Below are 72,089 nucleotides of genomic sequence, written 5' to 3' on the forward strand. Positions count from 1 at the left end.
GCCAAGTTCCAAACTATGTACTTTCAACACTCCTTTGGAAGATACAGATGCCTAAGACTACCTTGTGGCATTGCTTCAGCTCCTGAAGTTTATCACAAAACAATCAACATGATATATGAGCACTTGGAAGGAGTTGATACCTTGATGGATGACATCATCATTTGGGGTGCCACCAGTGCTCAACCTGACGAAAGACTGAAAGCTGTGCTAGACGCAACAAGAAAAGCAAACCTGAAGCTGAATAAAGAGAAATGTCAGCTAGGTGCAACAGAATCGACATTTGTGGGTGATATCCTAAGCAGTAAAGGTATCAGACCAAACCCACGAAAAGTGTCTGCTAGAGAAAACATGCCAAGGCCACAATGCAAAAAAAGATGTGCACCGGTTTAATGGGATGATCACTTTCATGGGAAAATTCATACCTAACCTGTCAGAAAAGATGGCCCCACTGAGACAACTAACTGAGAAGAAGATAGAAAGGCAATGGAATCATGAGCATGAAAAGGCATGGAATGAACTGAGGAAGCTGCTCACAGAGGAACCAGTACTGAAATTCTATGATCCAGAAAAAACAATCAAAATATCATCGGATGCATCACAGAGTGGGTTTGGTGCAGTACTTCTACAAAAACATGAAGACTGGCAACCAATAGCATATGCATCACGTTCGATGACGGATCCGGAAACACGTTATGCACAGATTGAAAAAGAACTGCTCAGCATTACGTATGCCTGTGAGAGATTTCATCAATTTGTGTCAGGACAAGAAATCAGCGTGGAGACTGATCACAAGCCCTTAATAGCATTGTTTCAAAAGCCAATAAATGACTGTCCACTCCGTATACAGCGAATGATGATCAGGCTGCAACATTACTCAGTAAAGGTTGCATACACCCCTGGAAAACTGATGTATACAGCTGACACGCTATCCAGAGCTGTTGACCCAAAAGAGCACTCGAAGGCTAAACTGGATGAAGAAGTCGAAGCTTATGTACACATGATCACAAGTGCATCGCCAGTTGCAGGCGGCTTGGGGTGGACGAAGACGCGGCACGGATCGTCGTGGGCGTGAGTGCGATCCCTCTCGCACGTTCACGCGACGGCGCATGGCTCAACGTGGTCGTCGAACTGCCAGGCGCAGAATGGCACCCCGTACGGCCGTATGGGACCAGGTCTCGGCCGGACGCCGACGTGAACTGCCCGGCACCGGGGGAACGAGACCAGTCCAGAGCCGCTCCGTGATCCAGCGGTGAGTGGGGTCTCGGACTGACGTTGACACGGACGTTGCACGGCTCGTCGTGGATGAGACTCAATCCGTCATGAACAACGACAGCGTGGCTGGACGTGGGCGTGCATTGCCAGTCACCCAGTGTCACCTTGGACGGCCACCTGGAAGGAGGTCTCGGCCGGACGTTTACGTGGACGTTACGGCTCGTCGAGTGACGCAATTCAAACTCGACGAGGCACGGGCTAACGTGGACGTAGCTTTGCCAGGCACAGGGTGGAAATGAGATGGGTCCGATGTACCTGCGGGATCCGATGGTTGGTCGGTTCATTCTGTCACGGTTTGCGAGGTGGTGATGGCGGGTGCGGATCCCAAAAATCAGGCAGGAAGCAGCAGGAGGTTGTTTGACAAATTGTATTAAAATAAAGTCAGCAGGAACAAAATGTAAAACATCAAAATCATCTGAATGGAAAAATACAAAGTATCAAAAGAAGACTAAAAGTAAAAGTCCGCCAAGGTTAAACAAACACATACAAATGCATGCAGCAAACAAGCAGCAAACAATGAACCGACAACGGATGGTCGTGCCGGGTGTCCTTTTAAGTGACAGTGATTATAACGACCAGCACCTGCGAGGCTGCAGGCAGGGCTGACGTCGCTACCCAATGGTCGCCAATCTGATCGGGACGACCAGGACCTGTGCAGGTGCAGGCGGGGCCGACAGCGCCCCCCGTTGGTCGCCAACCAGATCATGACAGCTTCAACCAAGAGAAAGAAAACACCGAAAGAAAAGAGGCAATGGTTCTTGAATAAGTTCGTTTGGCAAAAAAAAAAAAAAAATGTTACACAACATCATAAAAAATAAGAGCAGCACTCACCTTTCTGTCCCATTTCAGCGAATATGTGATGGTAATGAAATGTCGAAAACAGTGGGAATCGCGCAATGCAAACAGCAAGCTTTGCGATCATGGGGACTGTTCATTGTGACTGAGCTGATTTGCCCAAGTACCTGCTGATCGTTGTCCCCGTGTGGCAGCTTTAACTCCAGTCAGAACTTTTTTAGTTCTGTCTGAGTTAACACTCAAAGCAACATTCATGTTTTTTCTGTTATCAGGCTTTAGTTAGTCCCTTTGTGGCCTTCCAAGTGCAATCCACACTAATGTGCCATAGAGCTATGTACTTGAATTGCAAAGATATTCTGCGTCGAAATGTGCCCATACAACAGACAAAAACAGACTAATCGATGGCTATTGTGTGCATACAGTACAACAGGCATGAATGTATACTGTGTGTGTGTGTGTGTGTGTTTGTGTCAATTCTGTTAATGTTGGCAGTTTGCTGTGAGACAGAAGCAGGGGTCCTTAAACCTACACTTATTCCTAATTAGTATTTTACAGGACCCATAGAGTATTTTATATAATTATAACAAATCCATCGTTACGACAATGTGTATGAGTGTATGTCCCTGTGATTTTGTGTGCGTGTGTAATGTTTGTGTGTGTGTGTGTGTGTGTGCGATCATTCGTGCGTGTCTGTGTGTGTGCACCTTTTGCAACAGACACACCTTTGATGGCTTCTCTGTTGCGAGGGATGGTAGCAATGGTTGATTTTGCATATCCGTACTGGGCCGCTAAATCACACAAACGCAAACCTCGTTCGCGTTTTTCAATTACAGTAAAGTCTCGTTATATCGATATCAGATATATCGATAGTCCCGGTTATATCGATACTATTTCTATGCACGCACGGAGAAAATTACATGCAAACAGGGTCGGATATATCGATAGTCCCGGTTATATCGATATTTTTTCGGACTCCCTTGAATATCGATATAACGACACTTTACTGTATCTCCTTTTTCTCCTCGACTGTAATCTTGTTTTGTGTCTTCGTCGGCTGAATACGAGCCTGTGGTGATGTCTTTTTCGGTCCCATGACGATCAACGTTTGCATTCAGAGAAAGGAGAGAAAGGGGGTGTGGAAAGGTGGGCCGGCCGGCTGGGATTCTGTTCGGTCGTATGCTTTTGTGTTCTTCCGCCAAAGATTACTCCGCCAGCCGTGGTGGGGAATGTGTATCGCGAAAAGTAGTGCTCATGCCAAGGTTTAATTTTCATAAATTTAACGTTCATAAACCGAAAAGTTCGAAGGTAAGGTGTTCGTAAACCGAGGCCCCACCCATTGTATAAATTCCTCGTCTCACCCCCCATGGGTGATGTCTGTCCCCAATTTTAGCTCGGGTCCTCTACCAGAGGCCAGGAAGCTTGAAGGTTCTGCGCAGTAGTCCCACAGGATCTTTGCTCGGTCATTCTCTCGACTACCTTGGGAGGTGTTTCCCATTTTGACCTTGGGGTTTCCAGTCCATACTCCGCACAGATGTTTTGATATATATATATATATATATATATATATAGGAGGTGACTGATCGTAGCTCCATTTCTGAGGCGGTATCTATAGCCTGTCTTGGCGATTATCTGGCTGAGGGGGTTCAGTCCTATGCAAAACAGCAGTGGTGAGAGTGCATCACCTTGGTATATGCCACATTTGATAGACACTTGCGTTAGTGGCTTGCCATTGGCTTCAAGTGTGGTTTTCCACATCGTCATTGAGTTTGCAACGAAGGCTCTCAGGGTCCTGTTGACCTTATACAACTCCAAGCATTCAGTGATCCATGTGTGTGTCATCGAGTCATACGCTTTCTTGTAATCAATCCAGGCTGTGCACAGGTTGGTATGTCGGGACCTGCAGTCTTGTGCAACTGTTCTGTCAACCAGCAGCTGATGTTGGGCACCTCTAGTATCTTTATTTGAAACCTCTAGTATCTATCTATCTATATATATATATATATATATATATATATATGTGTGTATACATATATATAATATATATATATATATATTAATATATAGATACATACAGGTCACGTCAGATTTACGACCGGCGCGAGTTACGATAACCCGTTTACGACCACGACCGCCAGACCTTTTTTTTAATTTATTTTTTTAATTCTACGGCTGCCACCACTCCAGCCAGAAACGCTGTTGAACTCCGCAGCGTGTTTGCGATGCATTTGGTCGAATAAAAGACTCGAGATGGTCCATCTTGCTCTTGATCTGTCACATTCCGAACGAGGAAGCGAGCAGCCGACTCGTCGTAGCGAAATTGAATATCTGGATCATCAAGTAAGTGACAGGGACAGAGGTCCGTGCAGGATGATTTATTAAGAGACAACACAAAGCGCTGGTCCCAAAAAGAGGACTAAGGGAATGATGAAAAATAAAGAATGCCAAAAACAACGAGTGGGGAGGGGCAATGTGAAACCCAACAATGGCGAAAAGCAACTCGCACACGGTGGTGCAAAAACGGAACAATCCCGAAAGGATTACAAGATTACAAAATAACTGTTTCTTAATAAATGCTGTGATATCATGAGAGGCGAGCTCTCAGCGGGACGGGAAAAGAAGTGCAATGGACGACAGGTTTGGATACAAACAAAAGGTTTTAATCAAGGGTTCCAGGGGGAATTCACAAGCAACAAAGGTTCGAATAGTGTCTCTTCCAATACTTGTCAAAATAAAGTCTCTTCTGATACTTAAATCCAAATAAAGTCTCTTCTGCTACTTAAATCCAAATAAAGTCTCTTCTGCTACTTAAATCCAAATGAAGTCTCTTCTGAGGTAAAACTGAAGACGGAGTTCTTCACAAGAGTCTCTAGGCCTCACCCCTCTTGACGTCCTCGTCATGTAGCCTAGCCACCTTAGCTAGGTTCAAATCCAGTGTCCAGTCGTGTGGTCCCAACTGGCAATGAGTTCCACGCAGCAATCAACTTCTCCACAGAGCACAGCAATCGAGCTTGTCTTTCCCCAAGCTGCACACTCAGAGGCTCTCTGCCTTAAGAGCCCTGCTTTCCAATCAAGCCCTGATCAGCTGCAGGTGTGTGGGTTTAATTGCTGCCTTCCACCAGGTGGGGCCAAGACTCTCTCTGGGTGGAGCCATCTTAGGGGGATGTATTTGCCCTCCAGGACACAGCCTCTCGTGACATCACAACGCGTACAATAATTAGGGGGAGGTGTCCACCGACGCCTCGGCGCTCGAGCGGGTGGGATCGCCGCAATGCAAACGCCGCGTCGGGCTCACAGTCAGCACCGACACCTCTTTGCGACAGGTGACCTCTTCTGGCTTCTCCGTTTTTGGAAAGCTCACATGTGTGGGAAGCCATGCGTATTTGGGTTAGCATAAAGCGTGCGACACAATAATAAAGATCGATTATAGGAAATATAAAATGATTAAAATAACTCTAAAAGTTATAAGATTTATGAATGAACCGTCAACATTTTGGTATATAATAGTATTCAATAGAAATTGTTACTTAAAAACAACATATTGACATCATATACTATCCTGTTGTATAAACCTCGCGTCAGCCATTTTGAATGCTTTTCGATTTAGGACCGTTTGACTTCCGACCATTTTGTCAGAACGTAACACGGTCGGAACTCGGATGTTATATATATATATATATATATATATATATATATATATATATATATATAATGGACCATTCCTGTACGGCTGAGAGCTTACACAGATGCTTGACTTCCCGTATTGCTTCCAAGCAATAGAGAGAATAAAAAAGCAAAGTCCTGCTTTGATTTGACAAATCGTCTTTAGCATTTGTATGGTGTGAAACATATGTTATGTAAGTGAGCAATTTCAGCCACTCTGCTCGCCTTAAGCTGGGTAACTAAGCCAACCATTCCCCCCGCCCCTCCCGGCGGCTGGGTGGAAGAAGCGAACAGGAGTAAATGGACACTGGAAAAGGAGGCAGATTGCTTGGAACTAATGAGTTACTTTTGAGGATCAAACAGAGGAGTCTGAACAGATCATTCCCAGCCAACAATACTTAACATCGCTGCTGCCGGTTCCCAACGCAGTCACAAGGGGGGCAAATAAAATAAAACAATATGAAAAACACTCCAACGGAGGTAGTCATTTTGTATATGGCATCCTGCCAGTGAGAAGGAGCGCTTGATGTTGGGCAGTCCGTGTAAAATATGTTACCAAGTGTCAACAAAGTATGTATAGGAATCGTTTTTGACCGCATATCCTATATCACCCCTTAAGTCTTCTTAGAAGAGTTCAGATGGTGCTTAGATGAAACTCTTCTTAGTTTCAGTATAATATAATAACGTAACATAATATATCTAATTCATTTGCATTGTATTAACTGCCCTGGAGAGGTTTTCTTATTCACTGAAAGTATGAAACCAAAGCGTTGTTGCGCGGCTTAAAGGGAACATTGGTTCTGTTGAAGCTCCAGTATACGTACATCTAAATGAAATATTCCTTCCGTTCTGTATCTTTGCGCCCCAAACTTCGCTGGTCTCGAAGCAGAAGGCAATTAGCTAGCTCCTGTTGCTCCCTATCTGTATGGAAGTGTACCCGATGTCAATCCTTAGACTGCACATATATGTTTAATAATTTTGCACAGAACAACTGACACTATCTCGTACCACACCAGTGCGTTGCGGCTCAATGTTGTATTGATATTTTCCCTTCGTACGTCCACCTCCACATGAGCGTTGTCTCACACAGGGAACAAAGACAGAAAAAAATACACAAATCCTCAAATATACACACACATGCACATGCATGCACGCACGCATACACACACACACACACACACACACACACACACACACACACACACACACACACACACACACACACACACACACACACACACACACACACACACACGCACACACACACTGATGTTTTGACTCAGGTGCATTTGAAAGCAGGCAGACATTTCATGCAAGCACACCTAATAGTGTCGACTTGATCCCCGCGGGGTGGATCTGCACGCTGGATGAAGAAATGAGTGAAGTTCATCTCAGTCTAATCCCGTGAAGGTGATCCCACACTGCAGTGAAGGCCTTGTGGACAAATATATTGGGACGTCAGGTCTCTACATCGACAGAAATTCCACCCTTCCATCAGATTCCATCAGCCCGAAGACGACTATGCTAGCCGTCTTCGGGCATTAACCGGGGTACACCGGAACTGTTTCATACCCAATTGAAGCTAATAGAAATTGCAAATGAAAACAAAAAGTTAACTCAATTTTATTACAATCACACTTTGAAAACAATTTCAACTGAAAAAGAGTGCTCACAGCATTAGATAATCAGAAAAACAGTGATTTCCCACAGCACAGTATAAGTGCTAAAAATTTGGTATTGTATAAATGACTTCTTCCACCCTGTACAGTTGGAATGCCAGAGTTCTATTACTACGACAATGATTTAATCTGGACTTGTGACTGAGTAGGAAACAGGACTGCAGCAATCCAAAAAAAAAACAACAACAAAAAAACGTCTGTGTAAGCTCTCAGTCGTACAGGAGTGGTCCATCGATGAAAAGGTTTCTTCAGCCCTCATCTGTACTTCTTTGAAGGTGTCGGACGTTTCGCTTCTTATCCAAGAAACTTCCGATTTGGTAGGGTGAGGTTCAATTTGGTGGGGTGAGGTTCAATTTGGATCGTTTATACAATAGCCTGGCAACATAGGATTAGTAATCCTGATGAGGTGATACCGGTCGAAGTGGGGCAATCAGGCCAGTCGTTAGTCAGAATGACAGGAACTATCAGTGGAGCAGCTGCAGTGGGTAGTCCTCTGCCCCCCCCCCCAACCTGAGAGCAGAGACCTATCATAGCAGATTCCGGCACCGCCATGTCTGGACAGTAGGGATATATATAGGGCGTAAACTACCAGTAAGACTTTAGTTTGCTGAAAAAGTTTCTTGGATAAGAAGCGAAACGTCCGACACCTTCAAGGAAGTACAGATGACGGCTGAAGAAACCTTTTCATCAAAAAAAAAAATGTTGCAGCCCCAAACAGGATGAGCTGAAAGCAAGGGAATTCTTTCTGAAGGCAAAATCTTTTCAAATGAGTTCCGATTGGCATAAAATCAAACCCAACAAAGAAGTTTCCTGAAAAGTTAAACTTGCAGGTATGCCAATTTCCCTCATCGTCATCTGTCTGTGTCTCGTGTGTGTGTGTGTGTGTGTGTGTGTGTGTGTGTGTGTGTGTGTGTGTGTGTGTGTGTGTGTGTGTGTGTGTGTGTGTGTGTGTGTGTGTGTGTGTGTGTGTGTGTGTGTGTGTGTGTGTGTGTGAGCACGACAGAGATAGAGACCGTATGAGTTCTGTAACCTTTCATGGTCGAGTAGCCACAAAGCCACAGCACATTTATTTAAGTCGGCACAAAGCCAGTGCTGCGGCACTATATACTGCATGTATATTTATTAGTGCATGACCTGTGCAGTTCACTTATCTAGAAAGGACCAGTGAGGTGTTTGCAGTGGATGTTAGTATAATCAGGTTTTAAATGTGGCGGAGAGAGAAGTGGCTCCCATCAAATTAGCCTTCCATTCATTCCCATTTAGAGGCTGCAACAGCTTCACTTCATCTCCTGAGTCGGGATCGCCTCTCAACGTGCAGTCACAGGCTCTGAGTCATCTCACCTCGCACGTAGTGGCAAAGATTGATGCCTTGTCAAAAGTATATTGCTCTTAAATTGCGGCTGTGCTTTGGGTGGTAAAACTATGTAGTTCATGATAACAAATTAGCAAGTGGTTCCAGAAAAAGAGTGCAAAAATACAAGAAGTGCCCTTTTAAAGGGTTCCCAAATTTAACTGCCTCATTTCATTCTCCCCAGCAATGTGCTGCAATGCATCAGGAGGTAAAAATAGCACTCAACAAGGCAATTAATGGCAATGCATCTGCACACAGTTTGGGAATAATTTGTGTCTGTTTACACCCAAAGCTCCATCATCCCTCATATATGGAACATAGCATAAATCAGAATCAGAATACCTTTATTATCTTCTGGGTCATCGTTAAACATTATCACGGTTTCCAATAGCTGTAATTATTCTTATATTCCCTCCAAAAAGCCATTCTGTTGTTATTTGCATGTGTTAATGCTTCATACACAACTTCAGGGGCATTTTTTCCTTATCGATGATGAACAAGTATTAATGTTCAATGTTATATAACATTGGGAACAGGTCTGGCTATAATGCAGTTCCCAATCGCCACGACCATTAACGTATTGCTAAATGACTTCAATCAAACATGATTATTGTTATCTTTTTAAATGTGGATCCAAACATGTCTCAAGGACATATCATTTGGATAAAACCTGACGCAAAAGTTAGCTCAATTTTGTACATCTATCATTAATGATGAAATGAAGATCAAGACAAAACAAACATAAAGCACGCAATTGTATGAATATCTTTGTATTAATATGATCTGTGTTCCTCCCTTTAGTCTCCACACTGTGTTCTGATTCATTTTGCATTCGCAAAATAAAAATTAAGGAGACTAATTCACACTTTTTCATCCATTGCAGTGGGCTGCCATTCTGACATTCAACTACCCTCTGCTGTCGAATAGACATGACAAGTGCCCTCAGGCTCGCATTGCCAACATGAGATAACCAAACCCAGAAAAATGGTGAGATGTTATATAATTTTCATTTTAACGGCACATGTTGAGAACTTGTGATGGTGTTGAGACATGATTTAAAAATTAATATCACACGAAAAGTGCCGGTCAATGCAGAACATTGAACGCTGGAATATCTAGAAGTCTAGATTGTACAACAGTTTGAAGTTGAGCTAAAATGTTGTGCCGTTCAAAACTTAATTATTAGCACTGCCTACACCAATAAGTGTTAAAATACAGCTCAGTGGAGATTTATTTTAGAGAGGAATTTTAACACAACTTCAGCTGAAACACAGTGTGTCAAGTGTAGAAAATCAACAAAAGCTAGAAAGAAAAGACAAGGTTAGAAGTTTTGGGGACAGGGGTTTGGACAGTATATATATATATATATATATATATATATATATATATATATATATATATATATATATATATATATATATATATATATATATATATTTATACTAAAGTCTCCTTACGTCGATATTCTCGGGAGGTAGAAAAAATGTGGATATAACCGTACTGTTGATATCTCCGTCCTGCGCCGAACTGCATTAACAAAAGCTGCCAAAAGAGGGCATCCAAGCGCCATTTAAGAAATGGAGCTGGCCATGAGCTCGCCATTTTGTGCCTCTTTTTTTTCGGGTGAGAGATGCTCCCCCAATGTTGCCTCAAAATGGCACATATAATTCTTTAATCGATTGCAAACATGTATGCTTTCCTCTTCAGAACTACAGTGTATTTGAATCATATTCATAACTGGATGTGTAACAAGAAAGCATATTATCCGAATCTGAAGCCATTGTTTGGATTAACAAGCAATGCAAGACGTCTTGGCGTGAAGTCATTTTTATTGGTGTTTTGCATTTGAATAAAAAATGACATCGGTTGTCCTTTAATACACAGTATGGAATGTATGGTAATTTTCAAAATCATCACGCTTCAGCAGACAAAACAAGAAACATTGTTGCAAAAAACTATTGCATTCATATACAGTACAGTGGGCATGTACATAACACAACAGGGCAACGCTTACATCTTACTGTATTATGTATGCAATTTAAAAAAGTCATCAATCTTCTTGTCCTTCCCATTTTTACCTTTTAACACAAACACTTCAATCTCGTCTGCTACACACGAGCTAGCGTCTGAAAATGAAAATGGCTCTGCTACACGGGAGCTGGTCACGTAACAAACTCACGTGACCAGGTCACGTGACCAAGTCGACCAATGGCGCGACCGATGGCGTGTATCGATATAAACATAGCAAAATGGCCGGCGGGAGATGAAAAAGAGCACCGTAGTAACCGTATTATCGTAAAAACCACGAATTGTACTAAACGGAACTAATTATACATAAAAAGACTACAAATGTGCATGGGAAATGAAAATAGTGTCGTAATAAGCAGTATTATCAATATAAACGATATCGATATAACGAGACTTTACTGTATAACTGTTTAATATATTTTTTTCATTTGATATTTCCATGATGACAGGTGAGGCACGGCCACTGAGATAGATAGATAGATAGATAGATAGATAGATAGATAGATAGATAGATAGATAGATAGATAGATAGATAGATAGATAGATAGATAGATAGATAGATAGATAGATAGATAGATAGATCATAATTTTGCTGCTGTGAAATGTAAATTTCTCCACTGCGAGACTAATAAGGGCAAATCCAATCCAATAGATATTGGCGAAAATTATGCCTTCCCCTACTGTGATAGTGGAGATTTGTGAATTCCGATTCACATAAAAAAAACAACAAAGGGTTTTCCTTCTTTTCCTAAAAAGGGCTCTGAAAAGTTGAACTGGCAGGAAGGCCAAGGGTGCTTGTTGTGTTAGTGTATATGCCTCTGATTGTGTGTGTGTGTGAGAGAGAGAGAGAGAGAGAGAGAGAGAGAGAGAGAGAGAGAGAGAGAGAGAGAGAGAGAGAGAGAGAGAGAGAGAGAGAGAGAGAGAGAGAGAGAGAGAGAGAGAGAGAGAGAGAGAGAGAGAGAGAGAGAGAGAGAGAGAGAGAGAGAGAGAGAGAGAGAGAGAGAGATAAAGACAGACGATGTTAAACTGGAAACTTTGAGTGAAGGACTCTACAGGCAAAAGTAAATTAACACTTTTTTAGAGGTTACGGAGAGGCTGCAGCAGAATATGAGCCGCAAGTATGCATTTACCCCCAGTTATAGTAGGAAGATATAGAGCCCCAGAACCTTTAATATAACACACAACGGCTCATGTATTATATCATTTTTTATTTTTTATGCACTTTTATTTTTGGATTAAATGCTGTAAATATTTTAGTCCCTGCAATTGATGCTGTAAATCCCCTTTCAAATTGCTGCTGTGGATTGCAAATTTCCCCATTGTGGGACAAATAAATAATAATAATAATACATTTAATTTCAAACGACTTTCAAAACACCCAAGGACACTTTACAATAAAAACAATAAAACAAAGCACATAACAATAAAACCATAAGTAAAATGATACATAATAAAATAGCAGATTGAATTAGACATTGAAAGCAATTTTAAACAAATGGGTTTTGAGGTAGTTGAGGTAATAGGGAGGGAGTCAATATTACGGATGTTGGGTTGAAGTGGATTCCAGAGTTTGGGAGCAGAATGGCTGAAAGCTCTGCATCCCATCGTGGTGAGACGGGCAGAGGGCACATAGAGGTGCAGGGAGGATGAGGATCTGAGGGACCGAGAGGGAACAGAGATTTGAAGCAGGTCAGAAAGATAGGGAGGGGCAAGGTTATGGATGGCTTTGAATGTAAACAGAAGTATTTTGAATTTGATTCGACGTTTAACAGGTAGCCAGTGAAGTTGCTGGAGAACAGGGGTGATGTGGTGAAAGGAGGGGGTTCTAGTGATGATCCGGGCTGAATAATTTTGGACGAGTTGGAGTTTATGGAGACATTTCTGATTGATACCGAAGAGAAGTGAGTTACAGTAATCGATGCGAGAGGTGACGAGACTGTGGATGAGGATAGCAGCGGAGTGAGGGGTGAGCGAGGGACGGAGACGGTTAATATTACAGAGGTGGAAATAAGCAGACCGAGTTATGTTATTTATATGGGAGTGAAAAGATAGTGAGCTATCGACGATGACACCCAGACTCTTGACCTGAGGGGAGGGGGACACGGTTGAACTGTCAATGGTGAGAGAGAAACTGTTAGTTTTGTGGAGGGTGGATTTGGTACCGACAAGGAGAAGTTCAATTTTTTCACTGTTAAGCTTGAGAAAGTTATGGGAAAGTCAGGATTTAATTTCTGAGAGGCAAAGTGAGAGGGATGAAGGTGGAAGAGAGGCGTCGGGTTTGCTGGAGCGGTAGAGTTGGGTGTCATTTGCGAAGCAGTGAAAGTGAATGTCAAACTTACTGAAAATATTGCCAAGAGGAAGTAGGTAGATAATAAAGAGATGTGGGCCCAGGACAGACCCTTGAGGCACACCAGAGGACACAGGAGAGGACTGTGAGGTGAACGAGTTGATTTGAATAAATTGTGAGCGATCAGAGAGATAGGAATGAAACCAGCGAAGTGGGGTGTGGGTGATGCCTAGGGTGGAAAGTCTGTCGAGCAGGATAGGGCGGGAAATGGTGTCAAAAGCTGAGGTCAGGTAAAGAAGGATGAGGATGGAGAGTGAACCGGCATCGGCTGCCATAAAAAGATCATTTGTGATTTTTATGAGAGCCGATTCAGTACTGTGGCGGGGGCGGAATAGACTGGAATAAACTGGAATTGTTCGTAGACACAACTGTATTTTCAAGGATTTTGGCGATGAATGGAAGGTGGGAAATAAAGGTTTTCTGATTCTGATTCTGACAAAAATGCATTTCTGTCCTGAAATTGTCTCCTTTTCTCACTAAGCAGAAACACTTTATTTATTACACATTGGGAATGGACTCCAGCAGCTGAGTTATTAAAATTAGTATCAATAAGTAAAAATACCTCGATTTGAGATTGTCTCATGACCCAATCAATGATTATGAAATTATACCGCTCGGAGAGCAAGTACTCCCTTCAGAAAAACGAGAGTCAGGTCATGAATATAGATCAGTGGATGACTTTGCTATTGACGATCAAGCAATGAGTGGAGAAAACAATACCGCAAGAAACTGTCAAATGTTATTATTCAAATAAACAATCCGGTGAGTGTAACCATCCACGGGTGTATCTGTTCTGTTCCATTTTGTTTTAAAGCTCAAACATGTCATGCCAGAATCAAATCCTTTTTGTTCAGCTGTTTGTTTCAACAGCTGTGACTTTAGTTCAGTCATAGCAAGACTGTTTGCAATTGCAATTTAAATTTGCTGAACAGTTACATCTAATCTTTTTTCCTCTTTTGTCCTTTGTTCCGATCATTTTTTTCTTTTTTTTTCTTCCCTATACCTACATTTCCTACATGTGCTTTTTTGTGTTTTTTTGTAATTACGACAAGCGACTGACTTAAATTGTGAAGATTAGGTATTTTTAATAATCTATTTATTTGTTTATTCATAGTTTTTTTTTCACAATCACAACAGTTGTTAAGGTGTTCATTCACTTTGCTCTCAGCACAACCATTAGACGGAGCCCAAATGCTGTTCTGTCGAATTTAAAAGTCCATAATCTGTTCACATTAAGTCATATGCACATGGAGAAATGCAGCCAAACGCGACTGAACTGGACAATTGCTAAAAAAAAATGACAGTAGCCTACTCACATGTAGCATTTGCCCACTAAAAATATGTGCTAAATAGAAACCGGGACGTGACGACTGGGAGAATTGCCGCACAAATGCTGGAAAATGGCCGCCCCTGTGTGAAAATTACTTGGAGAGGCACAGCACATAAAGCGACAGATTGGTGTGCAGTGAAACAAAAAAAAACTTTTTATTTTACAATCACCAATCGGTTTGGAATACTAAGTCCCAGTTATAGCTCATTTTTAGTCAGAGTTAATAAAAGTTTTCGAATTTGCCCAAAATAGTTGCTTGAAACCAAAATGCTCGACTCGCTGTTCAGTTTCCGACGTGCTATTTTTCCTGCTTCCTGTAAATACATTATCAACATTCAGCAGGGTATTGAAATAAATATTTTTGGTCTTTAATTTGCAAGACAAATTGAAAAAAAAAAACATTTTGCTCTTGCAATGTCCACCACCCTGATGACATGCATGTTTACACACCAAAACACAAAATAGATGTTGTAGGAGCTCTGCAACGTATCTTCAATTTATTGTCACGGATTGCGAGGTGGTGATGGCAGATGTGGATCCCAAAAAGCAGGCAGGAGGGAGCAGCAGGTTGTATTTGAGAAAATGTATTAAAATAAAGTCAACAGGAACAAAATCTAAAACGTTAAAATCATTTGAACTGAAAAAAAAACAAAGTATCAAAAGAAAAACCAAGAGTAGAACCCTGGCAAGATGAAACAAACGCATGCACAGCATACAATGCGTGGACAATGCATACAATTGCATACAAAGCATACAAAGCATACAATGACCCGACGCCGAATGGTCGTGCCGGAAGTCCTTTTGAGTGTCACTGATTGGGAACAACCAGCACCTGCGATGCAGCAGGCAGGGCTGAGAGCGCTACCCGTAGCTCGCCAATCCAAACGGGGCAGTTTGCCACTGATCGGGACGACCAGCACCTGTGCCGGTGTTGGCGGGGCCGACAGCGCCACCCGTTGGTCGCCAACCAGATCATGACAGTACCTCACCTTCAAGGGACTGCTTCCAGAAGTCCCAACAGTCTCCCAAAAGGTCCAACTAGCCAAGGAACCATTGCCTCTCCAGCATATCATGGGCGACGGCCTGATGGGAACGGGACTCGGCCTGAAGTGGATGTGGACGCGGCACGGATCCTCGTGAGCGTGAATGCGATCCATCTCGCACGTTCATGTGACGACGCATGACTCAACGCGGACGTCGCACTGCCAGGCGCAGAGTGGCCCCCCGGACGGCCGTATGGGAACAGGTCTCGGCCGGACGTTGACGTGGGCGTGAATGGCCCGGCAGCAGGAAACGAGACCAGTCCTTAGCCGCTTCGGGATCCAGCGGTGAGTGGGGTCTCGTACTGACGTGAACGCGGATGTTGCACGGCTCGTTGTGGATGCGACTCAATTCAACATGCACGACGACGCGGAGCTAGATGTGGGCGTGCACTGCCCGACACCCAGTGTCACCCTGGACGGCCAACTGGAAAGAGGTCTCGGCCAGACGTTGACGTGGATGTTACGGCTCGTCGAGTGGACGTGGACGTTGCAATGCCCGGGTCCGTTCCCATCAGGCCACCGTCTATCATATGCTGGAGAGGCAACGGTTGCGGTCTCCACCATTGTTCCTTGGCGATTTGGACCTTTTGGAAGACTGTTGGGACTTCTGGAATTATTATTAGGGAGTACATCTTAAGTTCCCGTTTGACTTGGCCATGTTTCAAGACAGATGACTCATCTGTGTTGCATCCCTTTGACTGTTATTTTATTTCCAATTTGCCATTTTAATATGAAGAGTAATTACGCTGTGTGATATTAAAACCTCTTGCTACCTATAAAAAATACAATCTGCTTCTGATGAAATATGGCCCTGGAGCTTGATACAAATTACAAATGGGCTCACATACAATATAACGTTTTTTACAGAACGAATTGGGATGCAGGAAATGTGTTTCATTTTTAAACAGCCATGTGTGTGCGTGTTTACAGTATGTATGTGTGTGTTTGTGTGCTTCCTGGCCTGTATTTCCCTGAGCGTCAGGGGTGCTTGTAGATAAATGGCCGATTGGTATTGACTTCAATTTTGAAAATGCTGCCCTACACTTTTCTCTCTGCAAAATAGCGCTGCCCCCAGCGAAGGAAATCCAGGACTGCTATGCCAAACGGAAATGTATTACTGAGGGTCACCGGCTCAAATTTTCGGGGATTGACTGCCTTCACACACACACATACACGCGCCCGCACACGCACACACACACACACGCACACACACACACACACACACACACACGCACCCACACACACGCGCACACACACACGGGCACACACACACACACACACACACACACACACACGCAGACACACGCAGACACACGCAAACACACAAACACACACACAAAGTCGAAAGCAGCCCCTGTCATGACAGATCTTCTGATGTGTGTTGAGAGCTCTGTTCCCATGCTGCCACTGATGAAACACAGCAGTGACAGAGCGACTTAAGAGTGACGGCCACTGACCGACTGAAGGCAGGCCACAGGCTGAAGTGTCACTGCTAGTTTAGACCCGCCATCACATCCCTTTTTACCCATACGGGGTTGATTCGTATGATTCAACTCATTTGTTGTTTACAAGCCAAGGCAGCCCTGGCAGCGGCCCACGCTTAAATGGATGAAAAGCAATAGATGGAGATTGTGTCTTGAAAGCTCCCATAAAACAAACTTGCACTTATACTTCACATAGATTTGGATTTAGCTCTCACCACAGGCTTTAGCTGTTCACGCGGATTTTTGCAAACTGTGAGATGTGACCAATGGCGGGAAGAATCGACAATGTCCAAGAAGTAAGGTACAGCCAGTCATTGAACATGCAAATGCACCTCATTATAGCAGCACCACTGACTGGTGGTGATGTCACTTGGCCACATACTGTATGTACACATTTGTCATTCTAAAATTATCTGAAGCGTTTTACAATCACAATTGTACTTTTTTTCATCTTCGATGGAGCATTACTGACATTGGAATGTTACTCCAAGTTTGAACAACATTTAATCATCTTTAAATTGAATTATATGGCTACAATTTTCAATTTACAAACACGCATGTGTGCACAAATACACGCACACACACACACGCACACACAACCACACACACACCAATGCACGCACACACACAGAATCACTTTCACAAGACATCAAACATTGACGAAGTCCCTTTTTAGTGCTGTCTGTTGGCACAGTAACTCAGAGCTAAAGGAAGTCACACGCTCACAGAATGTTAATAATGGCAAGCCAATCACATTGCTGGATGTGGAGGGGTAATGATATTTGCATAAGAGAGGTGAGGGAGTCCAGCCACAACACACAAGCTCTCACACATCACAGCACCAGTATCGCGGTTTGAGTGGTTGAGTCTTAAATAAATAAATACATAAATGCTTCAACTTTTTTCTCCTTTTATTTGAAAACACATTTTTTAAGAAGAATTCGTTTTGATATTTTGAGTGGTCGAGGTTATGATTAAATATTTTTTACTGTTTGAAGATCACCTCACCTCAGATTAAAAATAATGAATCAGAGTTTAGTTTTAGAAACCAAAATGCTTCCCATGAAGATCACCCATATCAAAGACAATTCTATCTTTGCGGCTAGGCGGCGAGGGCAGGCTTGTTTCGACCTTGCTGAAATCAATCATAGTACTAATGAGATACACAAATATAAATAACCGGCTATTAACTGGGAGCTACCAGATGTGAAGACAAAAAAAAAGGATAAATACACTGCAGCAACCTGTTGGAACTAATTCCTTCAGGAGTAAGGGGGTGGAGGTTTACTGTTATAATCTTTACCTTTCATAATTGCTGTTATCGGCATCCCCTGCATTCCTAAAGGTGGATAATACTGTTTTTAAACAATGGGATTATACAGTAATGCAGTATAATCTGAAATGGAGTTAGTGGTGTTTCGAGAACAATTAAGGCAACGTTAAAAATCAGTGAGCGAATTCTCATGAACACTGTGTAAGATTTTTGAACGGATGACTTGAGATAGAGGTAAAAAGGTCAAATTCGACACGATTATTTCATGTTTTAGTGAGAATTCATTTCATTGGACAAAAACATGAATACATGTGGATCATGTATCGACTTCAACATCCTATTGTTGGCTCCACAGATCAGCCCAGTTAGTTAAACACACAAAAACAAATCTCTAATACATTGTATCGTCTCAACCAAAAAATTACCTTCTTTTCCTGTGTATAAGGCACACCCAAAAGTCTTACTTTTCTTCATAATTCGATCCTCGCCTTATACGCAAGTGCGTCTTTTATGTGAAGTTATGTTGAGGCAAACCAGGTCTCGCAAAAACTGTCAACAGCCACTGACTCAATTTTCCAAAGTAGAAGAAGCATTGTGTACCCATAGCCTCTCCTGTAGCGCTTTATAATGTGGTGTTATTTATATTTCAAAATAATGTCACCTATTTCTATATTATATTTGGAAAACTTTTTCCATTCATTGAAGGTGCGCCTTATGGTCCGGTGTGCCTAATACAGTACAGTGGAACCTCGGTTTTCGTACGACTTACAGTTTGAACAAATCAGAGTCCGAACAAAATATTCGAGAAATTCTTGCTTCGTAGTTCGAACAACAATCGGAGTTTGAACGCCGGTACGACGCGTGAGTGCGTACGCGAGGGTGGGATGCTGAGCGGCGTACGGGTGTATAGCTCTCTTCGTGACCAACTGTTGTCGCTTGCAGATGTGCTGCGTTTTGCTCTCGCGTTTAATATAAGTGTACGAAGAGTTTTAGCCCCTAATCATGCCTCCAAATAAAGTAAGTGCTGCTACAAGTGAAAAAAAGAAAAGTAGTGCATACAACTATTGCATTTAAGAAAGAAATATTAGCAAAATATGAAGGAGGTGTGCGAGCGTCTGATCTGGCTAGTGCAGCGGTGTTGACACTTTTTTCAGCAAGGGAGCTACTTTTGAAATGACTAAGTCAAAATGATCTACTCATTATATTTATTGAGAAATATAGTGAAGATTATTGCAATTTATGTTGATGTATATCCGCATATGTTGCACAACACAAGATAATTATGTCAATTGTTTGCCATTACCTGAGTTCACTCTGATAACTGGCAGACGAGACAACCGCACTTCAAATTGTCATTGTGAAAAAAAGTCATCCTCTCATTCCGTATGAAAGTGATACGTTTTTTCTTCTTAGTTGGTCCAGCTCTTCCACTTTTTTATACTCTATCTTACGTTTAAGGGGAAAAACAAGCGAAAAATTAGGATGTAACTAACGACATCCTTGTTCACTTTGCAACGAAGGGACGTTGTTTGAGCTCGCAGTGAGTCTCTCAATGAGATGTCATTTGATTGGTTCTCCGGTGTATCAATCAAATAAAGGGATGGCTGATTGGCTGACGTCGAGTTTTTTTCAAAAGAACTCCACTTGATTTGTTAAGCGTCAGTTCCTGACAATGTCACATCAACTTGTCTTGCGATCTACCAATAGTACCATGGAGATCGATTGGTCGATCACTGAGCACCCATGGTAGGAATACAGCATGGCGAAATCTACGATCAGTACAATATTAAAGAATAAGGCGGCTGTGAAATCTAGTGATGTGGCTATGGGAATGAGAGCAAAGTGTCATTGGATAGATATTTTAAGAGAAAAGAACATCCAGTAGCCGAGTCATCTGTAGCAAAGAGATTTGAACATGTGAGCACCCCTCAGACAGAAGAGATCCCCGAAGTTTTTATGGAAGGGGACTCTCCTTCAAACAATACATTTCCTTCCTCCTTCCACCTGCGCCTTCTGCTGACCACCACAAAGGTAAAAAATCCTATAATTCTTTTCTTTACGAACGTACAATTAGCCTGGGTTACATTTATGTTAATGTTATTTGTGTCTTTGCCATTTTGCTTAACATTTTATACATTGCTTTTTATGTGTTGGTCAGCATTTTAATGTGTAATTTCATGCATAAAATAATGTATAAAATACTGTACTAAAAAGGTAAACATTGGAACGGATTAAAACGATTTACATTATTTGTAATGGGAAAAATGGTTTCGGTGTTTGAACAAATCACTTTTCGAACAGGGTTCTGGAAAGGATTATGGTCGAGAACCGAGGTATCACTGTATATAGAAAAAGTTTAAAAATGCACTATATACTCCAGTGCACGTTACACACCAGAAAATACAGTACTTAATTATTTATATGTGGAGGACTGATTTATGTAAATTTGTAAACTCTACCAAAAACACCCTGGCTGGCCAAAAAAATCAGAATTTTGAGCACGCGGAAATGGCATGATTTTATGTGGAGATATCGTACATCATTTGTGATAAAATATGAAACTGTAATATGACACTCTTCCTGTTAGCAACGCTAAAATACATGTGGAGGTTACCTTCATTTTAATCAACAGGTGTCTAATTGGTCCGTAACATCACATGTTGAGATGGTTTATTTCTCGTTGGGTTGCTGGGCGTATGAAGCTTGTAGATTTATTTCTATGCCGCCTGTGTTTGTAGGTTGTTTGAAATGTTCTGTCACCGTAAAGAAAGACAATTGTCTTTCATATGTGTCATTTGCAATGGACTTTCCAATAGATCGTTGCAATGACAGCAAAAATGTTCATTGACTGCAAATTTCATTGCGGGACGAATAAAGGTATTCTGATTCTGATTCTGATTCTGATTCTGATTCTGATTCTGATTACATAGTGTAGCCCCACTTAAGTTCTGCTTAAGAAATGTGTCTTATTTTCCACCACCAAGAGAGTCACGGGATTAGGGTCTGAGCCGATTCATAGGGTATTACTGTTGCAAGGACCAATTCAGTGTCTCCTCACTGAAACACAATCAATACAATCCCTTGAGCTGTGCGGTTTCTATTAGGAATTGTTTGTCTGCCGAGAGGTGACTTTTGAACAAGGGATTGATGAAACGAAGAGGCTCAGCTGTCGGGTGTGTAAATAGGATCAGAACAACAACGCAACAGAGGCTGTTATTGTTTCATTGATTGACGGATGAGCACGTTTGTGTTCTTGTACATTTTCAAGTGAGTCTGCTACTCTGTATCTTGTAGGTTTTGTCTCCTTTGGCGAACCTTAGAATAGTAATTAAAATGCCTGTGGTAATTCCATTGGTAAACTTTGGTGTCCATCAAATACGAAAACGCTGCACATTTATTATACTGTAATTAAAACTAAAAGGAAAATACTATTTACAGCCAGGCAACATGTCGATACATGTGCCCTATTATTATCTCTGGACCAGTCCAGTGTTTTGTCGATCAGCACAGTCTGCAGCTTCATTTGACCCTCAAAAGAAAATAAACAAAAAGGAAAATGTTTTGAACCTTTTTTTGTACAAAGATGATGGAATATCTAATGTTTTTAATTTGCATTAATGAATCAATGAAAGGGATCTCAATTCAATTTTTTTGTCCTCAAATCGACCTGGTCCCTTTGGCTAGGTGCACTCTGAAGATCTCAATGATCAGTTCAAATTATGTTGAGTGGAATTCCATTTTTGGGAGAAAGTGTTCCAAGTACATATTTAATATAATCTTTGTGGCGGCCCGGTAGTCAAGTGCTTAGCACACCGGCTTCAGAGTGCAGAGGGCGCCGGTTCGCGTCCCGGTCAGGCCTCCCTGTGTGGAGTTTGCATGTTCTCCCCGGCCCCGCGTGGGTTTTCTCTGGGTCCTCCGGTTTCCATCCACATTCCAAAAACATGCATGGCAGGCAAATTGAAGACTCCAAATTGTCACTGTGTGTGAATGTGAGAGTGACTGTTGTTTGTCTTTGGGTGCCCTGCGATTGGCTGGCAACCAATTCAGAGTGTCCCCTGCCTCGTGCCCGAAGACAGCTGGGATTGGCTCCAGCAGACCACCGCGACCCTAATGAGGAATAAGCGGTACGGAAAAATGGATGGATGAATATAATCTTTGTCTAATGTGTGAACCAAATGCATCCCCAAAGTTATCTGCATATGAAGAAGAACACAAACCACATTTTATTCCCAAAACACTATACCCTACAAGTTACAAGAAATGTCATGATTGAATTCAAAGACTCTCATTCATGATGCCGTTTGAACGCCTGTGCACACGCTTCTCTTCGTCTTGGTCATCTGCAAAGTTTGAATCAATGGCAGCTGATCAGAATAAATGAAGCACAAAGAGCTCTCATCTGTGATAGTTAAAAAAATGAAATTAGTACCTATTCTCCATCACGCTGTGTTTTGTGGATCCCCCAGTGAACAGCAGAAAATGGCGAAATCGTGATTGGGGAGGAAAAGGAACCGTGAGTGAGGGTTCATGAATACAGGCCACATTGATCCACCGCACTCCTTTCTTCTCCCTGCATGCACTCCTATAGCAGTTGACGAAATGCCACTCTGGCACTTTGCTGTGAGCGGCTACGCAAGACGTGGGCTGCAGGGAGCCCAGGAAGACATCGAACAGTAGCTAAGGAAAGACAATGACTAATACCAGCTGCTAATTAGATCAGTTGATGAAGCTGCTTTGACGAAATAGCATCTAGCAGCGACTAATGTCAAGTGGCAGTCCCAGTCGCAATTCTACTGGAGATCATAATTTTAAGAACTGACTTTACCACCGTCGGACAATTTGGTCAAACTAGTGCCGCTTTATTGCTCTTTTTGCACGTGCGTTTGTGTCTGTCGCGTCCGTGCAAAAGAACCCGCCTGCTCTCGGCTTTGTACCTTCAATTATTTCCAAAAGAATATTTCCGGCCAGTCATCAAAATTTGCTGCACAATCTGTCAAAATTACTAGTGTGTAAAATTATGGTGCAATTCTTGATAATGCAGCAAAACACTCAAACGTAGTCGTAGTCGAGTATGACTGATAGCTGTCTGTAATCACCATATAGTCTCTATACTATAGAGACTATATGGTGACTACAGACATCACTATAGAGTCTATAGTGATGGGCCTTGCACACATGTCCGCCCCTCACACACTAACACAGATTCTGACATTCAACATATGGGCAAAGGTTTAAATTTCTCTTGATTGCCAACAGAAAAAAAAACAACTTCACAGCCACCCAACCAAACATGCTGTGATTGCTTGTGAATGTATTCAAAATCCACTTCATTCAAATAAAAAATCAGTTTAGGTCTGACATCTCAAATGTAGAAGTAGATCAATGTTAAAATCTTATGGAAAGTCATTACAAAAGAGTGTTACTGAGGCAAAGAGAACCAATGCATATTTATATATTAGGTATTAACTGGCTAAACTGTTCGCCAGATTGTGCGTTGACTGCCTTTGGGCATCAGATTAGACCTTGCAGCTGGTATACAAATGTGCCTGTTGCTTATTTATTTTGTTACTGCTTGTTCAGTAAAGTGATTAAAAGCTAACTGGCAGCTATACTTGTCTTTCCTTAACCACATGTGAGGTGTCGATGAGAAGGTTTCTTCAGCCGTCATCTGTACAAAAGTGAAGGTTTCGGACCTTTCGCCTCCTATCCAAGAGGCTTCGTCAGCGAACTAAAGTCTGACTGGTCGTATCGGCCCCATTTATATATCCCTAATGTCCAGACCTGGTGGCGCCGGACACAGCTATGATAGGTCCCTACTCTCAGGAACCTGGAACCTGAGGAAACTTTGGCATCATACGATGTGACTTCTCTCTTTACATCTGTCCCAACCCCAGCAGCAGTCTCAGTGGTGAGGACGAGGCTGCTGGCGGATGTTTCTCTGCATGAAAGAACCAAACTGAAACCGGATCACATCTGCCAATTATTAGAAATCTGCCTTAATACTACGTATTTTCAATTTCGGGAAAAATTTTATAAACAAATCCATGGTTGTGCTATGGGCTCACTAGTTTCACCCATTGTGGCTAATCTTTACATGGAAGAACACACCAGAAAATACAGTACTTAATTATTTATATGTGGAGGACTGATTTATGTAAATTTGTAAACTCTACCAAAAACACCCTGGCTGGCCAAAAAAATCAGAATTTTGAGCACGCGGAAATGGCATGATTTTATGTGGAGATATCGTACATCATTTGTGATAAAATATGAAACTGTAATATGACACTCTTCCTGTTAGCAACGCTAAAATACATGTGGAGGTTACCTTCATTTTAATCAACAGGTGTCTAATTGGTCCGTAACATCACATGTTGAGATGGTTTATTTCTCGTTGGGTTGCTGGGCGTATGAAGCTTGTAGATTTATTTCTATGCCGCCTGTGTTTGTAGGTTGTTTGAAATGTTCTGTCACCGTAAAGAAAGACAATTGTCTTTCATATGTGTCATTTGCAATGGACTTTCCAATAGATCGTTGCAATGACAGCAAAAATGTTCATTGACTGCAAATTTCCCCATTGCGGGACGAATAAAGGTATTCTGATTCTGATTCTGATTCTGATTCTGATTCTGATTCTGATTACATAGTGTAGCCCCACTTAAGTTCTGCTTAAGAAATGTGTCTTATTTTCCACCACCAAGAGAGTCACGGGATTAGGGTCTGAGCCGATTCATAGGGTATTACTGTTGCAAGGACCAATTCAGTGTCTCCTCACTGAAACACAATCAATACAATCCCTTGAGCTGTGCGGTTTCTATTAGGAATTGTTTGTCTGCCGAGAGGTGACTTTTGAACAAGGGATTGATGAAACGAAGAGGCTCAGCTGTCGGGTTGTGTAAATAGGATCAGAACAACAACGCAACAGAGGCTGTTATTGTTTCATTGATTGACGGATGAGCACGTTTGTGTTCTTGTACATTTTCAAGTGAGTCTGCTACTCTGTATCTTGTAGGTTTTGTCTCCTTTGGTGAACCTTAGAATAGTAATTAAAATGCCTGTGGTAATTCCATTGGTAAACTTTGGTGTCCATCAAATACGAAAACGCTGCACATTTATTATACTGTAATTAAAACTAAAAGGAAAATACTATTTACAGCCAGGCAACATGTCGATACATGTGCCCTATTATTATCTCTGGACCAGTCCAGTGTTTTGTCGATCAGCACAGTCTGCAGCTTCATTTGACCCTCAAAAGAAAATAAACAAAAAGGAAAATGTTTTGAACCTTTTTTTGTACAAAGATGATGGAATATCTAATGTTTTTAATTTGCATTAATGAATCAATGAAAGGGATCTCAATTCAATTTTTTTGTCCTCAAATCGACCTGGTCCCTTTGACTAGGTGCACTCTGAAGATCTCAATGATCAGTTCAAATTATGTTGAGTGGAATTCCATTTTTGGGAGAAAGTGTTCCAAGTACATATTTAATATAATCTTTGTGGCGGCCCGGTAGTCAAGTGCTTAGCACACCGGCTTCAGAGTGCAGAGGGCGCCGGTTCGCGTCCCGGTCAGGCCTCCCTGTGTGGAGTTTGCATGTTCTCCCCGGCCCCGCGTGGGTTTTCTCTGGGTCCTCCGGTTTCCATCCACATTCCAAAAACATGCATGGCAGGCAAATTGAAGACTCCAAATTGTCACTGTGTGTGAATGTGAGAGTGACTGTTGTTTGTCTTTGGGTGCCCTGCGATTGGCTGGCAACCAATTCAGAGTGTCCCCTGCCTCGTGCCCGAAGACAGCTGGGATTGGCTCCAGCAGACCACCGCGACCCTAATGAGGAATAAGCGGTACGGAAAAATGGATGGATGAATATAATCTTTGTCTAATGTGTGAACCAAATGCATCCCCAAAGTTATCTGCATATGAAGAAGAACACAAACCACATTTTATTCCCAAAACACTATACCCTACAAGTTACAAGAAATGTCATGATTGAATTCAAAGACTCTCATTCATGATGCCGTTTGAACGCCTGTGCACACGCTTCTCTTCGTCTTGGTCATCTGCAAAGTTTGAATCAATGGCAGCTGATCAGAATAAATGAAGCACAAAGAGCTCTCATCTGTGATAGTTAAAAAATTGAAATTAGTACCTATTCTCCATCACGCTGTGTTTTGTGGATCCCCCAGTGAACAGCAGAAAATGGCGAAATCGTGATTGGGGAGGAAAAGGAACCGTGAGTGAGGGTTCATGAATACAGGCCACATTGATCCACCGCACTCCTTTCTTCTCCCTGCATGCACTCCTATAGCAGTTGACGAAATGCCACTCTGGCACTTTGCTGTGAGCGGCTACGCAAGACGTGGGCTGCAGGGAGCCCAGGAAGACATCGAACAGTAGCTAAGGAAAGACAATGACTAATACCAGCTGCTAATTAGATCAGTTGATGAAGCTGCTTTGACGAAATAGCATCTAGCAGCGACTAATGTCAAGTGGCAGTCCCAGTCGCAATTCTACTGGAGATCATAATTTTAAGAACTGACTTTACCACCGTCGGACAATTTGGTCAAACTAGTGCCGCTTTATTGCTCTTTTTGCACGTGCGTTTGTGTCTGTCGCGTCCGTGCAAAAGAACCCGCCTGCTCTCGGCTTTGTACCTTCAATTATTTCCAAAAGAATATTTCCGGCCAGTCATCAAAATTTGCTGCACAATCTGTCAAAATTACTAGTGTGTAAAATTATGGTGCAATTCTTGATAATGCAGCAAAACACTCAAACGTAGTCGTAGTCGAGTATGACTGATAGCTGTCTGTAATCACCATATAGTCTCTATACTATAGAGACTATATGGTGACTACAGACATCACTATAGAGTCTATAGTGATGGGCCTTGCACACATGTCCGCCCCTCACACACTAACACAGATTCTGACATTCAACATATGGGCAAAGGTTTAAATTTCTCTTGATTGCCAACAGAAAAAAAAACAACTTCACAGCCACCCAACCAAACATGCTGTGATTGCTTGTGAATGTATTCAAAATCCACTTCATTCAAATAAAAAATCAGTTTAGGTCTGACATCTCAAATGTAGAAGTAGATCAATGTTAAAATCTTATGGAAAGTCATTACAAAAGAGTGTTACTGAGGCAAAGAGAACCAATGCATATTTATATATTAGGTATTAACTGGCTAAACTGTTCGCCAGATTGTGCGTTGACTGCCTTTGGGCATCAGATTAGACCTTGCAGCTGGTATACAAATGTGCCTGTTGCTTATTTATTTTGTTACTGCTTGTTCAGTAAAGTGATTAAAAGCTAACTGGCAGCTATACTTGTCTTTCCTTAACCACATGTGAGGTGTCGATGAGAAGGTTTCTTCAGCCGTCATCTGTACAAAAGTGAAGGTTTCGGACCTTTCGCCTCCTATCCAAGAGGCTTCGTCAGCGAACTAAAGTCTGACTGGTCGTATCGGCCCCATTTATATATCCCTAATGTCCAGACCTGGTGGCGCCGGACACAGCTATGATAGGTCCCTACTCTCAGGAACCTGGAACCTGAGGAAACTTTGGCATCATACGATGTGACTTCTCTCTTTACATCTGTCCCAACCCCAGCAGCAGTCTCAGTGGTGAGGACGAGGCTGCTGGCGGATGTTTCTCTGCATGAAAGAACCAAACTGAAACCGGATCACATCTGCCAATTATTAGAAATCTGCCTTAATACTACGTATTTTCAATTTCGGGAAAAATTTTATAAACAAATCCATGGTTGTGCTATGGGCTCACTAGTTTCACCCATTGTGGCTAATCTTTACATGGAAGAGATGGAGAAACAGGCCCTCACATCCTTCCCAGGGACAAAACCTAGACACTGGTTTAGATATGTGGACGATACTTTTGTCATAATTAAGAAACAAGAAATTCAATCCTTCACAGATCATCTCAACTCTGTAGACTTCAACATTAAATTTACTCGTGAGGACATTCAAGAGAACCAACTAGCCTTCTTGGATTGTAAAGTAATTATAAAAGAGGACAGAGCGCTAAAAACAGAAGTCTTTAGGAAGGCTACGCACACTGACCAATACTTACTTTTTGACTCTAACCACCCTTTACAACATAAACTAGGAGTTATCAGAACCCTCCAGCATAGGGCTAAACTAATACCAACTAGCACTGAAGGTAGAGAAAAGGAGTCAAAACATATCAGGAGAGCACTCACTAACTGTGGGTACCCTCAGTGGTCATTCAACAAATGTCAGAAAGAAAGAATAGCGAACGAAACCAATAATTCTCAAGATTCTAAAAGGAGAGGAGTAGCAGTACCGTACATTGCATGAGTTTCTGAAAAATTACAAAGAGTCCTTTGGCAACATAAAATTCCTACTTATTTCAAACCGATAAACACGTTAAGGCAAAAATTAGTGCATCCAAAAGATAGGCTACCAAATGAAAAACAAAGTAATGTAGTTTATTCCATACATTGTAAGAATGAAAATTGTAAAGAGCAGTACATTGGGGAGACTCAACAAATTCTCAAAAAAAGACTTTATCAACATCGCAGGGATAATACTAGTGGGCCTCAATCGGCAGTACATTTGCACCTAAAAGCTACTAACCACTCATTTGACGACAATGAGGTTAAAATCTTAGCGAAAGAACATAGATGGTTTGAAAGGGGGGTAAAAGAGGCGATTCTTATAAAACAACAAAATCCTTCATTAAACCGGTCTGGTGGTGTGAGGTTCAATTTGGATCGTTCATACAATAGCCTGCTCAGGCAAAACAGGTTAGGCAACTTTCGCAATGCTGATGAGGGTCGTTATGCTGATGAGGTGATACCGGGGGGAGTGGGGGTAATAGGCCAATCGTTAGTCAGGAATGTAGGAACAATCAGTGGGGCCACAGGGGGGGGTCCCGCGCCCCCCCCAACCTGAGAGTAGGGACCTATCATAGCTGTGTCCGGCGCCACCAGGTCTGGACATTAGGGATATATAAATGGGGCCGATATGACCAGTCAGACTTTAGTTCGCTGACGAAGCCTCTTGGATAGGAGGCGAAACGTCCGAAACCTTCACTTTTGTACAGATGACGGCTGAAGAAACTTTCTCATCGATGGACCACTCCTGTACGACTGAGAGCTTACACAGACACATGTGAGGTGGATTACAAGCAATTCTTTTCGGGGCATATCGTATTAAAATATCAAATGACATAGACCTTATCATAGATGTGTACTTGTGTCAGCCATTTCTGCTTTGCGTTAGACACATTGGATTTTTTTATGTGTAAAATAATCATAAATTGTTGACATTTGTACTCCTCCTCTTCCTTATTGTGACAAAAATGTGAAGTAACATGATCATGATCAGAGCAGAACAAAATTCTGCAAGACAGAGAAAAAAAAACATGTTGCCAAACCAGATATTTAGAAAAATAAATACATAAAAAATGTCCGATACAGTGAGACCAGAATGGGTGAAACTGAGATGGCGAGACACAACTGATTTTTCTTTTTGGGTAAAGCGTGTGTACCAATGTCGTAAATATTTTTCACTGCTGTCGTTCGCCAATTAATTGAAAGCACACAGAGTTGGAGCAATAACCTAGCAAACTTGCTGGAATGGCTTTTTGAGGCACACACAAATGTGTTTGAATTATTAATCTTACGGAATTGACACACCTTCACACAAAATGCAATGTCAGACGACAAAGTAATTCCATAAAACTGATTTATTACTCACTGTATCAATTTCCAGCATGGCATAACTCTTCTCAGGATGCCATTTCACACATTCCAAGGAGGAAAAGGACTCCAACTGTGTCTGCTCATCTCTCTCCAACAGTTCAACCTGGATCCGTGACTGATGCCCAAGAGAGAGAGAACAATACCGCGGTGTACAGTAGACAGGGGTGGAGGGTGTCCATAAACACAGCAGGCGGGAAAATTAATAAATTCAGTGTGTTAACTGACCTTTCCATGCTCATGCCCCCTGTAATAACATTGGCATTGCAGCTACAACCATGGGCCATCAATTACGTGGCCAAATATGCCATCACCACCTTAACTAACAGTTGTCTCTCTGCATGCTTTACTGCTGTCAACCCCCCCAATGGATGGAAAATATTGAAATCCTATTGAAGTTCAGACTTATTACCTCAAACGACATTATAATTTAAATATAGGGTAAAGTCTTTTCTCATCTGTTAATCAATCTTTTTTTCGGTTTACATTCCCTTGAAAGATGTTCTTGGATTCAATAAATATATACTACATTTCTTAACTGTGTCAGTTAGCAGTTTTTTTTGACGACGATACTAGTGCAGTGTGTTCTACCGGAAACAAATTCCTTGTGTGTTCTACATACTTGGCAATAAAGATGATTCTGATTCTGATTCTGATTCTGATTCTGATTCTGATTCTGATTCTGTTGAGTGGTCACAATATTGTTTATTTTTTGTTTTTTTTCTTCAAAGGAATTGCTTTTTCTTTTTGCCATTAGGAAAAAAGGGGGGTTGTTTATTTACCTCACCTTGTTATTCTTGGTCACAGAGGCTTTGTATCTATTCTACTTCGGAACGTATTTGGAATATAATTAACAGGATTTTACTGGTACCTAGAAATATTTTAAGCCTCGAATTTGTGTTTTGGTGAATCGTCCATTATGGCTGCCATTGTTATATTCCAAAGCAAATGTTGGCAATATTTAACTTTGTTGTGAAACACATTTTCCCAATTTTATTGATACTCCAAAAGTATCTAATTGCTTGTATTACAGATTGTGCTTGAAGTTTACTGTTGTATTCTGTCTGTTGTTGTGATTTAATGCTTACAGACATCCTCTATTGTAATACAATGAATGCAGTGACGTGCGGTGAGGTTCATGGCTGGTGAGGCACTGACGTCATCAGTCAGATTTACAAACATGAACTCTACAGAGTAGCTTATTCACCATTTTATTGGCAACAGTTAACGTGTTTTGTTTCAAATATCATGTCAGCATTCTTTATATAAACCGCAGCATAGAAAAAAAAGAATTAAAAAAATGTTATCGTGTTACCTTTACTTATAAATGAAGTCCACGCGCCGCTCCTTCTGAAGAAAGGCATCGATAATTTCTTTGTAGAAGCCTTCCTTATCTTTCTTCAGTTTTAAAAGTCTCTGTATTTCGTTCAATTAAGATATGTAATCCTCCATTCTGAAAATAAGGCCAAGCAACACGAAAAAATGACTGGATGGTTGTACTTAATTTGCTAACCGTTTACTGTAGCTTGCTCTTACTAATTCTATTATTCTGACGCAAGAAAAATCTGTAATCACCAGCGCCCCCTGTCATGAGGCAGGAGAACAGTGCGCCTCACCGATGCACAGAGTTTTGATGAAAAATAAAATGAACACTGTAGTACAGTGTTTATAATGTAAAGCGACTCTACGTTATATACACCACCTAAACTGTAGAAATGTAGTTCATATACTAAAAGTCTTTGAACACTTTAATAGCGATATGCAGAGGGACAGCAATGCGGTCTCACTGCAGAGCAAGCCAGCACAGTTAGCATAGTCATTGTGCAATACATGGTGAGGCTCAGCCGGCTGCTGCTTCACCGCTCGTCTCAAGATAGTATTTGAACGTAAATGAGATTTTGAAAAAAAATCCAAACATGGTGAAGTTAAAAGGTAAAGAACTTTAAAGTACCAATCACAAAATAAATATAACTGTTTAATGTATTTTTTTCCTTTGACATTTCCATGATGACAGGTGAGGCCGTGCCTCACCTGCCTCCCCTGACTGCACGTCAGTGAATGAATGTAAGTGCAGCAATGTTGCCGCATACAAACAAATTTCCCACAGGCATAATGCACATCATCCTATATGCCAGGTACACTGTGGTCCCTCGGCAGCTTACCTCATATAGCAGCAGCATATCCATTCACCATATCAACAAATAGTTAATGCAATCGATAATAATGCTCTGTTTTGACAGAGAGAAACAATTTAATAAAATGTGTTTTTTATTCTCGTTATTTACAACTCAACTGCATCATATTGTAAACCATTATATAATCACAGAATATAAAAACTTCAATAGTTTTCATTATTTAAATGTAATATATTTTTTATTCTATCGCATGTATAATTATTAAACCTCTTTTGGGAAAATATAGCCACTTAGTATGCTTGGACATTTAGATAATATAAGAATATTTCATTTTCTTTTACATTGTCTCACGGCTGTTATTGGGTGGTACTGCCGCAGAGCAGTACCCTTATATTACGGAATGTCCTTCCATAAAAATCAACACAGAATCCTGGGAGGATCTAGCCTCAGACCGCTCCAGCTGGTAAAGCACACTCCACTTTCGGCTGCAGGACGGCGAGAAAGAACTGACAAAAAAGGCAGTGAAGAAACGTGCATGCAGAAAGGATTCCGCAGCCAACAAACCGGGACCATCACCAGCAAACAGACCAACAGCATTACACATATGTCACTCCTGCGGCAGGAACTGCCACTCTCGCATTGGGCTTTTCAGCCATGGGAGGCACTGTACAAGCAAAACAACATAGGACAGTCATCCATGGTCAGCCATGACCGATGGAGGCCGACGACGACCTTCCATAATCATTTGTCGTGTCCTTGTTTAGGATGAAAATGGTGTAGCCTGTACTACCGGAGAAAAAAATCTTGTGTGTTCCACATACTTGGCCAACAAAGAAGATTCTGATTCTGATTTTACTCTCCCTAAGGCGACATTGGGGTTTCCATCCAAATGTTTGGTAATTGGTGAAGTGAGTTAGTGAAAATACGAAAAAGAAGAAATGTGCAAATTATATCCATTTCCATGTGCCACTACGGAGGTGGACTTGCGATACTTTACCGCAAGAACTGGAGAATCCTTCAAGTTTCTATCCAGGAAACCCAATCTTTTGAATGTCTTGCGTGTAAAATTTCTGGACCCTCACCCACCATCATAGCCACTGTATACCGTGCACCAAAACCACATTGTGACTTTCTAAAAGAATTCTCTGAGGTCCTCACACACCTCTCCACCCTGTCACCGAATGTAATTATTCTCGGAGACTTCAACATCCACATGGACAATTCCACTCTTCCCCTCACTAAAGACTTCACCTCCTCACTCGACAGCCTTGGTCTGCACCAATTCTCGGATTTTCCCACCCACATAAAAGGCCACACCCTGGACCTCATCTGCATGTCTGGCCTTACCCCTGAGAATTGCACAGCTGATGAAATCCCTATAACAGACCATTTCCTGGTTTCATTCAATGTTTCCATCACTCTCTCTCTCCCCAAACCACCCCGTGTCATCACATATCGCAACATCAAGGACATCAACGTTGCCACCCTTGCTGAGATGATTGCCACCCTGACTCTGGACCACAACTCTTCTCCTGATGAACTTGTCTCCCGGTACAACGCGGACCTCACGAACACCCTCAACGCCCTTGCTCCTGTAAAGTCCCGGTCTGTTCAATTTACCCGACCTGCACCCTGGTTCACCCCCCATCTCCGCTCCATCAAGACAAAGACTCGCCAACTTGAAAGACTTTACAGAAAGTCCGGGCTCACTATCCACAAGGACATGTATGCAACTCACCTTACCCTTTATAAGGACTCTATCTCACGCGCAAAATCGCTTTATTACTCTGGACTCATTGATTCAAATTCTGGTAACTCACGGGCCCTCTTTTCCCTCTATCACAAAATCACACAATCTCCTATTTCTCTCCCCTCACACTTTTATTCCTCTGAGACATGCAACACTCTGCTGATGTTTTTTAGCGAAAAGATCAACAAAATCCATCAGCACCTCGGGTCCTCTGTCCGCCCCCCTTCTCCCAGCCTTTCTACTCCTTCCAAACTTTTTTCCGCTTTTGCACTCCCCCATCCCTCTATAATCTCAGACATTATCACTAAATCCAAGAACTCCTCCTGTCAACTCGACCCCCTCCCCACTATCCTTATCAAGTCCTGCCTACCCTCTCTTCTCCCATTTATTTCTACTATTATTCACTCCTCATTATCAACTGGAATTGTTCCTATCCCACTCAAAACCGCAGCTGTCACTCCAATCTTGAAAAAACCTGGCTCAGACCCAAACGATTTCAATAACCTACGTCCAATTTCCCACCTTCCATTCATCGCCAAAATTCTTGAAAAGACAGTTGTTTCCCAGCTTCACTCACACCTCACTCACAATAACCTCTACGAACAATTCCAGTCTGGTTTCCGCCCCCGCCACAGTACTGAATCGGCTCTCATAAAAATCACGAATGATCTTTTTATGGCAGCCGATGCCGGTTCACTCTCCATCCTCATTCTTCTCGACCTGACCTCAGCTTTTGACACCATTTCCCACCCTATCCTTCTCGACAGACTTTCCACCCTAGGCATCACCCACATCCCACTCCGCTGGTTTCACTCCTATCTCTCTGATCGCGCACAATTCATCCAAATCAACTCGTTCACCTCACGGTCCTCTCCGGTGTCCTCTGGTGTGCCTCAAGGGTCTGTCCTGGGGCCAATTCTCTTTATTATCTACCTACTTCCTCTTGGCAATATTTTCCGTAAGTTTGGCATTCACTTTCACTGCTTCGCGGATGACACCCAACTCTACCTCTCCAGCAAACCCGACGCTTCTCTTCCACCTTCATCCCTCTCTTGTTGCCTCTCAGAAATTAAATCCTGGCTTTCCCATAACTTTCTCAAGCTCAACAGTGAAAAAACTGAACTTCTTCTTGTCGGTACCAAATCCACCCTCCACAAAACTAACAGTTTCTCCCTCACCATTGACAGTTCTACCGTGTCCCCCTCCCCTCAGGTCAAGAGTCTGGGTGTCATCCTCGATAGCTCACTTTCCTTTCACTCCCATATTAATAACATTACTCGGTCTGCTTATTTCCACCTCCGTAATATTAACCGTCTCCGTCCCTCGCTCACCCCTCACTCCGCTGCTATCCTTATCCACAGTCTTGTCACCTCCCGCATCGATTATTGCAACGCACTTCTCTTCGGTGTCAATCAGAAATTTCTCCATAAACTCCAACTCGTCCAAAATTCTTCAGCCCGGATCATCACCAAAACCCCCTCCTTTCACCACATCACCCCTGTACTCCAGCAACTCCACTGGCTACCGGTTAAACATCGTATCGAATTCAAAATACTTCTGTTTACTTTCAAAGCCATCCATAACCTTGCTCCTCCCTATCTTTCTGACCTGCTTCAAATCTCTGTTCCCTCTCGGTCCCTCAGATCCTCATCCTCCCTTCACCTCTATGTGCCCTCTGCCCGTCTCACCACGATGGGATGCAGAGCTTTCAGCCGCTCTGCTCCCAAACTCTGGAATTCACTCCCACCCAACATCCGTAATATTGACTCCCTCCCTATTTTCAAGGCTCATCTCAAAACCCATTTGTTTAAAATTGCTTTCAATGTATAATTCTCTCTGCTATTTTATTATTTATCATTTTACTTATGGTTTTATTGTTATGTGCTGTGTTCTATTGTTTTTATTGTAAAGTGTCCTTGGGTGTTCTGAAAGGCGCTTGAAATAAAATGTATTATTATTATTATTACTAGACACAAGAATACCGTTTGTTCAGAATACTGTCATCGTGTCATTCTCAGTGTGTCTGGGAATGCAGGTGCACTTCCGCATTAATGTACCACTGTGCTACCAACAGCATACCTAATACTTGCTTCTTTGAACTTCCAAGTAATCTTTGGAATGTAAACTCCCCTTTTAAAATGAATCTTAGGTATAATTATAAGATGACAAATGTTGCCTTTCTGTACAATCAACTCTGGGCTGTGATAAATTGGTACTGATGCTATTTGAGCCTCCCACGTGGTCCAATGTGGAGAAAGGGCATAAATCTCCCAAGAACACACCTTATTTATATAATTCTCATCAATCATGTTGTAAATAAAAGTGGAAGTGACTGGGTTACATTTATAATGGTGGCCATGTGTAGCGTTGAGCGGAATTCCCAGGAGCAATTGAAAAAAATGGATGTGATAGATGTTGGAGTAATTCACCATACAAACATCTCTAAACATCGCTCTGTAATCTTTGTTTACATTTTGAACTTCCTGATACGTCATATCCTGCATTCCCTTACATGATGTCGCATTTACATTACATCACATCCTTTCGCGTCACACACTGCGCGCCGTATCAAATGTTCTCCCTTCTAGTCCGTCGCTCTCTATCGCCATGCTTCCTCCGTAAGCCGACACTGCGATGCCTCCGCTCTCTCCAAGATTAAACAAACTTTCTGTTCTACACCTGGATCCCTGATGATTTAACCATCCTTTTCCATCAACACCCGTAGAATCGATGAACCAGGGACGAACGATCAAAATAATCCAACATTTGGTGCCGAAAAACTCCGGGTCCTAGCTGATGGCTTCGGGAGGGGGGGGGCGATGGTGTGGGCCCTGTGTCTTTCGAGAGTGTTCGAGTGGGCAGCCCCTCCCTTCTGGTGTGCGTCTCTCAGGAATGCTTCACGGGTGAGTGCCACTAGCATGCAGCAATGTTGGGTGAATGCATTATGGGATTCTTCTGGCCAAAAAAGTAATTATATTTATGGTTAATCTTCGTATCTCCGATTTGTAATAGAATTTTGATCGGTCAAGGCGGATCATCTTAATTCAAGCCGATATACGAACGTTTCATACGTGACCGATTGACGCTATTTCGGGTCATCGCGTTTGCTGCCGCGCGCTCGGCTAAAGTAAGGTAAGACCAAGGCAATTCCGGTGGAGGTTGAACTCCCGGAATTCTCGTGCGAGGACTGGGAAAAGAAATTAAAAAAATGGAAAATTTATTAATTTTGACCCAGGGGATTATGTGTTCTTTTTTGTTTATTTGCAGCTGCAATAGATCATGGATTACCATAATATCAATGCATTCACCCAGGATGAGCGCGTGGTCAGCACTGCTAGCTATTGCTACGGGTCTCCAAGGGAGTTTCATTGTCCAGGGGGCAGAGGGTGGTCGGCTAGAGGGGGGTGTTTGGGGGAGCTGTCTTTTTGTCTCCCCTTTCGTGTTCTTTGTCTTTGTATTTCGTCTTTTTGTGTGTGCATTCTGTCGCAATGTATTGTTGTGTATGTATGCGCGTTGTGTGAGCTTCGCTAAGACAAAGGGGGGGGGGTGGTCTGCCAGCAGAGAATGCGGACAGCCTCCTCCTCCTCCTTTTTTCACTACCCGTAAGAGGGGGTGGGGATGAATTCACAGCCGCATTCTGAGATTGGCAAATTGATTCATTCGTAAATAGGTTAATAAACGAAAATAAAATTAATAAAGGGTTGCGTTAACATTCACAAATGTGTTGTGTAAAAAAGTCATTGTTCCTGCCGAATGTGATTCTGCCGCCAAAGCCTCTCTTTTTCACAGGACGAGAGGCTGCCTTGTCATTACAAGAGGACTCGATCGGGTGCCATGGAGTCGACTATCCTGTCTCATCGGGAGACCTGTCCAACCATGCAGTGTGGAGACTTTCGTCTCCGCTCGACGTCCTCATGAATGACATAACACTGTTTCTTTTTTCCCAATAGCTTTTTGACGAATACCGTCCACTTGAAACAAAAAACTGAATTAGATGGTCAGGCAAATTGGACTGAGTGAACAAATAAATAAGCCAACAAACAAGTGAATAAACAGAGGCTGAACTTTAGTGAATTTGAAGGCAAAAGTAAAACATGTTTGTAAATTTTATAGTGTTTTCACAAAGAGAATTGAAAACCTTGAAGTCAGAATTCCAATGTTTTTGTCTGCGATCGGGACAAATAATTTTGAAATCCTGATTTTGGCAAATGCAAAATGAAATGTAAATGGTATAAAATGACAGTCAAAGAGTGAATTTATACAATTATAGGATTCGTTTTGTTAGATTGAGCTAAACTTTGTTCTGTATACGGCTTGATTAGGCCATTTGCCTAATCAAGCCACAGTTGCCACAGTTATTTATGATGCCCCTTATCAAGGGTTTTTGCCAGCACAGGGCTTCAAAGAGGGGTTTAACACCCTGATGCCCCGCCACATTCCACGGTGTTGACCTCTCGTAAAGGACAGGAGCATTTGGAAGAATTACATAAAATAGTCATACATACATAAAAATGAATGAATTGGATGGAAAATGGCTAGGTAGATGTTGCTGGATTCGCTGATAATTGATTACTTAATAGAAATTAACCCGTTGAAATTATGAGCCATTTTAATGAAAGATAGCTTCATTGATTTTCTATAATGTTGATAGTGAATAAGCGTATTGATAATTTTTGACCTGACAATTTGTTAATCCACAGATGATTTGATTCATAGATATGATAACTTCCTCTTGGCAATATTTTCCGTAAGTTTGGCATTCACTTTCACTGCTTCGCGGATGACACCCAACTCTACCTCTCCAGCAAACCCGACGCTTCTCTTCCACCTTCATCCCTCTCTTGTTGCCTCTCAGAAATTAAATCCTGGCTTTCCCATAACTTTCTCAAGCTCAACAGTGAAAAAACTGAACTTCTTCTTGTCGGTACCAAATCCACCCTCCACAAAACTAACAGTTTCTCCCTCACCATTGACAGTTCTACCGTGTCCCCCTCCCCTCAGGTCAAGAGTCTGGGTGTCATCCTCGATAGCTCACTTTCCTTTCACTCCCATATTAATAACATTACTCGGTCTGCTTATTTCCACCTCCGTAATATTAACCGTCTCCGTCCCTCGCTCACCCCTCACTCCGCTGCTATCCTTATCCACAGTCTTGTCACCTCCCGCATCGATTATTGCAACGCACTTCTCTTCGGTGTCAATCAGAAATTTCTCCATAAACTCCAACTCGTCCAAAATTCTTCAGCCCGGATCATCACCAAAACCCCCTCCTTTCACCACATCACCCCTGTACTCCAGCAACTCCACTGGCTACCGGTTAAACATCGTATCGAATTCAAAATACTTCTGTTTACTTTCAAAGCCATCCATAACCTTGCTCCTCCCTATCTTTCTGACCTGCTTCAAATCTCTGTTCCCTCTCGGTCCCTCAGATCCTCATCCTCCCTTCACCTCTATGTGCCCTCTGCCCGTCTCACCACGATGGGATGCAGAGCTTTCAGCCGCTCTGCTCCCAAACTCTGGAATTCACTCCCACCCAACATCCGTAATATTGACTCCCTCCCTATTTTCAAGGCTCATCTCAAAACCCATTTGTTTAAAATTGCTTTCAATGTATAATTCTCTCTGCTATTTTATTATTTATCATTTTACTTATGGTTTTATTGTTATGTGCTGTGTTCTATTGTTTTTATTGTAAAGTGTCCTTGGGTGTTCTGAAAGGCGCTTGAAATAAAATGTATTATTATTATTATTACTAGACACAAGAATACCGTTTGTTCAGAATACTGTCATCGTGTCATTCTCAGTGTGTCTGGGAATGCAGGTGCACTTCCGCATTAATGTACCACTGTGCTACCAACAGCATACCTAATACTTGCTTCTTTGAACTTCCAAGTAATCTTTGGAATGTAAACTCCCCTTTTAAAATGAATCTTAGGTATAATTATAAGATGACAAATGTTGCCTTTCTGTACAATCAACTCTGGGCTGTGATAAATTGGTACTGATGCTATTTGAGCCTCCCACGTGGTCCAATGTGGAGAAAGGGCATAAATCTCCCAAGAACACACCTTATTTATATAATTCTCATCAATCATGTTGTAAATAAAAGTGGAAGTGACTGGGTTACATTTATAATGGTGGCCATGTGTAGCGTTGAGCGGAATTCCCAGGAGCAATTGAAAAAAATGGATGTGATAGATGTTGGAGTAATTCACCATACAAACATCTCTAAACATCGCTCTGTAATCTTTGTTTACATTTTGAACTTCCTGATACGTCATATCCTGCATTCCCTTACATGATGTCGCATTTACATTACATCACATCCTTTCGCGTCACACACTGCGCGCCGTATCAAATGTTCTCCCTTCTAGTCCGTCGCTCTCTATCGCCATGCTTCCTCCGTAAGCCGACACTGCGATGCCTCCGCTCTCTCCAAGATTAAACAAACTTTCTGTTCTACACCTGGATCCCTGATGATTTAACCATCCTTTTCCATCAACACCCGTAGAATCGATGAACCAGGGACGAACGATCAAAATAATCCAACATTTGGTGCCGAAAAACTCCGGGTCCTAGCTGATGGCTTCGGGAGGGGGCGGGGCGATGGTGTGGGCCCTGTGTCTTTCGAGAGTGTTCGAGTGGGCAGCCCCTCCCTTCTGGTGTGCGTCTCTCAGGAATGCTTCACGGGTGAGTGCCACTAGCATGCAGCAATGTTGGGTGAATGCATTATGGGATTCTTCTGGCCAAAAAAGCAATTATATTTATGGTTAATCTTCGTATCTCCGATTTGTAATAGAATTTTGATCGGGTCAAGGCGGATCATCTTAATTCAAGCCGATATACGAACGTTTCATACGTGACCGATTGACGCTATTTCGGGTCATCGCGTTTGCTGCCGCGCGCTCGGCTAAAGTAAGGTAAGACCAAGGCAATTCCGGGTGGAGGTTGAACTCCCGGAATTCTCGTGCGAGGACTGGGAAAAGAAATTTAAAAAATGGAAAATTTATTAATTTTGACCCAGGGGATTATGTGTTCTTTTTTGTTTATTTGCAGCTGCAATAGATCATGGATTACCATAATATCAATGCATTCACCCAGGATGAGCGCGTGGTCAGCACTGCTAGCTATTGCTACGGGTCTCCAAGGGAGTTTCATTGTCCAGGGGGCAGAGGGTGGTCGGCTAGAGGGGGGTGTTTGGGGGAGCTGTCTTTTTGTCTCCCCTTTCGTGTTCTTTGTCTTTGTATTTCGTCTTTTTGTGTGTGCATTCTGTCGCAATGTATTGTTGTGTATGTACGCGCGTTCTGTGAGCTTTGCTAAGACAAAGGAGGGGGTGGTCTGCCAGCAGAGAATGCGGACAGCCCACTCCTTCCTCCTTTTTTCTCTGCCCGTAAGAGGGGTGTGGGGTTGAATTCACAGCCGCATTCTGAGATCGGCAAATTGATTCATTCGCGAATAGGTTAATAAACGAAAATAAAATTAATAAAGGGTTCCGTTAACATTCACAAACGTGTTGTGTAAAAAATACATTGTTCCTGCCGAATGTGATTCTGCCGCCAAGGCCTCTCTTCTCCACAGGATGAGAAGCTGCCTTGTCATTACAAGAGGACTCGACCGGGTGCCATGGAGTCGACTATCCTGTCTCATCGGGAGACCTGTCCAACCATGCAGCTAGGAGACTTTTGTCTCCGCTCGACGTCCTCATGAATGACATAACACTGTTTCTTTTTTCCCATAGCTTTTTGATGAATACCGTCCACTTGAAAAAAAAACTGAATTAAATAGTCAGGCAAATTAGACTGAGTGAACAAATAAATAAGCCAACAAACAAATGAATGAACAGAGGCTGAACTTTAGTGAATTTGAAGGCAAAAGTAAAACATGTTTGTAAGATTTTATAGTGTTTTCACAAAGAGAATTGAAAACCTTGAAGTCAGAATTCCAATGTTTTTGTCTGCGATCGGGACAAATAATTTTGAAATCCTGATTTTGGCAAATGCAAAATGAAATGGAAATGGTATAAAATGACAGTCAAAGAGTGAATTTATACAATTATAGGATTCGTTTTGTTAGATTGAGCTAAACTTTGTTCTGTATACGGCTTGATTAGGCCATTTGCCTAATCAAGCCACAGTTGCCACAGTTATTTATGATGCCCCTTATCAAGGGTTTTTGCCAGCACAGGGCTTCAAAGAGGGGTTTAACACCCTGATGCCCCGCCACATTCCACGGTGTTGACCTCTCGTAAAGGACAGGAGCATTTGGAAGAATTACATAAAATAGTCATACATACATAAAAATGAATGAATTGGATGGAAAATGGCTAGGTAGATGTTGCTGGATTCGCTGATAATTGATTACTTAATAGAAATTAACCCGTTGAAATTATGAGCCATTTTAATGAAAGATAGCTTCATTGATTTTCTATAATGTTGATAGTGAATAAGCGTATTGATAATTTTTGACCTGACAATTTGTTAATCCACAGATGATTTGATTCATAGATATGATAACAAATTGCATTTGATCAGATTCACCTGTATTAGTTTCTAAGCGAATAAATTAATTTGAAGAGGACACGATTGATTTGCAAAATATGATGATTAATCTTTTTTTTCATTATGCTTTTATGCAGATGATGTGGTGAACCGAAACAATTCGCAGACAGAGCTGGGAGATTGTGGTTGAGAAATTGTTCCATTTGCCGGACACATTGATGAACTGTGGGATGCACAAGCGACTTGCATCCACCCATCCTGTGATTTTCTAGAAAGACGCTGCTGAATCACAGTATCATCCGAGCTGAATTTTGATTCTTGGTGTTTTTGGAAACAAAATTTAATCTCTGCTTGAATTGTCATAGGAGATCCAACAAAGGAGAGGCCGCAACGGTTAGTGACTAGAGTTGGCACCCCCAACTGATGAATTGGGATCGATGACAAAGCCCCTATTGAGAATAATTTTGATTTCCAAAAGTATAGTGTTTGGCATTTATTCAAATGCATGACAATTTTCATTTTTTGCACATATTTCTTATCCAACCATTTAGCGAGCGACGAATAGATACAATTAGGCTTGATCGAATGAAAAATATTCAACGTTGGAGATGCGATGGAGGAAATCCAAGCCACAGATGCTGATTTATCTTCTGGTTACCTTTGCGTACAGTGATGACATTTGTCAGTTCAAAAGTAGTATATAGTTACGACTAAAAGTTCAGGATAACCTGTCAAGATTAATTTTATTACGAATTAACATTATTATTATTATGAATTGGATGCAGTGCACATTAAAGTAATTGGCTGCAGTGCACATTAAAGGAATTTCTCGCCTGTAAGAATGAAATTGGCAAATGAGTTGAGTGGGCACCGATGTCAGTCAGAGATTCAGGCGAAATCAAATATATTGTATACTATAGGGTTTTCCACCCTAACCAGCTTCTTTCAGAATTGGGAGAAGGAGATTCTTCAGGAGATGAAGCTGGGTTGCGCGGATGGATGTCCTATGCAGACGCGAAACTGACTGTCAACTGGTGCCCTCCAACTGAATGACAAAAGGCGAGTATGATGACCATCAACGCAGATTGCCATAATGTTGCTGACCATGTCAACTTGTGGTAAAGAATTGTGGAAGGCTGTCCTCCAACCAATCAATGTGGCGACATGCCAAAATTTGGCCTCCAAAATTTTGGACCAATGATTGACAAATGGTTTTATGCAAATTGATAATCTGTGCAATGTCAAAGACAGATCGTGTTCCACGCAAACACGTTCCCAATTGGCAAATTGAGACTTTTCATGTCTCAACAGGGGGGAGTGACGATAGCTTAGATCAGGGGTGCTCACACTTTTTCAGCATACGAGCTACTTATAAAAACTACCTAGTCAAAATGATCTACCCACGACAAAAATGCAAAACATAATTATTTTCAAATGTTTTAAGGATTCTTTGTATGTGCAATACGTCAGTGGTGGTTCTTAATTTGGTTCTCAAATTTGTACAGATGACGGCTGAAGAAACCTTCTCATCGTTGTATGTACAATGTATGTTGATGTACCTTGCATAACTGAATAAGCCAATATTGCACAACACACATAATAACTACATATACATAACATAATAAATAACCATTAACATTTTTTGTAATTACCTGAGTTTACTTTGATGACTTGCACTGAATTGAATCAGCCAGGGATACATAGTCCGTACAGTAGCTGCTGACAGCCAGCCTCAAGCACATTTCCAAATGTTCATCATTCATGGTGGAAGGGTATTTGGACTTAATGATCTTCATGTAGTAAAAGGCTGACTCACATAAATCAGTGGAGCCGAATAATGCAGTCAAGGAGGTAGCACATTTCCTCATGTTGGGGTACTTTTCCTGTGTGAGTAAGTTACAGAACTGCCCATGAGCCCTGGACTTCAGCAGTGAGAACACTCACAATCTCCGATGTCTTTCCACACTTGCTGGGTTAAATCCTCAGCCATGGCTTCACAGCGCAGACAGCTGCAGAGCTTTGATTGAAGATAATATCTCTGCCTTATTTTTAAAGTCTTTGAACAAGGACTCAGCTGCTTCAACGAATGCTTCTTTTACCATCTCTCCGTCTTGGAAGGACTTATTGTTTTTAACGATGGCGTGACTCACCCGGAACAATGCTTCGGTTGGCGGCTTTCGCTTTTGAAGTATGTTGAGTGAAAATTGACTGCTGTCCGGACAACTGGGATTTTAGTTCGTCCACCGTTCTCTTTCTCAGCCGGCTTTTCGGCGGGATGTCAATGTCGTATTTTCCATGAACAGTCCGAAAATGCCGCTCCACATTTTCCCATTCCGTATGAAAGTAATATGTTTTACCCCCTTACTTCATCCAGGTTTCTCACTCATTTTGATCTCCATACGTTTTAGCAAGGGCTTAAAATCTGAGGTAATTCGCTGACTAGCTTGTAAATTTTGCTGCGTTTAGCGCCGTTGTTTACGCATGCACGGCGACCTAAAGGTAAAAATTCAGTTGTCATCTGAATGGTTGCCCTGTATGTCAATCAAGTGACGGGACGTTTGATAGGCTGACAAATATTTTTTTTACTGTCACGCTGCGATCGACCAGTACTACCTCCGCGATCGACCGGTAGATTGCGATCGACGTAATGAGCACCCCTGGCTTAGATCATCATTGCCAAAAATTTCGCTTTTGGTGATGAGTGATGTTGGCTGCAGCGTCATTCCCCAAGAAAGTGGTGCCCTCCAGAAATGCAGACTCACTAACCACTAACATATACTAACCAACTAACATCTAACAATAACAACTTCTGCCATTTCTGTGAGAGAATGCATTGCAGAGCCTAAACGATGAGACAGATTTTGATAGGGAAAGAAACGCCAAGAAAGTGTGATGTGTAGAATGAAACCATCCTTTTGACATGTGACCTGGCACAAGTCTTCTTTTGTTCTCCATAGGATGGAGCTGCGGTCTGAAGAAAATGACATGGGCCACGCCAACGTGGGATGGACCGGTTGCGGAGCTGCTAGCCGTCTTAGCAGCCACAAGCTCCATCTGGATTTGCGAGGACACCGTTCGTCAAGATGATTCCTGATGCACATCACTGGAGCCGACAGATCGCGCCCTCTTTCCCAGACACCTGCTCATCCATACGACGGCCTGCTTTCGACAAATCCTACAAACAATTTCGTTCATCCTCGTCATCCTGGTAATCACCATCCAGGATGCCATAGAGATTTGACTGTTGTAGCGATGACATGACTTTAATTTAAGATTGTTTCCATTGTGATTGTTCTATTTTGTGATTTTCTTTTTTTTCTTTCTTCTTTCTGTTCACCTCCACCGATGTTAAATATGTTTGTCAGGGGGGAGATGTTTGGATAATTCGCCATACTAACATCTCTAAACATCGCTCTGTAATCTTTGTTTACATTTTGAACTTCCTGATACGTCATATCCTGCCTTCCCTTACATGATGTCACATTTACATTACGTCACACGCCGTATAAAATGTTCTCCCTTCTAGTTCGTCGCTCTCTATCGTCATGCTTCCTCCGTAAGCCGACACCCCGATGCCTCCGCTCTCTCCATGATTAAACCAACTTTCTGTTCTACACCTGGCCCCGTGATGATTTAACCATCCTTTTCCATCAACACCCGTAGAAGCGATGAACCAGGGACGGACGATCAAAATAATCCAACAGTACATGTGTGAATATGATCATTAACCAATGGGAGGCTCTTTCATCTCCTGCATTCAAATGACATTTATAATCTCACTGGTGGTTTTTACTCTTCAATCCCTCACTGTGCCTTTCCATCTACATATAGACGTCCTCATAATTCGTTGTACAATTTTTTTTATGGTCAACACTACAGGCTCATTCCACCGGTGGTGCTTAGCAAATGTATTAGAACCATGGTCCAGCCACCCACTTCATATCGTACATATATTCTAGACAATCTAGAGTTTAACACAGCTGAGTTTCGGCAAGATGCGGGGTACACAAGGTAACATCAAGACCAACAACCATTCACAATTAAGACTTGAGATTGGTTGAAAAGATTGCATTAGACCTCCTTCAAAAACTATCCAACATTATGATGTCCTATTTATAGAACTTTCAATTTATGACAAATTCCTTGTGTCTTCTACATACTTGGCAATAAAGATGATTCTGATTCTGATTCTGATGACATGTTGTACTTCTAGCCATCTATTTTCGGTATAACTCAGGATGACCTTGGACCCTAGACTGTTTACCAGTCAATCACTCATCACAAAGAACCTTTCATATGACATTCAAACCTTTGGACAGTTTAGGACCATTTTTTTTGCCAAGCTAGTCTAGCAAAATATGCAGTTTAACTCTGCGCATGGGTTGAGTTTTCTCTGTTTTTGGTATTTTGCCAGTGTTTCCTCAGGTAGAAGAAGCTGGTTGCACAGTTGTGGGAGATATATGAAGCAGACTCCCAGCCAAACAAAGCAGCTCCTCTGGTTCCTTTTTAATTCAACATTGAGAGAAAAATGCCTTGTTTACATGACACGTGGATGTAGGAAATCTGTGCGCAATATACATTGAAATGAATTGCAAGATGCTGTCCGTAAAACTTGCATGGGTTAAAAAGTGTACGCAGGTTTGTGGGCATATATGGAACACTAAAATCAATTACATACTCACACTGTGATTATAATGGATCTACACACCTATGTTGACTATTTAAGAATCTTAAAAAAGGGAAATTTAAAACATAGTACATTTAGTTTATCGATGAAAGCCGTCATCTGTACTTCTTTGAAGGTGTCGGACGTTTCGCTTCTTATCCAAGAAAATTCGTCAGCAAACTAAAGTCTTCCTGGTAGTTTAGGCCCTATATATATATATATCCCTACAGTCAAGACATGGCGGTGCCGGACTCTGCTATGATAGGTCCCTGCTCTCAGGTTGGGGGGGGGGGGGCACTGGACTACTCACTTCAGCTGCTCCACTCATAGTTCCTGTCGTCCTGACTAACGACTGGCCTGATTGCCCCATTTCGACCGGTATCACCTCATCAGTATTACTAATCCTATGTTGCCTAAGCAGGCTATTGTATGAACGAACTAAATTGAACCTCACCCCACCAAACTGGTTTAATGAAGGATTTAGTTGTTTTATGAAAATCGCTTCTTTTACTCCCCTTTCAAACCATCTGTTCTTTCGCTAAGATTTTAACCTCATTGTCGTCAAATGAGTGGTTGCTAGCTTTTAGGTGCATATGTACTACCGATTGAGGCCCACTAGTATTATCCCTGCGATGTTGATAACGTCTTTTTTTGTGAATTTGTTTCGTCTCCCCAATGTACTGCTCTTTACAATTTTCATTCATACAATGTATTGAATAAACTACATTACTTTGATTTTCATTTGGCAGCCTATCTTTTGGATGCACTAATGTTTGCCTTAAAGTGTTTATCGGTTTGAAATAAGTAGGAATTTTGGGTTGCCAAAAGACTCTGTAGTTTTTCAGAAACTCCTGGAAAGTAAGGTATTGCTACTCCTCTCCTTTTTGTATCTTAAGAATTTTTGGTTTCATTCCCTATTCTTTCGTTCTGATATTTGTTAAATGAGCACTAAGGGTACCCACAGTTTGTGAGTGCTCTCCTGATGTGTTTTGACTCCTTTCTCTACCTTCAACGTTTGTTGGTATTAGTTTAGCCCTATGCTGGATGGTTCTGATAACTCCTAGTTTGTGTTGTAAAGGGAGGTTAGAATCGAAAAGTAAGTATTGGTCAGTGTGCGTAGCCTTCCTAAAGACTTCTGTTTTTAGCGCTCTGTCCTCTTTTATAATTACTTTACAATCCAAAAAGGCTAGTTGGTTCTCTTTGAACCAACTGAAGAAACCTGTACGACTGAGAGCTTACACAGACGTACATTTAGTTTCGAAAATTTTAATTAGAACCCTATCTAATATATTCACATTTCACCGAAGTTCATGTGGTCCTCTTCACACCCATTCTCACCCTCTTTTTTCTGTCTGTTTTCACTCATCATGTCTCCCTCATCTTTGCAGGAAATAAAAGCATGCTTTCGTCTTCCTTCTCCTTAAAGAGAACCCAAAACATCCAGAGCAGCCGAGTCAGCATTTCTGAGCCTCTGTGATGTCATGAACCATAACTTCAGCCCACCCCAACTTCAACCCAACATGAGCACATGCTGTACTTACAGTATACATACATACCCTTTGCATTAAAAAATAAAATAAATACTTCAAGAGGGAATGGGTGATACACAAGCCGAGCAACAGAAAGTGGGAAAACATTGGTGCAATGCTGCTGAAAGACACCTCTCATCCCAGAGTTCAATCTTTCCAGGGGGTCTTTAATGGGTTAATACACAAGACTGCATCAAACCAATGCACTGCTCTGAGGCAGCCTGAGCAGCTGAGAGGAGGGTGTCAGTAGTACATTCACGTTCCCGCTGAAGGACAAAGGGAGGGGGGCAGAGATCTTAGTTGCCTGCAACACACATGGAGGTGGAGGAGGTGTGTGTGGGGGGAGCATAAACAAGAAGAAAAGACTGGCATTAGGATGCCGTTGCCGCCCGTTTGTGTATGACGGTGGGCTGCCTTGTGGAGCGCTTGCATGCCGCCGCCGCCTCCTCTCCATCTCCCTCCCATATTCTCTCTTTTGCGCACTCTATCTTCCCCTTGCTCTTGATCTGTCACTAGTTCTCTCTCTCTCGCTCGACCTCTCTCTCCCTCTACCTCTCCCTCTCCATCTCACTGTTCTAGTCGGGCTTCTGCAGTAGTCCACAAGCCAGACAGCCAGCCGCGCACATGGCCAACTAACAACTTCCTCCCTCAGCCAGCCTCAGCGGAGGAGAATTATCAACTAAGGAAGACGACTGCAGGTGGCACGCCAAAAGGAGGACCTGTGTGTGCTTGGGCGACTCCTCGATCACCGTTTACGGATACGGAGCTGACTTTGTCACACATCTATCCGATCTCTCTTTCTTTTTTTTAATTATATATTTTTTATTTATTATAATAATTAGTTTTTTGTTTTTTTTGCTCTTAAGGATAAGAGCGTCCATATCAATTTCTCGTTCACTCTTCATTATCCTTTTGGAAAGCTCCGGTTGTGCAGCCCATCCCCATTCTACAACTGACACAACACCACCTCCACCCCCCACCCCACTTGCACCACCACCACGACCATCTTTCCCACCACCAACACCACCCCCTCCCTGAGGAGGAATAGATGGATTACTGCTAACTGTGCACACGGCAGCCTGCAGCTGCTCTGATCGGGCTAGCCCGATGCTGGGAGGAGGCAGGAGAAGCGCAAAGGAAAAAAAGCAGGGGAACAGAGGAGGAGGACAAGCAGGATGATTGTGCCCGGAGTTCTTTCGCCTTTTTCTGTCTCTCAGTCTCTGTCACAACAGTGCTAATCACCAGCCTAGGAGCCCTTGGCAAAGTCACACTGAGGGAGATCTTACCACCAAACAAGGTGACCATCATGGATCAAGAAATGGCCAGATTGTGATTTTGCTTTTTTACGTTAGTTTATTATTATTATTATTATTATTATTATTATTATTATTATTATTATTATTAGTTTACTTTTCCTTTCCTCCTCCATCTCAGTGACATTCACTATACATTGCTTTTAGATCTGAGAGACTTGTGTCTGGTAGGGTGATCTGGGACAACAGCGATCCACATACCTGGAAAGAATTTTGGTCTAACCTGTATTATTAGTCATCACTCCTCAAGACCAGGAGCCATTTTATACCATCGGCCAATCAAGGGCCACAACGTTCACACTGAGAGGCAAAACGATACAAGTAAATTGTGCCACACTGACCCATGGACGACCATTATAAATCAACAAGACGAAAACGATTCCCACACAATTGAGGTCAGTCTATATTATTCCTATTAAAGCGTATTTAAATGTTTTCCCTGTTCAGCCCTTGTTCTAATCGATTTAAATCTCTATCTCTCTTATTTCTGCTTCTGACGCATTCCGTTCTGATGCAGCCTGTTCCTGCACTGTCGATGGAACTCGGTAGCCTCAAGTTGCTCCAGCCAGGCTAGGGTGATACATCCTCTGGTGTGTGCCATCTCCCCCCACCATGCCGAATAATGTGCCCTCCACATCATGAGTCCTTTGGGCCAGGTTAGTGTTCAGCCTACCTGGAACACAGCCCTGCTTGCCGTGCTCTCCCTCATGGTACCAGCCCTCAGCATGTGCCAGTCCAGCAGCCCAACACTGGGCTTGGCCGGCTCGCAGAACTGTCCAGGCATGTGCTCCTGCACCAACCAGCTCAGCAAGGTGGTTTGTACCCGCAGAAGTCTAATTCGGGTTCCTCCTTACATCCCAGCCAACACCAGGTACCTGAATCTGATGGAAAACAGCATAGAGATCATACAAGCTGACACCTTCAGGCACCTGCATCACCTGGAAGTGCTGCAGTTGGGTAGGAATGCTATCAGGCAGATTGAGGTGGGGGCATTCAATGGCCTGACAAGTCTTAACACATTGGAGCTGTTTGACAATAGGCTTACAGTTATACCCAGTGGAGCTTTTGAGTACCTGTCAAAGCTCAGAGAATTGTGGTTGAGGAACAATCCCATTGAGAGCATCCCATCTTACGCCTTCAATCGTGTTCCCTCTCTAATGAGGCTTGATCTTGGTGAGCTGAGAAAGTTGGAGTACATCTCCGACGGAGCATTCGAGGGTCTTCATAATCTCAAGTACCTCAATTTGGGTATTTGCAACCTAAGGGAGTTCCCTAATCTTTCACCGCTTGTGGGTTTGGAGGAGCTTGAAATATCAGAGAATGTTTTCCCTGAACTTAGACCCATCGCCTTCCGCAGGCTTAAGAATTTACGTAAATTGTGGATTATGAATTCTGCCATCACGACCATTGAGAGGAATGCATTTGATGACATCACAGCTTTGGTGGAGTTGAATTTGGCTCATAATAATTTATCATCTCTCCCCCATAACCTCTTCACCCCCCTTCAGTACTTAGTGGAGCTACATCTGCACCACAACCCCTGGAAATGTGACTGTGATGTAGTGTGGCTCTCCTGGTGGCTCAGAGAGTATATTCCCACCAATTCCACCTGCTGTGGACGCTGCCATATCCCTGGTCACATGAGAGGGAGATACCTGGTGGAGGTGGACCAGACAACATTTCAGTGCTCTGCACCATTCATACTTGACGCCCCGAGAGATCTGAACATCTCAGCAACGAGAGTGGCAGAACTCAAGTGTCGCACAGCTGCCATGAGCTCTGTAAGATGGCTTCTCCCCAGTGGGGCTGTACTGACCCATAGTTCGGTTCACCCACGGATATCTGTGCTTCATGATGGAACTCTAAACTTTTCAAATGTTCTTTCATCAGACACAGGCGTATACACTTGCATGGTGAGCAATATGGCTGGGAATTCAAATGCCTCAGCTTACTTAAATGTCACTAATGCTGAACTCAATACTTCAAATCTGTCCTATTTTACTACCGTCACTGTGGAGGTATTGGAGCCAACGGTGGAAGAAGCCCCCAAACCCAAGCCTACATCCTCTGCCTCGCCCTCTGTCTTCAAACCTGTGTTCATCTCCACCCCTACAGTGCTGTTCCAAAACACGCAAACCCCAAGACAGTTGTCAATACCTACTGCCAGAATCCCCACCGGGCCTGCTGCTAGCCTGGATGAGATCATGAAAACTACAAAAATCATCATTGGCTGTTTTGTTACTGTAACCTTGTTGGCAGCGGCCATGTTAATAGCATTCTATAAGTTGCGTAAGCGGCATCAACAGAGGAGCACAGTTGCTGCAGCCAGGACTATAGAGATCATCCAAATGGAGGAGGAAGTTCCTCCAGTACCACCCTCTTCAGGATCTAGCGGCTCAGAGAAGACGGGATTGGTATTGCCAACCTTAGTGCAACACAACAGCAACACTTTTAAGCCTGGTTATGCATCATCTTCTCGCCAAGGGGCTTACACAGACCATTGCACCCAGAACAACACTCTGCATCGTCCATCCAGACAGCATCAAAGCCACATCAGCACCATAGTGGATCCTTATATAATTAAGAATACTCATGGAAAAGAAAAGGTTCAGGAGACCCAAATATGAATGATGTTCCTCCTTTTCCGCTGACTCTGCCCGATCCTCTTGACCATGTTATCAAATGCACAAAGAAAAATAAAAGTACATGGTACCTTTCTTTTGTACACAACTGCAACGCAGAGATACTTCTAATTTGCTAATACATAAGTATATCACTTTAAAAAAATATATATATATATATATATATATATATATATATATATATATATATATATATATATATATATATATATATATATATACACATGAGACTATCAGAAAGTGGAAAGACATGCATTAGAAAATAAATAAATTTGACATGAATATATACACATGAGACTATCAGAAAGTGGAAAGACATGCATTAGAAAATAAATAAATTTGACATGATTTACTAGGAACAGGTAACCTCGATTCAAAATGTGATTTTAGTGAATGAGTGAGGAATTTGTTATGGACCATATTTAGGATGCAGTAAAAATTAGTCTTTATGATTTCACATCACAGCCACACCGATTAAAGCTTAATTTTTCCTGTGCCAAATGCGATATGCAATAAATTGGTATTTCTTCACAAACAAGTGGTAGGGGGTATGGGGTGTGATGACACAAAAGTCAAATATTTTGAGATTGAAGCATTTTTGTAAAGATCGTGATATGGTGGCACAGATCGAGCGTGTGCTGTTCAATAGCCAAGAGATAAATGCTTTTGGACTGCAGTACATTTTGTGCAGCTCTGATTTTAACCCTATGTTTGCTGATGTCATATTGTGAGTGGTTTTTATGTTTTTTTTAAATCTAAACACATCAAATGATAATGATGCATACAATAACAGTTGTTGCAAATAATGTATTCTGTTTCTGGGTTGCATTCTGTTGTGTTGTTTCTCTCCCTTTTACGTTTTGCTTCTTAATAGCTTGTGTAGTGTTTAGGGCTAATTTAGTCATGCATTACAGCAGTTGCCTGACTTGTCTCTGCAAGGGCTCATTTTGATGCTAATTCTTCAGCGGAACTGATACGCAGTGCAATGATACAGGGCTTTGCGGACCATTCTGGTTTTGAGAAAGGGAAAAAAAAAGATTGACATTACAATACAATGAATGTCTGTCTGATATCCGGCGCGTTTTCCATTTGTTTCACCAGTTTATTTTGAGGAACACTATTTTTATGGAGAGACAAACAAAGTCTATGAAAAAAAAAAAAAATAAATAAAACCTGATTTGTATGTCTTTTAACAGAATCACATTCATGTCATGTCTTTTGTGTGTGATTTGTTTAGTATAAAAAAGTAAGGCCTGGATTGTAAATCTAACCCCAAACCACCCATGTTACGCTCCTATGCATTTACTTGGTGTCTCTGTGAATGGGTCTTTAAGTAACGAGGGTATAATGCTCCATTATACCCCACAGTGGGGCTCTATGCAGGTCAGTTAGGCTGTTGGTCTTTAATTCTTCCACTTCTTCAAACATTGATCGTTTTTCACTGACTGAGCAGAAGAAGAAATACATGTATCCCACAGTTGTACCGCTTGCGGGTTTCTTGTCCTTACAGTTGCAGGTTTCAATATATAAATTAATGTATTTTCAGCAAAATCTTTCATCGAATTAGCATCTCCTTTTAAGTATGTCAAGCTTGATCTTGTCTTTACAATAATGATGTGACATAAAACTGTATTATTATTATTATTATTATTATTATTATTATTCATATAATTTTAAATACTTTACTCTCCAAATTAAGTTACATACATACCTGTACTGCATAGTGTTAACTGATTCTATTTAAACCTAGCTAATCATTTCTAAAATGTTGCACATGCACAAATAAATAAATAAATAAATAAATGTAATCAACCAGTTGAGGCTATTTGCAGAATTTAAAGTCCAAGCCCTGTGATGATTATAGTGTATGGTTAGTTGACAGGAACAGCAAGGCTCGGTTCCACAACTCCGTGGGCAGGGGTTTATGTCACTAATCACAAAGGTTAGCCATCATTAATATTTTGGGAGGAAAGCTATACTCGTATTTTGTGCCTTGACCTCATTCGCAATCAACATGGTCTGATGAGATTTTAATGAGAAGTTTAAAACACAAAATAGAAAAGTATTATTTCTATTAATATGGCTTTTTCCTTGTGGCATGGGTATTTGTTGAGAGTGAGTTTCTCGAAAGACGGGTGCTATTAATAGGCATGACTATACATCTGGTTCAACAAAAACAGGTACAGTCATTGTGTAACAGTCTGGTGAATCAATGGGAACAGGCTATGTCAGGCTGACACATGGGTTGTTAGATAAGTATTTTAGGAAGCACAGCGGGTCGTGTCAAAGCACAGGTGGACCTGTCTGTGAAAATATGAGAGGAGAAACAACTGATATGGTTGATCCTGCACAATTCAGTCTCACATGTCAATTAAGTGCAATGAAATGAGCACAAATGGAAACACAGTGGTGCCTTGAGAAAAGAGTTGACCTCAATCATGAATCAAAACCTTCAATTATCAATTCTGATGGAAATGAATCCAATTGGCATTCATTCATTTCAGTCTCGCCAAATTACAAAAGCAACATATTTTTAACAAGAGCTCCTGAGATTTTTTTAGATATTTCCATTTTTGTTTTGTTTTTGCTCAATATGACTCCATTCACTCATTATGATGATTATTATTCTGCTTATTTCTTTTTATTATGATTACTCATTTATTTACTAATGTATTTAATTTAATTAAAAACCTGCTTGAGAATAAACTGAGTCAACGTAAACGAGGAATTCAAGACGTGTAGATGTCCCTGATTTAATATTTAAAAAGCTCAAACATTTTTTGGGCAGTGTAATTGAATGAATAAAATCATTTGTATGTCCTGATTAATGGCAGATTATTTTGGTGTGCACCAGATATCAGTGTAATTCAATCGTAGAGACACAAAGGTAGAACAGATTCACAACTACAGTAAGTTACTCAGTGAGTTCTAGTAACAGTAATTGCTTTTCACAGAGCATAAATAATGGAACTGAGTTAGATTGTCTGCCGACATATGTTGAGGCACCATTGTTTTAATTTAAGATGTCTGGTGCTTAAACCTTTACAATACTGCTACGTGGATTTTATGCATAACCCATTTGTCATTTCAGATCACATTAAGGCAAGAAAATTTTGCGCAGGGGAAATTACGTAGTTGTTTAAACCATGTAATTCACTATTTTTATGTTTAGTTTGACAGTAAACATCCAAAATATAGAAACACAAAAAAATCTCGTTATCTGCTCAACCACTGCTTATGGTGACATGTTTTGACTTCACTGCTCCCATTCCATCTCACCCAAAAACAGCTTCGATCTTGAAAAATGTTGAAGTTGGGTCACTGGTATATTAAGGCACCAATGTTTAATGGATAGATTTGCCCTTGTTCTCAATCCATGTTCGCATGAGACAGCGATCACATTTATTGTGTGTGGAAGCAACCATTTTATTGCATACTTGCACTTGTTTGCTGTGTGATTCGGTTTCATTCATTGGTTAAGTTGTTTCAAAACACCGTACCCACCAGGACTGTGCGGTGTTTTTCCAACAACAAACCATGAATTAATCCCGACATAAACGCCCTCCTGAAGGAAAAGAAAAGGGCTTTTGTGTCGTGCAACGGAGAGGAACTGAAGGCCGTGCAGATCCAATTGAGGAGGAAGATCAGAGAGGGGAAGAAAGCCTACAGGATGAAAATGGAGGAGCAGCTGCAAGCCAGCAATGTCGCAGATGTCTGAAAGGGCCTGAAAAAAACATATCAGGCCACAAAAGCCCAGTGACATTGAATGAAAAGGACAAGGACTGTGCAGATGAACTGAACCTCTTTTTCAATCGGTTCGACAAGACGCCTGTCGCCCCCGGCCCACCGTCAACTCCACCTGTAGCTGCACCTGCACCAACTCTCACTGTGAACGTACCCTCCCTGACCCCTCTCACGACCAGCTTCCCGCAACCAACAACTGCCCTCCCAACCGTTTCCACACCCTCAGCCGCCACTCTGCCTCCTGGTTCCTGCCTGTCTGTCACAACTGCACAGGTGAGGAACCAACTGAGGAGGATGGAACGGAGGAAGGCAGCAGGCCCGGACGACATCAGTTCCCGACTCCTCAAGACCTGCTCCGACCAGCTGTGTGTCATTGTCCAGCACTTGTTCAACGTGAGCCTGAAGCTGGGCAGAGTTCCACAGCTGTGGAAAACGTCATGCCTGGTCCCAGTGCCCAAGATTGCCAACCCAAAGGAGCTCAACAGCTACAGACCAGTGACGCTGATGTCTCACCTGATGAAGACGCTGGAGAACCTCGTCCTCGCCCACCTGCGACTGCTGGCAAGCTCATCGCTGGACCCGCTACAGTTTGCCTACCAGCCCAGCATCGGTGTGGAGGACGCCATAATCTACCTCCTCCACTCGGCGTTGCTGGACCTGGAGAATGCTGGGAGCACGGTGAGGATCACGTTCTTCGATTTCTCCAGTGCCTTCAACACCATCCAGCCTTAGGTCATTAGTGGGTGGGTAAACAGAGATTATGGATTCTGTACTCGACAGGCAGCTAGTTTAGGGTGAGATGTAGACCCATTTGACTTCTTCAGCATCACGGCATGGCAGGATTGAATGCGTGGAGATGTCTGCAGGCTCCTGCCTGAAACCCCAATAGTCCAGCCTGGAGGAGATTAATACATTGGGCAATCTTTCAGCATATAGTGCAAAAATTGAAAGGCGGATTTTACACTACTTTTGAGATGAAAAAGACGACTGGGTGAGACAGCAGATGTGGGCGTTAAAGGAGAGATGAAAGTGTAACTTGCCTCTCAGATTTTTGACAGAGGAAGATGGGGAAATGTTATGGCTGGAAATAGTAACACTCATGATGGGGCAGGACTAGGTTTGATGTCGTGTGCCAATTGGATAGTCTCAGTTTTTGGACTGTCGAGGTAGATTAAATTGTTTTGTCATCCATGCCTCTGGGCAGGCACTGAGAGCTGATGTTGAAGGGTCTACATTAAAATATACATTTGTGTCATCGGTGTAACCAGGAGAAATTTGAAGTATATTCTGATGATCTAACCCCGGGCAACATATGCAAATTGACGAGGACACTGCCTTACAGCATACCCAAAATTAACTGTGTGGGCTAGAGATCTCAGTCTCATCACACAGAAACAACTGGAATCACACGCACAGCTGGTGACAGAGAGACCAACAACCGATTGCACCTGATACAGGATGATATAATGATGCATCGTACAGATAGTCAGTCTATCAATGTAACAATGTTACCCACTCAATAAATAAATAAATACATACATAAATTAATAAATAAATAAATCCAATATGGCGGCCGAGTAGGCTGGCGTCAGCAAGTGCTCTCATGAGCATTGCTTTTTTTGTTGTTGTTTTTGTCTTATTTTTTGTATTTTCTTTTGTCACTGTGTTGTTGTGCGCCGTGTGGAACGGATTGTTTTTCAGCATTTTTGGCCATGGCATTCATCAAGGAGGAGACTGTGCTAAGCGGTTGCGCCTTTTCGGCAGCATGAATAAGCCAGTACTGTTTTTGAATGAGAGGAATGTCGGTGCCATTTGACTGTCATCGCTGGGCAGCTCTGGGGTGATTGTGCTTTTTACGCCTGTAATGGGCAGCATCTTCATAGCCCCGCTTACCGTTCAAATACTAAGTAGAGACGAGCGGTGAGGCAGCAGCCGGCTGAGCCTCACCATGGATTGCGCAATGACTATGCTAACTGTGCTGGCTTGCTCTGCAGTGAAACCACATTGCTGTCCCCCTGCATATCACTATTAAAGTGTTCAAACACTTTTAGTATATGAGCTAAATTGCTACACTTTAGCTGGTGTATATAATGTACAGTTACTTTACATTATAAACACTGTACAACAGTGTTGATTTTATTTTATTTTTATCAAAATAATTTTAATTTTGTTTTTCTACTTTCATTCCTTTCATCACTTTGCTGCTGTGAAATGTAAATGTCTCCACTGTGAGACTAATAAAGGCATATCCAATCCAATCCAATCCAAACTTTGTGCATAGGTGAGGCCCACAGTTCTCCTGCCTCATGACAGGGGGCGCTGGTGATTTCAGAGATTCTTCTTGAGACTCCTTGGCTGCAGAATAATAAAGTTAGTGACAGCAAGCTACACTAAACAGTTAGCAAGTTAAGTGCAACCATCCAGTCATTTTTTTTGTGTTGCTTGGCCTTATTTTCAGAATGGAGGATTACATATCTAAATTGAAAGAATTTTCTAAACTGGACTTTCAATCAAAGCAGGAAATAATAAAGGAATAAAGGAAGACCAACACCGGACTGTATCGCTCACAAACGGTGAGGGATGGATGTAAATCTTCTGGACAGCATCTCAGCTTTTTGGCCCAGAAGGATCTCATTGAAACTATTCCTGAGGTTGTTCCAGCTCGTGCTCACTGTTCCAGCTACTACAGCATCAATGGAGCGGTCATTCTCAGCACTGAAAAGACTGGAAACATACAGTCGGAACAGGACTGATTAAGGACGACTTTCTTCACTAGCATTGATCTCCATTGAGACAGAGAGACTTTTAAAACTGAAGAAAGAGAAGGAAGGCTTCTACAAAGTTATTGATGCCTTTCTTCAGAAGGAGCGGCGCATGGACTTCATTGAGAAGTAAAGGTAACACGATAATCCCATTTTTTTTAATTATTTTTTCTATGCTACAGTTTGTTGTAAATATGGGTTGTTGCAATATATCTAAATGCATCTCTTGATTCTGCACTATGTACAGTCTTGTTTATAGAACGGTTTTTGCACATCTACATTTGCACAGTATACAGTTGACATTTTTATTTTATTTTTTATTTTTTTATTTTATTTTGTTATGCTTAGAATATCTTGTTTTCTATCCTTTCACTCCCACCCCAACCCCATCCCTCTTCAATTGCTGCTGTGGACTGCAAATTTCCCCATTGCGGGACGAATAAAGGTATTCTGATTCTGATTCTGATTCTGATATATATAAAGAATGCTGACATGACATTTTAAACAAAACACGTTAATTGTTGCCAATCAAATGGTGAATACGCTACTTTGTTGAGGTCATATGTTTGTAAATCTGACTGTGATGACGTCAGTGCCTCACCAGCCATGAACCTCACTGCACGTCACTGTTACCAAGTCTTGTCTCATTGGTCTTATATATTTTTTTCTTTTGGTTGAACCTTTCAGATGTTTCAATTGAAAATAGAATTGTAGACCCGAAAAATGCTTTTGTGGGGTTGCAGCGGTTGCACTTTTTTTCCTCCTCATATAGAGAGACATTAAAACATATATACATATATATTGTCAAGCATCCACATTCGATGAGGTGGAAATCAAAAAAATATATGTTGTTTGTGAATGACGTTCCTCACACAAAAATGATTTACACATTTCTGCATCTACAAAGCCGCATTAATTCACTTCATCTACGATCTGTTGTTGGGTTGGTTCTCCTTGCTATGTTGAATAAAAACATTTCGCCACACTGCAAAGATGTGAAAATAAGTGTCATAGACAGCGGATCATAATCTAGAAGCCCTGGAATATTTTCTAATATTCAGCCATGACGGATTGGCTTGAGCAAAAAAAAAAATGGCACAGCGAATGGGAGCAGATGCGGGATGTGAAAACATTTGACTCAAATGTGATCATGCATGCCCTGGTAGAAGAGGTAGAAAGCAGAGCTCAGACTTGAGTCTTACAATAGCCTGCTTCTCATTCAGGCCTTTTTGCAGTTCAGCATTTGGGTTTATTCTATCAAGCGATCATCCAATAAAATACAATGAAGTCATTGAAAACCTGTGATGAAATGGTTTGGTGTCCCCAGGAAAAAGAACTAAAATATATTCTGCTGCTTAAGTGAAGACTTCCGTTCAGTCTAGTGTAACCAGCACACAATTAACACATTGTACTTTGTTTTACACGAGTGAATACAGATTGTTTAACAACCCACGTAACACGGCTAATCGGTTTTGTTCCTTTGCCGCTTGCAAATGGACGGATGCCAAGGTATCCCAAAGCACCAATTTCATGCTGCATTCTGAAGGAATTTACTTATTGAACAGCGAGAGATTTGCAAGTACATTTGCTTATGTGACTTGTCACCTCGGCACCACAAGGGTGACAAGTACTTACACTCTGTACTTTGCCAGAAGCACATACATTTTTTTTTTCAATAAGACATAAAAAAAAATCAAATGAAAGTCTTGTAATTGAGTTGTGAGATTATTTTTTGAAAGGTTTACTTTGAAACTATTTGCACAACCATGTGCAAATGCTAAGACTAGCGTATTATTTCTTTGTGGACATACTGTATAACGTTAAATTGTTTTCAGCATCTTTTTTTTTTATCATTATCTCCATCTATCAAGCTCAGGACCGCCGGTGACATTATTTCTCGCTATTTATGTTTTTTTACACCATGCCATTATCCACAAAGTTTGAAAAAAAGGAAAAATCCTGGTTTGACAAAGTAAGGCGAAGAAAGTACAAATGTATTTTTCAAATAAATGGTGATCAAACAATAAATTGTCAAGTTTACTCTGTGGAAAATGACTCTTCAATATTGTAAGGAAGTAATTGTACTTCTCTTTCCTGAACACCACTGCTGTGCCATGACGTTGCCAATTGTTGAGGGTACTGCACAAGCTTTATACCTTATCACTTCCGAACACTCCATTGCAATCCTGTGAACTTGAGTGAGCTAATTGATTTAGCCTTCTGTGATTTTCATATTTAAATGTTAACCGTTGCTCCCCACCAAGCCTAGGACCACATAAGTAATCACTCTACCCAAACCGAGTGATGAACTGGATAGATCACTGGATTTATCTTCCTCACTCACAGGTTACACTTTGATACATTCAAATTCATAAAACCCAAGCTTTTGTCATTGTTTTCAGTTCTGATCTTCTGTACTCACTCACCCGTTGGGGGTACCTTGTTTCAAAACACTGTGAAAGGTCGATATTCTCAAAGTACTCTAATTAGTAGTGATAAGAAGCTTTGTGTTCCTCTGTTGTCGGATCCGAAGGACACTGTGTGGTACACTGCTATCCGTACTGTGAGCCAGCACAGGAGTTGCCGACTGTTTACTGGGCAAACACTCGTCCACGTCCACTTGTGTTCCTCTATGCATACATTCAGAGCAAAGAAGCAGCTTGTCGCTGTGATCCCCGCATATTGTTTTTTTTTTTTTTGGCACAGAGTGAAAGCTGCTGAGTAATCTGTGTACTACCACTCTGCATTCCCCCCCCACCCCTGCAATCCACCACACACACCAATTTTGAGATTATGACATGGCCACATACTTTCATGTGCCTCATCATCCCCAAACCAAACTTTGACATTGTACTTGCACATTTATCAAAAAAAAAGAAAAAATACAGCATTTTCCGGTGAATAGGGCTCAACGGAGTATAAGGCGCACCCCCGATGAATGGTGGATTTTCAAACTTTTTCGATATATAAGGCACACCTGATTATAAGGCTCACCTTCAATGAATGAAAACGTTTTCCAAATATAATATATAAATCTATTAAAGTCTTCCAAATATAAGGCACACCACATTATAAGGGGCTACAATAGAGTCTGGAGTTGTTCACTACAGGGGGAAATGGAGTCCGTGGCAGCTGAAATTAGTTGCAAGACCTGTTGAGGCTCAATATTGCTTCACATATAAGGTGCACCTGCGTATAAGCTGCAGGGTCATCTTTTGAAGAAAATCAAGGCTTTTAGGTGCGCCGTATACACCGGAAAATACAGTATGTTGTCCCTCATGCAGAGAAACATTACAGTCTTAATTTTGATTTGATATGGCTCGTCAGGAGGAATATTCTTTGATCCAAGCCTTGCCCTACATTGTCATGAATTTCTATAAATTGATAGTAAATTTACAACAGTATCTTACCATTTTATTTTAAATAACCATTGGAAAATGCTGTTAAATATTCACCCAAAGAATATAAATTTACAGTTTGACAGGACAAGAAAACCTTTATTTGTCTCACAATCCAACATACAGCAGCAAAAAAAAGTATTCAAGGAATAAGCAGAAGAAAAAAAATGTTGAAAGTAAATATAAAAATGTTAGAACTAGTTGATACACATGCTAAAAACATCCTATGTTATTTCATTTCTACTTATTCTTCTCAATTAGTAAGTCCATATATGTATGTAGTTTAGTTATTTGTACATGTTAATTAGTATACATGTACTCAGCTTGTACTTAGGATACAAATCTAGCTATCACGTTTCAGTCTAATAATAAATATTCATGATTGTATCTAGCAGATGATAGGTCCTTTCCTGTCACGGTTTGCGAGGTGGTGATGGCGGGTGCGGATCCCAGGCAGGCAGGAGGGAGCAGGAGGTTGTTTGACAAATTGTATTAAAATAAAGGTCAGCAGGAACAAAACGTAAAACATCAAAATCATCTGAACAGAAAACAATACAAAGTATCAAAAGAAAATCAAGTGTAAAAGTCCGCCAAGGTTAAACAAACACGTGCACAGCATACAATGCATGCAATTGCAGACAAAGCATGCAACACACATGCAGCAAACAATGAACCGACACCGGATGGTCGTGCCGGGTGTCCTTTTAAGTGTCAGTGATTAAAACGACCAGCACCTGCGAGGCTGCATGGGACCAGGTCTCTGCCGGACGCCGACGTGGGCGTGAACTGCCCGGCACCGAGGAAACGAGACCAGTCCTTAGCTGCTCCGGGATCCAGCGGTGAGTGGGGTCTCGGACTGACGTTGACGCGGACGTTGCACGGCTCGTCGTGGATGAGACTCAATTCGTCATGCACGACGACAGCGTGGCTGGACGTGGGCGTGCACTGCCAGACACCCAGTGTCACCCTGGACGGCCACCTGGAAGGAGGTCTCGGCCGGACGTAGACGTGGACGTTACGGCTCGTCGAGTGACGCAATTCAAACTCGACGAGGCCTGGGCGAACGTGAACGTAGCATTGCCAGGCACAGGGTGGAAATGAGACGGGTCCGTTGCACCTGCGGGATCCGATGGTTGGTCGGTTCATTCTGTCACGGTTTGCGAGGTGGTGATGGTGGGTGCGGATCCCAAAAAGCAGGCAGGAGTGAGCAGGAGGCTGTTTGACAAATTGTATTAAAATAAAGGTCAGCAGGAACAAAATGTAAAACATCAAAATGATCTGAACAAAAAAAAAGTGTCAAAAGAAAACCAAGTGTAAAAGTCCGCCAAGGTTAAACAAACACATGCACAGCATACAAAGCATGCAACAAACAATGAACCGACACCGGATGGTCGTGCCGTGAGTCCTTTTAAGTGTCACTGATTAAAACGACCAGCACCTGCGAGGCTGCAGGCAGGGCTGACGTCGCTACCCGTTGGTCGCCTATCCGAACGTGGCAGTCCGCCACTGATCGGGACGACCAGCACCTGTGCAGGTGCAGGCGGGGCCGACAGCACCACCCGTTGGTCGGCAACCAGATCATGACATTTCCAAAGTGACATCACTCCTGTTGTTTATAAATGTCTGAGACGAGCTCTCGCGCGCGCTCTCTCTCACTCTTGCCTCTCTGTCCCTTGGCCTAGCTTCTCCCCTGGAGTACATCCTCTAGCTGCCTGATAATAAATATTCATTTTTTTGTATATTACCTTGCTTCCTGCTTATTTAATATTTAGACTATACAAATGGAGAGCTGAACCAGGAAGAACAACATTTAACCCAACAATAGGCATTTTCAGAAAGGTTGCGTGGGGGTGAGTCAATGTTTTCAGGTAAGGTCTGTTCAATAGCCTGACAGCAATCCTCCGCAACTGTAATAGCACGGCATTTTGGTGGATGCTTTTGTAATTCAAGCACATCCTGGTACAGATCCAAGTAAAATCCAAGAGACATGGAACTGTAGAGCAACTGTTGTTCAGAAAGTTGAAAGTAACCGAAAGGTCAGCTTTTCGAATCATCCTCTTTCTTAGTCGTGTCTCGTGGTTAATCCGTAAATCAGTCCCATGAGAGTGTGATTGTGTGAGTACGGTATACTTAAAACCCAACACAGTCTACAAGGCTGTGTGTGTGTGTGTGTGTGTGTGTGTGTGTGTGTGTGTGTGTGTGTGTGTGTGTGTGTGTGTGTGCGTGCGTGCGTCCGTGCGCGCGCGTGCGTGCGTGCGTGCGTGCGTGCGTGTGTGTGTGTGTGTGTGTGTGTGTGTGTGTACATGCTGCAATATTGCTCAGATGCATTCCACATCAGGTGCCTCCAACGCATCCTTGGCATCACCTGGCATCACTTGGCATTACCTGGCAGGATCTTGTCCGACACAGAGACATCCTTAAACGCACTAACTCCATCTGTATCGAGGCCACACTAGCAAAGAGGCAACTCCGGTGAGTTGGACATGTCATCCGGATGCCTATCTGGCCTTAGCCTCAACAGGTACTTTATGACCAACTCTTGTTAGCAAATAGGAAGCCTGGTAGTTTTGTGACAAGGTTTGCAGGGCTCATAACCAATTAATACAATCAACATTATGGTCTTAAATGTTAACGCCTATACACAGGATTAAAAAGACAATATTTAAACTACTCCAACAATCACCAAAACTAAATTACACATATCCATGTTGGAGATATGACCGTGAACTATTAATGACCAACAGGTGAGTATCTCTGTAGGAACCATTATCGAGATTCCCACCACTACCACTATTTTATTTGGTTTAACACACACCACTAAATGCAGAATCTATTTTAGAAGACACAGATTAAATTTGACAAGGGGAAGCCTCATTGTACACACATTTTGGATTACTTGTACAGAAGAATGACCTTTTTTTTTTTTTTTTTTCCAAGATGGCGGCGCGTGCACACGCAGCGGCTCCTCTCTCTCCCGGCAAATTGTTTTTTTCGTGTTTATTGTGTTTGTCTTACTCGTGCAAATGTCCGTCTCCGTTGGCCTCGCTACACCCGAGGCGTACCTACTCCCGTGAGGTTCTGCTCGACATCGGCAGTTCATTTTTAAAACCTAAACCAGCTGAAGCAGAAGTGCTACGCAAGCATGGATTGCTCAGGGAGTCGGCTCGTCTATTGAGCCCCACTCTTCCACCGACCCCCACTCCTGCACCCAACCCAGAGTGGAGGCGCCACAAGCGCTGTATGAGGAAACAAAAGAGGGGAAAGCGTGGAGGTATTCGCATTAGGCTCGCGGCTAGCCGCCACCGGCCTTGCATTCCTACCATCACGCTGGCTAACGTGCGCTCGCTGGACAATAAAATGGACTACATCAGACTTCTCCGCTCAACTTCCAAGACCGTGGGTGAGTGTTGTGCCTTTGTGTTTGTGGAAACATGGCTGACCGACAGCATACCGGACAGTGCCATCCAGCTAGCCCAGCTAACTAGCTTCCGGGCAGACAGAGCGCTCGTCGAGGGGGGGAAGACTCGCGGCGGGGGACTCTGTGTTTACATCAGTGATGCCTGGTGCCGCAACGCTGTTGTGGTATGCAAACACTGTTCGCCACTGATGGAACTTATGGTCATAAAATGTCGGCCATTCTACCTGCCGAGGGAATTTAGTGCCATACTGCTGGTAGCAGTTTACATCCCCCCAAGCTCAATTAACAACAGGAGCGCGGCATTGAATGAACTCTACCAGCACATCAGCGAGCAACAGACAGCCCACCCAGATGCTTTCCTTATCCTGGCTGGCGATTTCAACCATGCCAACCCGAAAAGTGTTTTTCCACATCTCCATGGACACATTAACTTTCCGACGAGAGGTAACAACATTCTGGACAATGTTTTCACCACACACAAAGGAGCCTACAAAGCCTCCCCCCTCCCCCACCTCGGAGCTTCGGACCACTCCACTATCATGTTAATGCCCGCACACAGGCCACTTGTCAAAGTTGTCAAACCAGTCAAGAAGCAGATAAGGGTGTGGCCTGATGGGTCGTCAGAGGCACTCAAAGACTGCTTCTCCAACACTGACTGGAACATGTTCAGACAAGCGGCCACCTACAACAACAACACCGACCTCCAAGAGTACACAGACTCTGTTACCTCCTACATGAGGAAGTGCATGGATGACGTGACTGTCACCAGATCTGTCACCATCCTGGCCAACCAGAAGCCATGGCTGACGGGTGAAGTCCACAGGCTCCTCAGGGCTCGGAACGCTGCCTACAAAGCTGGCGATGAGCTGGGCCTGAGGACAGCCAGGGCCAACCTGTCACGTGGCATCAGGATGGCCAAGAGACAGCACTCCAGGAGGATCAGCAACCACTTCAAAGACAGCAGAGACACCAGGAACCTGTGGCGTGGGATACAGACCATCACAGACTACAAGCCCACTCCACAGACCTGCGAGAACTCCACCACTCTGCTGAACCAGCTGAACGACTTCTTCGCCCGCTTCGAGGCAGACAACAGCACTCCAGCACAGAAGACCCCACCACCTCCCGGCGAACAGGTGCTGACACTGTCCCAGGACAGCGTGAGGCGATCCCTCAGAGGGACCAACGCACGAAAAGCCCCGGGTCCCGACGGCATTCCTGGCCGTGTTCTGAGAGACTGCGCTGTGGAGCTCACAGATGTCTTCACGGACATCTTCAACACCTCTCTGAGCCAGGCTGTTGTGCCCACGTGCCTCAAAGCCACCACCATTATCCCGGTCCCGAAGAAGTCGTCCCCCACCTGCCACAATGACTACCGCCCGGTCGCACTCACTCCCATCCTCATGAAGTGCTTCGAGCGGCTAGTTATGAACCACATCAAGGCTGCCCTCCCCCCCAACCATGACCCCTTCCAATTTGCATATCGGCCCAACCGCTCGACCGATGATGCCATCTCCACTGCTCTCCACACAGCGCTCACCCACCTGGAGACCAGAGACTCCTACGTCAGAATGCTGTTCATCGACTTCAGCTCAGCATTCAACACAATCATCCCCCAACAACTCACCGATAAACTGAGCAAATTGGGGATCAGCACCTCCCTGTGCAACTGGCTGCTGGACTTCCTGACGGGGAGACCACAGGCAGTCAGAGTTGGCGACAACACTTCCAGCACCATCACGCTGAACACAGGGGGCCCCCAGGGGTGTGTGCTGAGCCCCCTCCTCTTCACTCTGCTCACGCACGACTGCTCACCATCATCACCCAGCTCCAACCTCTTCATAAAGTTTGCGGATGACACAACTGTGGTGGGCCTCATCAACAACGACGAGGAGACAGCCTACAGGGATGAGGTCAGCCGCCTGGCCACGTGGTGCAAGGACAACAATCTTCGTCTGAATGTGGAGAAGACGAAGGAGATTGTTGTGGACTTCAGGAGAGTGCGCCCCCAGCATGCGCCACTAACCATCGACGGTGCTGCAGTGGAGAGAGTGAGCAGCACCAAGTTCCTGGGAGTGCACATATCCAAAGACCTGTCCTGGAGCCACAACACGGCATCAATGGCCAAGAGATCCCACCAGCGCCTGTACTTCCTCCGCAAGCTCAAAAGAGTTGGAGCCCCGACCCCCATCACGACCTCCTTCTACCGCGGTACCATAGAGAGCATCCTGACCAGCTGTATCACCGTGTGGTACGGCGCCTGCACCGTGTCCTGCCGTAAGACTCTGCAGCGCATCGTGAGGACAGCTGAGAAGATCATCGGTGTCTCTCTCCCCCCCTTCAGGACATCTACAACACCCGCCTCACCCGCAGAGCCATCCGGATTGCTGGCGATCCCACCCACCCCTCCCACAGCCTCTTCAGCCTGCTGCCATCGGGTCGGAGACTGCGGAGTCTCCGAGCCAAGACCAGCAGGCTCAAGGACAGTTTCTGTCACCAGGCAGTCCGGACTCAACTCCCTCCCAGCCCTGCCCAGCCTGCCCCTTCCCACTGCCACACTCACCGAACTCTGAGTACACGCTACATGCTGTACGATCACCCTGAACTCTATTTTTTTCTTCTTTCTCAATTTTTCTGCAAGACCTCACTTCAACCCTTTCTTGTTGTTCGTTTTTGCATTACTACATTACGTCACTTTATATGCGTCACTTCCTCACTTTACATATGTCACTACCTCACTTTACATACGTCACTGCCTCACTTTCCATACGACACTACCTCACTTTACATACAGAAATTACATGTATTGTCTGTTGTCATATGTCTTTTTAGCCACGTTATAAGTGCCTTGCATGTCTTGCACGCTGGGTCCGAGAGGACATTAATTTCATCTGTGCTGTATGTCATGCATATTAGCATATTTGACAATAAAGCTGACTTTGACTTTAAAATATTTTAATGTGGGGACATTTTGAGTCACTTCAAAAAAAGTGATCGAGTTTTGAAGGTGAAAGAGTAACATTTGGAAGCAGTATTTTCACTGCTGTCAAGTGTTAAAAGGGGTCAATTTTCAATTGAATGGTTTGTAAGAGTTAACTAAAAGATGTTCTTTTCCTTTCAGCTGTTCCCTTCAGGGGTCACCACAGCGAATCAGTGTCCTCTCAATACTGCTTGAATAAGATTTTCTTAAGCATGCAAAGATACCCTGGGTAAAGAAGCATTTTTCAAAATGACACAGGTACATGGGCTTTTCCCTCAGTGTCAGATGTATTTTGTTAAAATGATAAGAAGATGGCAAACACTCCGACTCCAAGCAAGATTGGTCTGCCTGTGCAGCAGAGCCGGAGTCTTCAGCAATGAATAATACACGATAGTGTCACGGAGGCTAACACTGTCGTTCATCCTCTCATCTGGCCAGGTTTCCCAGAGGACCAGTCGGCTCGGGCTGTTTGAAATCGTCTGGAAAATTAGGCCAACTTGGGAGACAAATTATTTTCCCTGTGTATTCAGCATTCTGTGTCACTATTGTATTGCCGTGAGTGGGCTATGGCAATATTCTCCAAAATCATCCAAACAGCAATTTATTACATGACGAAACACAGGGGGATGGGAGGGGGCTTCACCTGGTTGGGTGGACAGAGATAAGACTTTTCATCACCATGGTAATAATGGTTGGGTGATGGAGTATTTTTACTGCAGGAAAGGCAGATTATGTATGTTTATATGGTGTCAACCTGTGGTCAGGTTTGCGAGTTTAATTTAGAGAGCCTCCTCAAAGCAATGGGGAGGTGAGATAGGAGAGAGGACTGAGAAAGTGTGTGTGTGTGTGTGTGTGTGTGAGAGAGAGAGAGAGAGAGAGAGAGAGAGAGAGAGAGAGAGAGAGAGAGAGAGAGAGAGAGAGAGAGAGAGAGAGAGAGAGAGAGAGGGACAGAACGGAAGGAAGTGTGGCAGGAGGAATATTTTCAAAACATGCCTGGTCTCATACCAGGCATGTTTTATGGTTTGTAAGCATGCCAAATGCAATAGACTGAAGGATGGATGTGAACAAGAATTGGTGCATCAAAGGGACAGCACAAATTGCCAAAATTAGGAGACGAAAATGTCTGTTGAGGACCAATGACAATGCTCTGATAAGACAATTTGAGTACAAAGGTACTTAAGGTCAAGACACCTCGCAGAAACTCAAAGGAAAAAAACAGTTTAGGGCAAACCTAAGAGAAGGCATAATTGGAAGAGGACTAACACAATAGGACAAAAGTTGTGGAGGACAAAGTGAGTAGAGGCTGGAATTAGTGGAGGATAAACTAGGAGGACAAAACTACAGAGGGGAAATTCAAATGGAGGGCAACTTGAAAAAGATAGTATTTGGTGTAGAGGAAAAAATAGTAAGAGGCTGTTTCAAACCTAGAAGACAGAACTTATTGACACCATGTTTAGAGGACAGAAAAATATGGGTGGAAAAAGAAAAGGAAAAACAGTCTTAGACCACACAAGGAGAGGAAAAGCTTTGTTGGACATAAAGTAGAGGACAATGCAAATAATGGACACTTGGACAATGGTAATAAAATTATAGGTAGTGGACAAAACTAATAAAGGAAAAGGCTTTGAAAAAAATAGCTGGCGGTGGTGGGTGTGGGCTGGGGCATAGAAGAGGACAAAACCAGGAGAAGAAAAAAAAAACACTAAAGTTGGAGAGGTTAAAGCTAATGGCTTTAACCTTGGTAGATAGTTCGGTGAGGCCCAATTGATTGCAAATAAAAGTATAGAAGAAATATATAAGTCCACTATAATGAATGTTTTCGAGAGGATGGCAATGGCTAAACAACAGATGACCAAGCAGCTGATGTCAGAGTTGAAGATGATTCTCTTTGGGGGTGGTGAGGATGGACGATATCAACAACAAGCCCATCAGAGGGACCGCAAGACTGAAAGGTGAGAATACAAAGCTACAGACGCCAAATGTTTTAACAACGATCATATTGGCAAGAAAACTTGAAAAGGAGCTATGGTGGGGGATAGAGGAAAAACCAAACAGATTTGTGAGGGAGGTGAGGGACACTTGCAGAAATCCCGAGTAAGGTCAGAAGAAGCAGAGGACCGGGAGAGTACCACAATGATGATGACCGTTGTGGCCACCCCAGTATTGAATGTTTAAATATGGCTTAGCTTTGAGATGTGTGCTATACAAATACCAATATTGGCACCATACACCCGCACACATACTCCAAACACATGTGACATATGTGTCTGAATGAGCATGGATGGCCTCCTACCTTGCCAACATAATCTTCCACTTTTTGTGTGCTTCTTTTTAATAAGACCATTGATGAATAATACTCCACTACATCAAGAAAATGTTGGTAGTCTGGAGTATCTTGGTCTGTAGTACATCTGGAGCTTGCATGTGAATCTCTGGTGCTTCTGTGCCTTGTTTGTGGGTTTATTTTACTGTCTCTTGCTCGCCCTCGGCTTTATCGGAGTAATGTTGAGTTACTGCTGATGAAATTCCCCCCAAATTCCCTCTTTTTGTCTTTCTCAACACAAAATCCCTCACCTTAGATGTAGGAAATATTTGATTGTAAATTAAGGGTTTTATGCTGCAGAACCAAATCAAATTAAATGGGGCTATATCAGCGAGAATATCAGCGTTATCTCAGGTTGGCATCTTTCCTTGCCCATGCAGTCGACTATTGTTCATTTGGATAAAGGAAGAGGGAATTTCCACCGGCATAAAATCAACAGTGAAGCAGAGGGTGGGTATTGAAGCAGCCATGAGCAAGAATCACCCCGATAACTCCCATTACCCCAACTGACAACATTTTAGATTGGCTCTGAATTGCACGCTGGCTCGACAAGGAAAAAAAAGAACAAAAAAACAAAGGAAGGGGGTCGTAATCAGAAAGGATTTGTGTGTGTGTGTGTGTGTGTGTGTGTGTGTGTGTGTGTGTGTGTGTGTGTGTGTGTGTGTGTGTGTGTGTGTGTGTGTGTGTGTGTGTGTGTGTGTGTGTGTGTGCGTGCCACCAGAAACTCATCTGGTAAGAGCGAAGATGGTGGAAGTGTGGACTGTGCATCCACACACTCACCTTAATCTCTACCTTTGCGCAAGCTTCTTGCCACAACCCCCCCCCCCCCCCTCCCATGGAAACCCAAAGTCCTGTGGCGATGTGGAATGGCGGTGGGCACAGGCCAAGGATGTGGCTGGAAGTGCCTAGCCAAACCATGCACA

General features: G+C 42.6%; 1 protein-coding gene and 1 long non-coding RNA gene across 3 annotated transcripts; both read left to right on the forward strand.

The window, feature by feature from the left end:
* The first annotated feature begins 7,965 nt into the window (after positions 1–7,965).
* LOC148898036 (uncharacterized) lies at positions 7,966–30,655 on the forward strand. The gene is made up of 3 exons (XR_016115036.1): positions 7,966–8,236; positions 9,641–9,744; positions 30,019–30,655. It is a non-coding gene; the product is annotated as an uncharacterized LOC148898036 (long non-coding RNA).
* Positions 30,656–48,954: 18,299 nt separating this feature from the next.
* Positions 48,955–52,651, forward strand: lrrc4.2 (leucine rich repeat containing 4.2). Of its 2 annotated transcripts, XM_088996105.1 has the most exons (3): positions 48,955–49,883; positions 50,047–50,294; positions 50,417–52,651. In XM_088996105.1, the coding sequence occupies exon 3, from the start codon at positions 50,538–50,540 to the stop codon at positions 52,524–52,526; it is 1,989 nt and encodes a 662-aa protein (XP_088852231.1). In that variant the 5' UTR covers positions 48,955–49,883; positions 50,047–50,294; positions 50,417–50,537; the 3' UTR covers positions 52,527–52,651. The 2 variants fall into 2 exon arrangements, with proteins under 2 accessions (XP_088852231.1, XP_088852230.1); XM_088996104.1 differs by having other exon boundaries at positions 48,955–50,294.
* Positions 52,652–72,089: the final 19,438 nt, after the last annotated feature.

Source organism: Hippocampus bargibanti, linkage group LG05 (genome assembly GCF_051943395.1).
Source record: "Hippocampus bargibanti isolate YZ-2025 linkage group LG05, ASM5194339v1, whole genome shotgun sequence".
Lineage (NCBI taxonomy): Eukaryota > Metazoa > Chordata > Actinopteri > Syngnathiformes > Syngnathidae > Hippocampus > Hippocampus bargibanti.

Excerpts from the sequence above, each read along its gene's own strand:
- lrrc4.2 (XM_088996104.1), top strand. The coding sequence starts at position 50,538 with ATGAGTCCTTTGGGCCAGGTTAGTGTTCAGCCTACCTGGAACACAGCC.